Source organism: Hyperolius riggenbachi, chromosome 1 (assembly GCF_040937935.1).
Source record: "Hyperolius riggenbachi isolate aHypRig1 chromosome 1, aHypRig1.pri, whole genome shotgun sequence".
Taxonomy (NCBI): Eukaryota; Metazoa; Chordata; class Amphibia; order Anura; family Hyperoliidae; genus Hyperolius; species Hyperolius riggenbachi.
Window position 1 is genome coordinate 488,405,716 of NC_090646.1, and position 72,089 is coordinate 488,477,804.

General features: G+C 45.6%; 1 protein-coding gene across 1 annotated transcript; it reads right to left on the minus strand.

The window, feature by feature from the left end:
• Positions 1–7,400: 7,400 nt before the first annotated feature.
• PSME2 (proteasome activator subunit 2) lies at positions 7,401–47,834 on the minus strand. The gene is made up of 11 exons (XM_068242518.1): positions 47,581–47,834; positions 39,109–39,141; positions 33,923–33,985; positions 25,170–25,256; positions 21,290–21,326; positions 21,106–21,203; positions 20,946–21,014; positions 20,220–20,287; positions 16,058–16,112; positions 12,631–12,717; positions 7,401–7,603 (listed from the first exon to the last, which is right to left on the minus strand). The coding sequence occupies exons 1-11, from the start codon at positions 47,626–47,628 to the stop codon at positions 7,523–7,525; spliced, it is 726 nt and encodes a 241-aa protein (XP_068098619.1). The 5' UTR covers positions 47,629–47,834; the 3' UTR covers positions 7,401–7,522.
• Positions 47,835–72,089: the final 24,255 nt, after the last annotated feature.

Genomic DNA, 72,089 nt, shown 5'->3' on the forward strand with positions numbered 1-72,089 from the left:
ACTGGGACATATACCCCTGGCTACTTTTTCTGGGGACATATACCCCTGCCTACATATACTGGGACATATACCCCTGCCTACATATACTGGGACATATACCCCTGCCTACATATACTGGGACATATACACCTGCCTACATATACTGGGACATATACCCCTGCCTACATATACTGGGACATATACCCCTGCCTACATATACTGGGACATATACCCCTGCCTACATATACTGGGACATATACCCCTGCCTACATATACTGGGACATATACACCCTGCCTACATATACTGGGACATATACCCCTGCCTACATATACTGGGACATATCCCCCTGGCTACATATACTGGGACATATCCCCCTGGCTACATATACTGGGACATATACCCCCTGCCTACATATACTGGGACATATACCCCCTGCCTACATATACTGGGACATATACCCCCTGCCTACATATACTGGGACATATCCCCCTGGCTACATATACTGGGACATATACCCCCTGCCTACATATACTGGGACATATACCCCCTGCCTACATATACTGGGACATATACCCCCTGCCTACATATACTGGGACATATCCCCCTGGCTACATATACTGGGACATATCCCCCTGCCTACATATACTGGGACATATACCCCTGCCTACATATACTGGGACATATACCCCTGCCTACATATACTGGGACATATACCCCTGGCTACTTTTTCTGGGGACATATACCCCTGCCTACATATACTGGGACATATACCCCTGCCTACATATACTGGGACATATACCCCTGCCTACATATACTGGGACATATACCCCTGCCTACATATACTGGGACATATACCCCTGCCTACATATACTGGGACATATACCCCTGCCTACATATACTGGGACATATACCCCTGCCTACATATACTGGGACATATACCCCTGCCTACATATACTGGGACATATACCCCCTGCCTACATATACTGGGACATATACCCCTGCCTACATATACTGGGACATATCCCCCTGGCTACATATACTGGGACATATCCCCCTGGCTACATATACTGGGACATATACCCCCTGCCTACATATACTGGGACATATACCCCTGCCTACATATACTGGGACATATACCCCTGTTTACATATACTGGGACATATACCCCTGCCTACATATACTGGGACATATACCCCTGCCTACATATACTGGGACATATACCCCTGGCTACTTTTTCTGGGGACATATACCCCTGCCTACATATACTTGGACATATCCCCCTGGCTACATATACTGGGACATATACCCCCTGCCTACATATACTGGGACATATCCCCCTGGCTACATATACTGGGACATATACCCCCTGCCTACATATACTGGGACATATACCCCTGCCTACATATACTGGGCACATATACCCCTGGCTACCTGTTCTGGGGACATCTCTACCCCTGGCTACCAGTTCTGGGGACATCTATACCGCTGGCCACCTATTCTGGGGACACCTATAGACCTGGGGCTACCTATTTTTGGGGAACCACTGCTGTCAGATTGAGTGTATTTTGGGGAACTGCTGCCAGGTGAGAGGTGTCTACATATTAAGGGGGCATTCTGCCTATTTATGTGAAAAGCTGTCTATTTATGTGCCTCATGACTGCTGAATTTGTCTTGTTGCGGGCCTCATGGTTACTGACTTTGTCTTGTTGGGGGCCTCATGATTGCTGAATTTGTCTTGTTGGGGGCCTCATGATTGCTGAGTTGGTCATGTTGGGGGCCTCATGATTGCTGAATTTGTCTTGATGGGGGGGGGGCCTCATGATTGCTGAATTTGTCTTGTTGGGGGGGGTCACATGATTGCTAACTGCGAGACTATGGAAAAAGCTGAATCATCATCATATGAGACAATAGCATTAAACCTACTTTTTCCGCTTTTTAAAACAGAAAATTAAACTGGGAGGTTCTAAAAAAAAATGAATAATTTTTTTTAGGAGTACGATGGATGAAATTGTTTATCTTCACAGTTTATTTTCAACTTAATTTTCCATAATGTTCATGTATGAGTTAAAACGTTTGTATTTAGTTTAAATTGCTGTTGGCACTTTGTGATAGTAAAGTGACTTTGCAGTTTGGACACTCGACCTCCAAAAGGTTTGCCACCACTGTCCTAATCTAATGTCCCACCATTGCTTAGTTCATGTAAACTTGTCTCCACCCACGACCACACCCACATTCTGGTTCATGACCACACCCATTTTTCGGCGCGGCGCGCGTAGCTCCATTTTACAGCAGCCCAAATTTTTACTCCCCACTTTTTGCCCCCCCCTGGAAAATTTTCTGCGGACGCCCATGTCCCGGCCATAGCCAAAGTGTAATGTCCCGCCATATCATTATTATGTATTTATGTAGCACTTGCATCTTCTACAGCACTTTACAGAGTACACAGTCATGTCATGGACTGACATCTAAGATGCAAATCTCCCATTTCACCACATCATTGTGGGAACACTGCTTTCTGATGTGTTTGGGGAACATTGCCTATCTGTGTTTTGGGAGGAAACTCTAGCCCACTGCCTCAGAGTTACATTACAGTTCGCTCCACCCACACCATGTCATGGACACACCCATTTTTTGACGCAGCCCGCTTCCCGCGCCGCACTAGCACCCCCCTCCGTCCCAGGTTAAGCCAAGAAAAATCTGGTCACTGTATAAAGGTGGCCATAGATGTGATGATTTTGCAGCCTATCGACCATCCGATAATTATCAAATAAAAATTGGTGCCGAAATTAGTTGAATGTATCAGTTGGACATGCTGGTAAATCAGGTGTGTGACAGTAACGGTGTGCAATATTACGATGGAACCCCCAAACGATGTCCCTCCAAATGTTAGATGTGCATGAAAATATTTTACCTGTCTGCTGCCCCGACTGTCCGCTGAGTTTCCTCCATACTTTTGCATCCGCGTCCCACTTGACAGGTAGGTATTTTCATGCACACGCAACAGCGGGGGAGCACATCTAATATTTGGGGGTACATCGGGTGAGGAGGTGTCATTTCTGTGCTGAAATCAATCTGGAATCGGCCTGCGGTGTATGTGCAGCAAACAGATATCTCTCTGATCAAGTTAGATCTACCTCTTGGTTAATTCTGCCCATACATCACTAGATACATATATGGGCACCTTTACTCTCTCAATGCTGGTCATTCATTTAGTTGCTTAATTTAGTTTACTGACATTGGGCTCTATTCACAATCATTTTCCGCATGTGGAAATCCACTTGCGGTAAATTTGTGACCAAAATAAGACCATCTTGACAGTCACAACATTTTCCGCATGCGAAAAAAGTGTGGGAAAAGTTTGCAAATATTGCGGAAAAGTGTAGGCAAAAGTCGCTAATTTACACGAAAAAACACCAACAAATTTACAAAGAAAAAGGGGCGCATTATTTCTTCCTTAACTAGTGATTTATATTACCTACAAGTACCAGGTGATATATTTCACTTCCCATTGATTTAAATGGAGTCTGGAGCCTTGAGAGCTGTGTTTGCTGGACTTCAAAACTTTTTAGCTAACAATTTTTTATTGCGACTGTTTCCCGCCTGAATATGCATGTTTCTGCGCTTTTTTCCGCATTATTCCCCCTTGCGGAAAACACGCGGAAAAGTTTTAGGGAATTTGGATAAAATAGGGGAATTGCTGTGGTAATTTTGCAGTAAAAAATCCATTACCGCACATGATAGTGAATAGAGCCCATTTTGATGTGGATTATCTCACTGTCAGGTTTGATTGTTATCCTGTGCACTTGGCACTTGATTATGCATGTTATGTTACTGAATGTCTGACCAGCACCTCTGACTTCTCTCAGGGGGAATGTGGAAATGTACGCGCCGTCATAGACGCCCATGTTAATAGCCGCAATTTGTGGCTATTACAAGAAATGTTGTTCGCCAGCGGCACCCAAGGAAAATAGTGGGCGGCCCAAACCGTGGCTACACATGGCGGGCTAATTTTAGAAATGGCTAATCGTGGCTATTAGCATGGGAGCCCACGACCGCACCCACATTTCTTGATTCCTCCTTAGAGGGGTCAGAGATGTTGGTCAGACATTTAGTAATTTAGAGTAACTGTTAGGCATTACATTATTATTAGCAAAACAGACAAATGATAAGCGCTCAAGGATGCACCTGAATTGTGAGCCATCAGCGGCAATGCAGAGCCCCCTAGGGCTGAATACATGCCTCTAATGCAAAACAGATGCAAAATTATGTGCTAACTCTAATCTAAAAATTTTAGAGTGAATTTAAAACAGTGAAGGCAGCTAGCCACTAGTATACTTACATTTAATTTTGCACAGTGGGAGACATGGCAGCGCTTTCAAACAACCTCATACCTGAATGGTTTAACTGCAATGGTGAGCAGAGCTTGGTCTATAGTGATGCAGGGTGTGTAATATAGTCCAGTTTCTGGAGCTCTGCCCACTGATGCAGCTTAATCACTAATTCCCCCTCCCTCTCTTTGCCTGCAGTGTATGCTGGGTGTGTAATTTAGTCCAGTTTCTGGAGCTCTGCTCACCATTGCAGTTAAACCATTCAGGTATGAGGTTGTTTGAAAGCGCTGCCATGTCTCCCACTGTGCAAAATTAAATGTAAGTATACTAGTGGCTAGCTGCCTTCACTGTTTTAAATTCACTCTAAAATTTTTAGATTAGAGTTAGCACATAATTTTGCATCTGTTTTGCATTAGAGGCATGTATTCAGCCCTAGGGGGCTCTGCATTGCCGCTGATGGCTCACAATTCAGGTGCATCCTTGAGCGCTTATCATTTGTCTGTTTTGCTTGTCTTATGAAATGTGTATACCATTTATGAATAGCAGCACGAGGAATTATGTTTTTATTGGTAGGTTAGAGGTAGGTCTTCCCCAAGGGGGTACGTCACCGCCGTGGGGAAGTCTATTAGGTCATAATTTGTGCACTAATTATCACTGAAGCTAACACCCCCCCTTGGTCTATAGTGATGCAGGGTGTGTAATATAGTCCAGTTTCTGGAGCTCTGCCCACTGATGCAGCTTAATCACTAATTCCCCCTCCCTCTCTTTGCCTGCAGTGTATGCTGGGTGTGTAATTTAGTCCAGTTTCTGGAGCTCTGCTCACCGTTGCAGTTAAACCATTCAGGTATGAGGTTGTTTGAAAGCGCTGCCATGTCTCCCACTGTGCAAAATTACATTATTATTATTGATTTATAAAGCGCCAACATATTCCGTGGCGCTGTACAAAGTAAATAAAGTAAATACAAAATAAATCTTCTAGTGCAGGCTGTTACAATAGTCAAGAGGATGCTAACCAGGCAAATCCAAACTTTAAAATCATTCTTACTGTGCTCCTTCTCTCCCCAGGCTCTAAGATGGTATGCGGACTAACACAGACACAAAACAGAAGTGAGATGAGAGCTATGCTGTATCAGCCTGATTGGCTGAAGCATCTGTTAGAGTTGGGCGAACAGTTCGGCTGTGTTAGCCGAACTGCAGCCGAACTGTTCGGCTGCCCAAGCTGTCATTTATCTGTGGCTCTTACTACTTCCGGGTCGCAATGACCCGGAGTAGTACGTCTGCGCTGGCCCGGCGGAGCACGTCCTAGATCGCGCTCCCGTTGCCGGGCACTCTCTGCGCATGTGTGTGACGTCATGAGGCATAGGCACCCGTATGCGGACATATGGCCGCATAGGGGTGCTATTTTGGCTGGGAACGTCAGTGAAAGTTTTCTTTTATTTATGACAGTGAAGTTAATTAATCTAAAAGTGGTGCACCCTGGGCGACTTTTGGGGTCACAATTCCTGAAAAGGACTTTTGGGGTCCGTCTGGTAAACAGAGACCCTATAAATGCATCTACACAGCACTAAATCACACATAACAGCTATCTCTATCTGTCCCTGAACACAGCTCTCCCAGCCAGGTTAGTGTAAGTTTTATGCTTAAGGGGGGGGGGGGGGGGGGTTCATGACCCATGTGGTAAAAATGGGTGCCCTGTGCCTGCTCCGGTCCCCAACGATCCTCTGGTTCCCTGCCGTGGCTCAGTTTTGGTGACTGAGCCTGTCGCTGGCCACTGTGCCTACACGGCCCTAGCAGCGCCCGTTCTTGTTCGCACTCCCGTCGGCAGGAGTGTCCTGCGCAGGCGCAATAGAGATTTTTTTCGCGCTGCACAGGACACTCCCGGCGACGGGAGCACAAACAAGGTCGTGCACGGCCAGGGCTGCAAAGATGCAGTGGCCAGCTACAAGCTCAGTCGTCGAAAACGAAACTGAGCCCCGGCGGGGAACCAGAGGATCGTGGACTACTAGCACAGGCACATGGCAACTTCAGGGGTCCAGTGGAAGCCCCAGGTAAGTAAAACTGGATTTTTTAACCAACTTAATTATCCTTTTAAGGGTGAAGGGTAAAATATGTCTCCGTGGGAAGTATAGGGCAGAAACAATCATCACGTAACGTTGGGACCAGGATCATTCTCCGGGAACTGTCTTCCGGCGAACATGTCCGTCAATCACTTATCAAAAACAATTAGTTCTACAATGTGGCCATAACAGAGCTGTGATATTTGCTTGGGTCATATTTTATGAATGGTTGCTTCTTCACTGCCTGTGCTGTCGCATGAAACATCTCACCTCACACCTATGAGGAAGCAGCAAAGCTACTGTGAAGTGTGCCTCAGGCACATTTTTGTTGACATTAATCCATTTGTATCCCGACAAGATGTATTGTAAAGACGTGATATAAAATTATATCACAGTTTGGATACACTTGTATGTGTAAACTATGAAAGTGAAACCTATTTTTCATACTATACCATCAGGTGTGACATTAATAAAGAAGAGTCTCCAGTATCCGACACCGGCGGGGATCACCTGATGCCAGTTACATGTGCTTGCCGGTTGCTTAAGCAAACAGACAAAAAGCACAAACCTCACCCCTGAAATACTTACCGAGCCTCCAGCGAAGTCTAGCAGACCTCCTGTACCTTCTCACGGGCTCCGAGAGGCTTTCCCTGAGCACGCAAGCCGCTATGTCACCTGACCTGCATCGGGTCAGGTGACACACCGGCTTCCAGACACCGAAAGCCACTAGATACCTGTGAGGAGGTACAGGAAGGCTGCTAGAGGTCGCTGGAGGCTCGGTAAGTATTTTACAGTCTGCCAGCAACCCCAAAAAGGACCCCGTTATCCATCAGGCATGCCAGTTAGTTGAGTTCCGGATAACGGGTATGTTATGCTGTATGTTGAAATGCTTTTATACTGGGTCACCACAGGAAAACACCTTTCATTTTCTTGTTTCTCAGTGTTTTAATAGCTCTTTCTTTTTAGGCTACACATTTTGCAATCACTTTTTATATCATTAAAGTATTGCATAATTAATTTAAAGTCTATGTCACCTTCTTCTGAAACTCAGTTTATTACAGTGTGTGTTTGCAGTGTAGAAAGTAAAATTCTTGACAACAGCATTGAATGAGAACACAAGGGAGAATCGAGTGCACATAACACGTTGTGAGTGAAGGTCAATACATTGGGCTCTTCTCCTCTCCTTTTGGATTTGTGACTTTCTCAAAATTTTTGTAAATGATATCATATATCTCAACCTGAAACACAAAACATACTTGTATTAGCTTCACCAAATAATTTGGTGCAGAACAATAGGAGCATAATAACAGATCCATATCTAAATGAGACTTAAAGAGGAGCTGTTAGGTATAAGGTCTCAGAGAAAATAAACACATATCAGTAGCTAAAGATTGGCTGTACTTACATTACATATGCATTTCACTGTCCGCGTTTGTACTTCACAGAATTTGTATATAGTATATGCAGAGATTGATGCTCCTGACAGCTCATGGCAGGTTCCATGTTTGTCTGTCTCCTATGAAGCCAAATGTGTCTGCATGTCCTGCCTGCTTCCTGATCACAGAAAAGCTGGTACTGAATAACACTAGTGTGCAGTGAATATTAATTAGCCATGTGGCTAGGAACAATAGCGGACTCCTGCAGTGTACTCTGCCCGGAGATTTTTCAGTGCTGTGCCCTGGACTGAGTTACAAGCTGCTGAAACTTGATCCTGTAACTTCTCCTTAGCAGCCGAGGGGAGGGCCCCAGAATGCTTTGCAGTATGGTATGCGGCTTGCGTCCTCTTAAAGAGCTTGGGTCTAACAGCTTTGCTGATAAGCACACATCAAATGAAAGAGAGATTTTTATTTTCACTATTGCCTTTTTGGCTTCCGTCTAAACTGTTTAACACAGGAGAATAGAGGTTTAAATTAGCTTCTGCAGCCTGACAGTTACTCTTTAAAGCATCTTAAGCGAAAAGGGGGAAAAAATAAATCAAGACACTGCAAAGTGAGAAGTTAAAAAATAGGAGAGATCAAGAAATGATTGCTATTCGCCATGTAATTTGTTCATGTTGTTTGATCCATAGTCAGTCTGCATGTCATCATCTTTATTACTGGCAGACATTAAAACAATCAGCACCAACTGCCATTATCTATAAACACACTGCAATAGGCTAAAAGTTTTTTTTTTCTATAGATATACATATGCAGGGAGATACTGGTTGCTTGGCAGGTGGACACAGCCATTATTTCTCACAATGCAACAAGGCTCACACAATGTGATGTCAGGACCTAGGTCCTGACATCACACTGTGGGAGGAGTTTCACCACAATATACATTTCAGCCAAACATTTCTCATGGGAAAAGGGGCATCAGCTACTGATTGGGATGAAGTTCAATCCTTGGTCACAGTTCCTCTTTAAATAGATCAAGTAGAGTTTAATTTGATACATTAAACAAGGGGAGTGTCATATTTACACCACACTCGCCTCCCCATCCATCAGTATACACATACCCTTGTTTCTGGCCAGTGCATTACATTATGATGGCCTTATTAAGATATCTGTCATGTGTGTAACATATTTATATGTACTAAAGGCTAAAACATTTACCGTATATATATAAAAAAAAAAATAGATACTTTGGAATACCTCTGAATCCTGCAGAGACTTCCCATGTCCTCCTGGCCTCCACTGTTGCTGGTGATTGGTGATGGTCTCCAGGAGGACACAGGAAGCCTGTGGAAGTTCCACTTTACATGGATCCGCTGTCACCCTCCTGCTCTTACTTTGGGTTTACTCCAATGCATCCAGCAACCTCTAGTTACTGTTGCCCTTGCAATTCTCCAGCTAACGCACTAAAGGGATGGCTATGCTGTAGGCTATTTAGAATATTGGTGTCTGCCATTCTCTCCTCATATAGCCAATGGGTACCGGATTAAAAAAGAAAAAGTCAGATACTCACCTAAGGAGAGGGAAGGCTCGGTCCTAATGAGCCTTCCCTCTCCTCTCCCGGTGCCCTCGGTGCTGCGCTGGCTCCCCCGTTCGCGTCCGCCGCCGCAGGGACTTCGGAGGTCTTCGGGAGCACTCGGGCTTTCGAAGACAGGCCGCTCCATACTACGTACGCGCGAGTGCGTCATAGAGGGCGCTCGCGCATGCGTAGTATGGAGAGGCCGCGTCATCGGGAGCCCGAGTGCTCCCGAAGGCTTCCAAAAGCTCCCGAAGGCATGCGGAAGTGGCAGTATTTGACCGAACTGGTCGAATACTGCCACGGGGGATCCTGCGTCGGACCGGGCACCGGGAGAGGAGGGGGAAGGCTCATTAGGACCGAGCCTTCCCTCTCCTTAGGTGAGTATCTGACTTTTTCTTTTTTAATCCGGTAAACATTCACTAGAGTCTGCCTCTCTTGCTGCACCTGTTTCATAGTACAAGTAAACCTTGCTCTACCTGCACCTTCCCACAGCTACATGTATACTTTCCCTGAGCTACAGAAGTCTGCTGCTCTCTGCTTCCATTTATGCCCAGTTCCCTTCACACAGTAACCTCTCCTTTGAGAGAGTACCCTGCCCTTCCACCTTGTGGTCCTCATGCGTGTCTACTACGGAGTCTCATTCCCAAACCCCAATAATAAAAACAAATGTACCACAATGCAGCATACAATACTGTAGTGTACTGGGCCCACTAAATGTTTTCACTACTCAAAGTATACATGGCATGATAGATATTTTTTCTCATTTTAGAAGTCTAGCTTTCAGGGTGGGGGTGGCGGGGTTTCATATTTTACTTGAGGGAAACTTTAGCTAGGTGTACATAGTATTTGTTTTTTGTACACAACAGATGTGTTTTAAACCTCAGTTAAAAGGAAACCACAGAAAGCTACAGTTTCATCCAATTAAATACAATTGTATCCACACCGTCCTATAATTCCATGAACAGCATCTCTCAGAGTAGGGAGGTGAGGGAGCAGTTCAGGTGACAATGTTAGACTAGAGCAGGGGTAGGGAACCTTGGCTCTCCAGCTGTGATAAAACTACAAATCCCAGCATGCATTTGGCTTTATTAACCTCCCTGGCGTTTAATTTCCCCAGGATTTCTGTGCAAAAAGTGGTTCAATTAATTTTCATAACCTTTTTTCCTGTAACTTGCCAAAATGTGTCAAGCAAGGGTGTAGTACACATTTTGAGTATAATGAAAGTTTAAAACCGAAAATGAAATCACAACTAAGTTTTAAAATTACTCCCCAAAAGCTAGCAATGATGCGCAGATTCGACCAAGAGACAGATCTCTGTGTAATCAAATTAGAGAGAGATCTGTCGGCTGCCCATACACTGCAGGGCAATTTGTGATACATTTCAGGTTGACATCTCTTAGGAATCGGCTGCGTGCACTGCAGCCCCCCCCATGTATAAATGTACCCCCTCTGTGTGCATTTATACATTACCTGTCCTGTTTCGCCCACTTCACGGTGCCCATCCGTCTTCAGAATCCCCCGCAGGTTATTGTATTGAATTCAATAAGAAGAAGAAAAAAAGTTTGCCGCTAGGTGTTGATGACGCCGCGTGCCCCTGGCGACATCAACTCTGATCGCCGGGGAACAGGTTACTATTACAGGTACACAACAAGGGATCAGCATGCCAATGGTGAGTATAAGACGCCCCCCCTCCATGTCTCCCCCATGTACGTGATGCACATGATTAGCCCCACAGTATAGATCAGGCAGGTATGTGTCCCCAGTAAATATTAGACAGGTATGTGTCCCCAGAATAGTTTAGACAGGTAGCAGGGACGGATCTGGGGGAGGGGGGGGGGCCGGGTCTCTTGCCCTAGGTGCAGCTTGGTCTAGATCCGTACCTGGCAGGTAGGCATGTGTCACCCAGCATAGTTTAGGCAGGTAGGCAGGTATGTGTCCCCAGTTTAGTTTAGGCGCAGTGTGCATACCTCCTCCCTTCTCCCTTGTCTGTGCATTGAATCCCCCCTGCCTTTTCACCCTGTCTGTGTGGCATTCTCCTCCCTTCTTCCCCTTGTCTGCAGCCAGTTCTCTTTTGTGTAGCGATCCCTGGCACATTGAATCCCCACTGCCCTCTCACCCAGTCTGTGGCATTCTTCTTTCTTCTTTCCCATCTGCCTTCTGCAGCCAGCGTGTTCCCTTTTGTGCAGCGATCCCTGGCACTTTGTCCCCCGCCCTCCTCCCCTTCCCTCTGTGCAGCGATCCCTGGCCCTGCACTGTAAATACTTATTTACTCTGGAGCATGTCTGTCCCACGATCACACCTCATCTCTGCAGCTGCAGGGCCAGTCTTCTCTGTTCGGGACACAGTGATTCGGCTTGATGATGTCACCAAGCCGAGTCACTGTGTCCCGAACAGAGAAGACTGGCCCTGCAGCTGCAGAGATGAGGTGTGATCGTGGGACAGACATGCTCCAGAGTAAATAAGTATTTACAGTGCAGGACCAGGGATCGCTACACAGAGGAAAGAGGGGGAGGGCGGGGGACAAAGTGCCAGGGATCGCTGCACAAAAAAAAGCAACACACTGGCAGCAGACAGGGGGAAGAAGGGAGGAGAATGCCACAGACGGGGTGAGAGCGCAGGGGAGATTCGATACATAGACGGGGGAGAAGGGAGGGGGTATGCATCTGCAGCTTCTCTTTTCTGCTGGCTCCCAATCACACAAGGGATTCCCCAGGATGGCTGAATGTCTGTTTTCACACTTTGGGTAGCGTAGATCGCTGCCCACAGTGTGCTGGCAGGCATCCAGCAGTCTTAGGGAATCCCTTGTAAGTAAAAAAAAGTGGTGTGGTGGAGGAGATAAGTTAGAAATCTCCCTGGCTGCAAGGACGAGTGTAGCTCGTCCTTACCACTTTCAGCATTTTTTTACTGGGCGAGTTACACTCGTGCTTACCGCTAGGGAGGTTAATCATGAGTGTGGCTGTCAGACTCCTGCAATGCATTGTAGTACTTGTAGTTCCTTAACAGCTGGAGAGCCAACGTTCCCTACCCCTGGACTAGAGGTTTCCATACAAGATGATAGACCACAGTAATGACTCATCAACGTACTGCTGATCTGCAATATCCTTTCTTTATGTCCTGACCTACTGTATATGTGGAGTGACCTGAAGAAAACTTAGCTTGCTGGATGTGGTAAATGGTTGAGTTATATAGTCTTGAATTATATGACTGGCTGGACAGTCCTCTCCATTTCATTCCAAAGATTCACCAAGATTGTAAAACACAACCTCTGAAGATACTTTGATAAATTTGGTTGTAATGAAGAAGATAAACTCACATAGGTATTTCTCACTTCGATGAGCGCAAGCCTTAGATCCACAAAAGCACCTTCATCTTTGTCATGAACCAGGGCCCTGTAGTCCATCTGAATTGATAGAATAACAGCATCAAGATGGGAACATCATAATACCACCAATAAGAAGTTACAATAGAACATGTCAACACAGATCAGGTGAGCTACATCTCTATTTAGGGTCTGTGCAAATCAGGGGATCTGCAGGCAACCTTTTGAACAGCTGATGCTGAAGCAGTAGAGTGTTGTACCATGTTAGCCATCAGTAAAAGCAAGACATTTTGAATCAGGATGATACCATTTATTGGCTAACTTAAAGAGGAACTCCAGTGAAAATATTATAATAAAAAAGTGCTTCATTTTTACAATAATTATGTATTAATAATTTAGTCAGTGTTTGCGCAATGTAAAATCTTTCCTCTCCCTAATTTACATTGTGACATTTATCACATGGTGACATTTTTACCGCTACAGGTGATGTCACTGGAAGGAGATGCTGCTTATATTTTTGGCAGTTGGAAACAGCTGTTATTTCCCACAATGAAAAACAGCTCCCACAATGTGATGTCAGGACCTCAGTGCTGTGAGGCATTGACATCACACTGTGGGAGGGGTTTCACCACAAAATCAGCCATACAGAGTCTCCTGATGATCTGTTTGAGACAAGGAATAGAATTCTCATGAGAAATAGGGTATCAGCTACTGATTGGGATAAAGTTCAATTCTTGGTTACGGTTTCTCTTTAAAGGTAAACATAAAGTAAGCTTTTGGCTAATAAGCCTTCTACAGAGTTTGTTCCTGTAGCTTATATACACTGGACATTTGGGGGGAGTGTATATAAGTTGTGTGTTTTGATATCTTGTTAATATACAGGAACAAAGTCTGAAGAAGGCTTATTAGCCAAAAGCTTACTTTTTTGTTTACCATTAAAGTGAATCTTAAGTTAAAATAAAAAAATATATATATTTTAACTTGCCTGGGGCTTCTTGTAGCCCCCTGGAGTCTTTCTGTGCCCACGACACTGGTCCAAGTCCCTCCAGCCACCAGCGGCGACCCTCGCTAAGCTGGCCGGCCTCGCGACTCCTCACCACACTCCCGTCGGTCGGAAGCATTCCACACATGCGTAGTACGTGAACCTCACTATTGGGCATGCACAGAGTGCTCTCGGCCGCAGGCGCATGATCAGCGTGCGAGTGGCTCAGGGCCACACATGCGCAGTAGCCTCCAGTAGTGACAGGCTACCTTTGCGAGGCTTGTCGCTGCTCGGGACCAGCGTGGTGGGCACAGTAGGACACCAGGGGGCTGCAAGAAGCCGCAGGTAAGTTAAAATCATTTTTTTTTATTTTAACTTAAGATTCACTTTTAGGCTGGTTTCACAGTGGGACGTTACAGGCGCACGTTAGTGCAGCCTGTAACGCAGCCCACCGCACAGCAATGAAAAATCAATGGGCTGTTCACAGTGCCCACGTTGCGTTACACAGTAACGCTGCGCCATAAGTCAACATACTGCATGCAGTACTTTGTAAGCGGCAGAGCCGCGTTAGACTGTTTGCACATGCTCAGTAACATTGAGGAGGAGCGGAGAGCGGCCAGGCACATGGCTTATTAATATTCACTGCACTCAGTGACGTGCAGTGTTTACTTCTTGGAGCGTCCGCTCTGTGCAGGGATTGGCCGGGTGGGACCACGTGATGCCGCATGCGTCCAAGAGTGCGCATCACGGCATCACGGACGCCAGAGTGAGCTGCACAACGCGGCTCACTCTGACGTCCAAGGCAGGGAGCACCAGGCGTTGTGTTAGGGGCACGTTATGCGACCATAACGTCCCCTAAAACGCAACGTCCTGGTGTGAAACCAGCCTAAAAGGCAAACAAAAAAAGTCAATTAAAAGTCTCAGGTACACTTTAACCTCTTGAGCCCCAGAGGTTTATACCCCCCCTAGTGACCAGGTCATTTTTTACAATTCGGCACTTCCCAACTTTAACGGTTTATTGCTCGGTCATACAACTTAGCACCAAAATGAATTTTACCTCCCTTTCTTCTAACAAATAGAGCTTTCTTTTGGTGGTATTTGATTGCTGCTAAGATTTAGTTTTTTTATTAATCAAAATTTTATTTTATGCAAAGAAAGTTGGCCTTGCACTAAGATACATACACTACACTTTACATAAATAGACATATGCCTATGGTAGGGATTATATTGTAAGCCCCTCCAAGGTATAGTTACCGGTAAGTAACAAGACCATACTCTGTACAGTGCTGTGTAAGATGTAAGCGCTATATAAATACATAAATAAAAATTAAAAAAATAAACAGCCTGCCAGCACTGATCGATGGCTGGCAGGCTGATTGCTAGGGCCCGCTGTGTACAGTTATTGGATGCTCGCGCTCGTCCAAATTGCCGTCAAATCTCGCTCCTCGTGAGATGACACCAATAGGCGTCCAGAAGACATGAGAGAGCCGCTGTCCCGCTGCCATCCTGCATTAGGCGCACAGGAAGCAGTTAAGTACAGTCAAGCCTGTTTTGACAGGTGGGTCAAGCAGTTGGCTGCCTTGGGTCAAGTGGAAAGGATGGGACAATGGAGAAGCTGGCTCCCGACAAATGCAAAGCACTGAATTGCCACTTCTCCTTCAGGAATGTGTGAGTGTGTTTCAGAAATCTGTGTGTCTAGAGTGGGGATATTGTTCAAAAACTAGTTAAAGTGGTATGAAACTCAGAATTTCTTCTTTGCTCTCAAAGATTATTTGCAGCATAAAACTTACTACCAGAAAAAAATGGTGGCAGAAAATCATTCAAACTGTTAAACACAACACTTTCTTCTTAAGTAGGAAGCTTATTTCTGAAGCTAAGAAAGTGACTAGATGGTCATTTTAAAATAATTGTTGCAAATGTGTGTAAATCCTCTAGCTAGCACTAGGCTAGCTAGAAGAAGTCTCTGGCACCCCCAGATCGCCGCCGCTCCCCCGTTTATACATTACTCAGCCTGGATCCAGCGATTGGCGCAGCCTCCCCTGACAGCTCCGGTCTTCTCTATAGGGAGGATCGCACATGACGTCATGCGCAAACCTGATCCTCCCCATAGAGAGACCGGAGCTGTGCCGGGAGGCTGCGCGATCGCTGGATCCGGGGGGGTAATGTATAAACCGGGGGATCGGGGGGGATCTAGGGGTGCCGGAGGCTCTTACTAGCTAGCCTAGTGCTAGCTAGAGGATTTCCACACATTTGCAACAATTATTCATTTATGGGGGACTCCTGGGGCCACACAGTGTCGGGCATGCCGCTAAGTAGGTTAATCAATAAATAATAATGGCTTTTAAAGCAAAGTTGTAAATTAAGATATTAATTTGTGACTGCTGATAAAAGGAATTAATAAACTGGAAAGATGTAGGAAATTGTCTTTAGGCTTCTTACCACATGTGTCTCCTTTGATGCCTTAGCAACAGCATCTCCGCGTTCTGTGAAATACCTAAAGGACAAAAGGACATCTGAAACAAGCTAATAAATGAAATGTGACCATAGATTTCAATCCTTCATGTTAAATTGATGTGCAACAAAGCCTTGAATTAGCTACTCGTCTTCCCTCTAAGCAGATTACAAGCCCTAACAAATTAGAGGTGAAACTGAATAAAATGCAGACAATATAAAATTACAGAGGAATCTAGCCACCATCTTAAAGCACATGTGAAGTCCGTTTTTCGCATTTCCAAGCAGCTTGCCGTACAGCTTATGGTATGTTCACATGAGAGGTGAACAAGCAATCCTGAGCTGGGCATACGCAAGTTCTTAATTGTGCATGCTCAGTAAAAGAAAGCACTAATTCATGCTCTTTTGTGCATGAGCGCTTATTTTTACTGGGCATGTACGATCCATAACTTGCACATGCCCAGTTCAGAATCACTTTTTTATCCTCCAGACTGTTCGACTCAGAGGGTCAGTGAAATATTAAAAAGAATGGAAGGAGACCCCAAAGACAACAGTTAATCTAGCCCACCATAAGGTTGATTTAATTTTTTTCTTTCTTTCATTTCAGGGTGCTTTAAAGCAGTGTTTCTCAACATTTTATTGGCATGTACCCCTTTTAAAACCCTGTACTCACCAAGTACCCCCTAGCATAGTAAACATTATCACAAGTACCCCTTGACAAATATATATTTAGTTGTAGTACATGATAATTAGTTCTAAACAATTTTTAAGCATTTACTATTGCTTTTAATTAGCTAAAACACTAATTTGGAGTTGTTTAAATAAGATTTATAATTTTCTAAAACTCCAAATTTGTTATTCTTGGTTAATTATATCAAGCCCGAGTACCCCCTGGAACCATCAGAAGTACCCCCTGGGGTACTCGTACCACACCTTGAGAACCTAAGCTTTAAAGCACACCTGTAATTTCACCAAAGTAGAGGGAAGCCTCTGGATGCTCAAGAGGCTTCCTATGTCGCCTTTGACCCCATCATCATTGGCAGGGACACTCTTCTTCATGCATGAGCGGGACATGCTGCGCATTCGCCATTCATATACGAAGGGGAGTGTGGCCATGAGAACATATCTCAAATGCTCTTGTTCTGTGGGTTCATGCGCAAATCAGTGGGTTCAAGGAGAAGGCAGGAAGCTATTGGTCTATCCACAGAGGGTTCCTTCTACTTAGTTAAGTATCTAACTTTTTGGGTGTGTGTGTGTGTGTGTGGGGGGGGGGGGGGGGGGGCGGGAGGGTACAGGTTTGCTTGAAAGAAATCCCGAGATAGTTTAAACTGAACTGCGCATGCCCAGCCACGTGCCGCGCCGTCCCGGCTAATGGAGTGCAATGGGGGGCACATGAAGTCAAGCTGCAAATACGGGGGAAGGCTAGAAGAACAAAGCAGCACAGAAGGAAGGCAAGGAAGTCCACAGAGTACATAGTAATGTAGTGGCTGGATAGTGTACTGGTTAAGGGCTCTGCCTTTGACATGGGAAACTAGTGTTTGAATCCTGGCTAGGAAAAGTGCCTATTCAGGAAGACGTCTTTAGGCAATACTTCCTAACACTCCAAGGAACTTCAACCTTGAGCACACTCCTTAGTGGCTGCAGCTCTCGATTTGAGTCCAACAGGAGAAAAGTGCTATACAAATGCTAGGATTATTATTACATGGGCATGGAAGAACTCCCAGTTAAGTATAAATGATGCTACAGTATGTCACAACTAGTAGGGATGGTCGGAAATGCCAATTTCCGATTCCGCGGTAATTCCGCCATTGCCAAATACCGATTCCGCTTTCCGCTACCAATTTCCGCATTCCGATGCGGAATTTCCGCCGGAAATCGCGGAAATTCTGCCCGACTTTAACATCGATTTTCTCAAAAACTATAAAGTCTTTTTGAAAACTTTTTTTTGCATCTTGTTCAGAAGATTCTGTTTAATAAACCCTGTTTAATAAACCCTGGTGTTTCTAGGACGTAAGGGGGCTTTGCTATTAACCGCTAAAGTCGGCGGATTTTTCCTGTAATGTAAATGCAGAAAATAGGCAGAAGCAGAATTTCTGCATTTTACATTAGCGCAGCCTCCCCGTACAGCTCCGGCACAGTAAAAATCTGCAGACTTTAGCGGTTAATAGCAAAGCCCCCTTAAGGCCTAGAAACACCCAATTTTCAGGGCTTATTAAACTGAATCTTGTGAACAAGATGCAAAAAAAAGTTTTCAAAAAGACCTTATAGTTTTTGAGAAAATCAATGTTAAAGTCGGGCGGAATTTCCGCGATTTCCGGCGGAAATTTCCGCGATTTCCGGCGGAAATCCGCCTAACGCACTTGCATTACCGATTTCCGCATTCCGATGCAAAAATGCAATTTCCGATCGGAATTTCGGAAATTACATTTCCGCGGAATCCGAATGAGCATCCCTAGTCACAAGTACTCTTTAGGCTATTATGGAGATTTAGTCTATGGAAAAATATAATACTTTTGTCCTTTGTTGAGGGAGAAGTGTCACTTTCAAGCTCTAGTGCTAAGTAGTGTACTGTGAGTAGAGATGGGTCATGTGCTTCTAGACTGACTTGCCAGCAGCTGTTAGGGCCCGTTTCCACTCTCGCGGAAACGGCCGCGAATCCGCAGAGTTTCCCCGCAGGCAAATCGCGCGGGGAAACTCTGCCATAGGGGACAACGGCGCCGCCGGCCGAATCGCTTGCAGTAGCGATTCGGCCGGAAACCCCCACAGAATTCGCGGCGGAGGCTGCGATTCCCATAGCCGTGCATGGCACGGCTGATGGGAATCGCCTGCGATCCCGCCCACCCGCTCAGTGCCGGCGTGCGTCTACGAGACGCACGCCGCACTAGTGGAAACGAGCCCTTACAAGAAAGGACATAAAGCAAAGCTGTAATGCAGTGGCAAGCATATGCCATACTGACAAACGTATCGGGATGCACCACCAAATCATTGAATTCTGGAGCTTCAATTGCATCAAGCACTGAGGTATGCAGACTACTACAAGCTTTTGTGAAAGAATGGGTAGCTCACAGTGGTGTAAAGCACTGAACTCTAGCGAAAAGGAGACATGTCATGTAGCTGATCCAGTCAGACTTCAGTGAGAAACACCTGATCTGCTGCATGCTTGTTCAGTGTCAATGGCTAAAAGTATTAGAGGCAGAGGATCAGCAGGAGAGCCACAAAATTTGCATTGTTTAATCGAAAATAAATATCAGTCTCCATGATCCTCTCACTTCAGGTTTCCTTTAACCTCTTGAGGACTGCAGGGCTAAACCCCCCTAGTGACCAGGCCATTTTAGTAAAATTGGCCACTGCAGCTTTAAGGCCAAGCTGCAGGGCCGCACAACACAGCACACAAGTGATTCCCCCCCCCCCCCCCCACCTTTTCCCCCCACCAACAGAGCTCTCTGTTGTTGGGGTCTGATGGCTCCCCCCATGTTTATTTATTTTTAAATAAATATTATTGTTCGTGTTTTTTTTTTTTTTGAAACGCTGTTTCTTTAAATCCCTCCCCTCCCTCCCCACAGCCAGCCAATTACTGCGATCGGCTGTCATAGTTTTCTGCCTATGAGAGCCGATCGCTCTCTTGTCCCCCAGGGGAACAGCTGTGTCACACGGCTGTCCCCAGTGCAGCGCTGCACAGAGTAAATAGACAGCGATCACGCCGTCTAACAGTCTCCCGAGCGGCAATAGCCTGATTGGCTGAAGCCTCTTTTCCAACTGTTTTCCCCTCCCACACCTCGGTTGCTCTCTGATTGGACAATATTTCTTAGTGCACTTTTTACTGCATAGCTAGGTGGGAGTGTCTGAAGACTGGGAGAGGGGCAGGCAATGATACACAGACAGAGTAAGGGAGGAAATGATGTCAGAATTGGCTTCAAGATAGACACAGACAAAATGGAAAATTCTAAGAAGGTTTTTCTCTCTTTTTTTTTTTTTTTTTTTTTACTATAGAAAAACCACTATCAATAATTTGTGGACAATGCAATACATATGTTATGTAAGTAAAGCAAGTACCAGTAGTTATCTACTGATATGTGTGGTTTTTTTTTCTGAGATAAAAAAAAAAGAAAAAAAAAAAAAGTTCAAATCTGAAGTGAACATTGCTACTTACTTGTTGATATTGGTGTGAGTTTTCTCTATGTTTGTTTTTATTGCTGTGACTCGTTCCAAGACTTTTTCCTGATCCACAGAGTGGGGTAGAAAGGTAGAAAGATGAATAAAATTGTATAAATTATCTACTTTATTGGTGCTCTTATACATTTTTTGCTGTAGTTTACAAAGTGAAAAATGTCGACATTATTATTTAAAAGTTAAAGTGAACCAGAGGTGAAAATTAACTGATGAGATAAACAATTGTATTTATCCTCCTACTCCTAAAAATGATTTTTTAAGATACCCCACATTTTTATTTTACATTTAAACATTTACAAAGTAGATTAAATGTTTTGTTGCCCCTGCTCAGCGGTAGTCTATTCAGTGTCCTAGAGTTAAAATACATAAACTATTGACCATATTTTATCCTCCCTGCTCTCAGAAGTTGTATTCTGTTAAGAAAACTTTTATGGCTGTAATTTGCTTATCAGTAAGATAAAGTAATTTCGATAACTTTAAGTAGTTGCAGGGTGTTCCACTCATTAGATTCAATACAAATTATTTGACACCGAGCAGCTCCTAACCGTATCATTAAAGGGAAGGCCGCTTGCTTCAACATTTGATCCTGGTTATTTATATGTTTTGCACTGTACATACACGTTTGTCTTATGTCACAAGTCGCCTTGGGTACACTTTTAATTTATCACCCTTATACACATACAGAACATATACGGTAATTATTCACCTGCACTGAAACTCCAAAGTCATTTCCATCCTCGATTTTTGGAATTAGGTGATACATCCAAGTGATGACCTACACGAAATGATTGCAAAACATCCACTGTCAAGTGCATTCGGTTCCTGAAAAGCTATACAATGGTCATAGGTTTCTGCTGCAGTCTTACCAGTGCACACCCCTCTCTCAGAGTCCTTATCTCAGGCAGGACAATGCTGAGTATTTTCTGGATCTTCTCATTCTCCTTCAGGAAGCCACACTTGGGAGCTGTATAAACCACAAGCCCACAATCCTCATCACAACATGAATGATAATACAGCAATGCAAATGTTTTGCATTTCAGAATTACTCACGTTTCTTTTCTTCTTTGTCTGTTTCCATCTTTGAATCCTGAGAAGAATATATTGTTAAGTCAGTGAAGGCCATAGCACTTGAATGACTTATGGTGCCCATACATGGTACAATTTTTGTCATCCAATCTTACCATTTGTATGTAATATAAGGGAACTGCCTAAATTATCCTTTCAGTATATTCACTTAATTTACCCTTATACTACATAGAAATGGTAAGATTGGATGAAAAAAATGGTACCATGTATGGGCACCATTAGTCTGCCACATAACTGCTAGTGACATATCACCTGCATGCATTTACCGTGTTCTCACTGCTACCAACAAGAGTGATGTTTGCTGTATGTTAACCAGGTAGCAGGTGTGTTTAGAGTGGCAGTGAGGCATACTTTTATTGAACTATATGCCCAACCCTATAGTCGCACCGCAGTGGTAAAACGATATGTGACTGTCTACGTTGCGTCTACTGACTCAATGTGAAAGGACCAGCAAATCCCTCCAAAAAATAGATTCATGGTAGTGAACACTTTGCTGGCAGCTAAAATAGCTTTAACCCTTTGAGGACCGGCGTGGAAACCCCCCTTCAGGACCAAAGCAATTTACCTTTTTTAGGTGTCACCAGTATAGATAGCCAAGCATAGGTATTCCCAGTATAGATAGTCAGGCATGGGTGTCCCCAGTATAGGCAGCCTTCATTACTCTTCCTGGGTCCAGCGATGAGCAGCCTTCCTCGCCTCCCCTCTCCCCGACATCCAGCCTTGCACTTCCCCTAAATTCTGGGTCATCAAGCCAAGACCCAGAACTTAGCTGCAAAGCGAGGCTGGATGCCGGGCAGAGAAAACGGGGAGCTACAATAGCTGGAGGAACGTCAGGTGAGTTGAGTGGGTCCTCTTCTTCCTCTTCAGCCGCTGCAATGCTTCAGATATCACTATAATCGGCGGTGATTGTAGTGATCACATGATCAGGTGCCAATTGCCATGGCTCCTGATCAGTCACTGGAGATATCATCTCTCATATGACAGCCAGGGCCGGCGCTGCCATAGAGGCAAAGGTGGTAATTTCCCCAGGGCCCCCGATCTCTGCAGGGGCCCTGCGCTACCGATCCTGCTAAAGTCTGCCTTCTCCCCCAGCTCGCACTGCTCCCCAGGGTCCTTTTGTGACAAGGACCCTGGGGATAATACGGTAATTATTCACCTGTTGCGGTGGCACAGTCCGGGCACTCTTTCCACGCAGTCTTCTTCCTTCTCTATGACCCGGCGCATAACACGTGCCGGGGCATAGAGAAGGAAGAAGACTGCATAGAAAGGATGTCTGGACAGTGCCGCCTGCCGGGACAGGTGAGTAATTACTGCTGCGGCTCATCACACAAGGCTCCCGGGGAGCAGAGAGGAGAGGTAATTGCCGGGGGGGGGGGGCCTTAAACTGGCCCTGATGACAGCTGAATCTCCCCTCTTGGGTGTGTGTGATCACACCGGGACTTTTAGGACATTACAGTTACATGCTATTAGCCACAGACACAGAGGACGTAACTGTAACGTCCTTGGTCCCAAAGGAGTTAATTTCAAGGCATTAGAAAAACAAACAAACAAAAAGTTACTAATATTATAGCACTTAATTATAAATACGAACTACATTTTCTGTAGTGTCAAATGAAGGAGTAAAACGTCACCATAGATGGGATTCGTGGTCCTCATACAGGCTAAAAGGCCCATACACACGTCGGATTTTAGCGAACGACCCATCGTTTGAACGTTCCGTCGTTCGGACGTTTCCGCGTGAAATCCGATGTGTGTACAGACTATCGTTCGGGTGATAAGACTGGTTACCAACGATCCGCCGGGCGGATCGCTGGTAACCAGTCTTATCACCCAAACGATAGTCTGTACACACGTCGGATTTGACGCGGAAACGTCAGAACGACGGAACGTTCAAACGACGGGTCGTTCGCTAAAATCCGACGTGTGTATGGGCCTTAAGGCTCATACACACATCAGACTATAGTCTTTGGAAAATGAAAGATCACAGACCAATCTTACCACCCTTCATGTAGTATGAGAGCCATACCTTCACAGTCTTTTCTATGGAGCTGAACTCCCCATCAGAAAAAAATCTTTGCAAGATGCTGCACACACAGATGCTGTACAGACACAAAAGATCAGTATCTGCAAAAGATCTGTTCCTGCCAAAGATCCGTTCCTGCAAATTGCATTTATAGTCTATGAGATCTGCAGATCCTCATACACACCTTGTTTAACAGACATTCATCTGCAGATCAGATCCACCAGGATGGATTTTCAGATCTGCAGATTATTGTCTGATCTGCAGATGAATGTCAGTTAAACAAGGTGTGTATGATGATCTGCAGATCTCATAGACTATGAATGCAATTTGCAGGAACGGATCTTTGGCAGGAGCAGATCTTTTGCAGATACTGATCTGTTACATGTGTACAGCATCTGTGTGTGCAGCATCTTGCAAAGATTTCTATCTGATGGGGAGTTCAGCTCCATAGAATAGACTGTGTAGTTATGGCTCTCATACTACATGGAAGGGGGTAAAATTGGTCTGTGATCTTTCATTTTCAAAAGACTATAGTCTGATGTGTGTATGTGGCCTAAGACTAAATCAATTGAAAGCCTGAATATGATAACTCTATAAAAAAAGCACTCATAAGCAGAAGTCATATGTCTTTGCTGTATAAATTAAAGTAACTGGTGAACCCACTCAAGTGTATGCAGTGCTCTGATAGAAGCAGATATATAATGTTAATAGCACTGTTTAGTTAATAATGTTAAGTTGATGTTTAACTGTCCACATGTAATATGGAAGATGTATTTGTACTGATAATGTCTATAACATGGGCTGCAAAGTGAGGTGTGGGGGAGCTGCAAGATCTGTTTTAGGAATAACAGATCTTGTGGCAAATATTGTTTATAAGGAAATACATGTCAGCCTTCACATCTCTCACTTCCCTGTACTGGGAGGCATATGGTAGCTGCCATATTTCTTTCTTTGTAAACAGTGGCAGTTGCCTGGATGTCATGCTGGTGTTCTGCCCCTAATGCTGGGAATACATGGTTCATTTTTGCCGCTCGATTCTGCAGACGATTCTCTTATCTTCCACTCGTTTTTCTTATCTTTTTCCATTCACTTCTATCAAATCGTGCGGCAAAAGGATTGAAAGTGAGATTGGACATGTCGGAAATTCTCTATCGAACCATCTAATCAGCTACAAAACGAACCGTGTATTCCCAGCATAATACTTTCAGCCACTAACCTATCATGAGTATGCAGATCAGGTGCTCGGACTGAGGCTCCCTGCACACTGCATGCAATTACATTCAATTCCGATTTTTAATCGTTACTGCATGCTGTGTTTTTTCCTCCGTTTTTCTGTTGATTGAAAATCGGAATTGGAAACAGAATCGGAATCACAAAACAGTTTTGCAGTGTGCAGGGACCCTAAAGTCTAAGCACTTTAGTCACAAGCTTGTTTCAGGTGTGTGATTCAGATACTGTTGTGGCCAGAAAGATCAGGTCAAGCAGGCAACTGGCATTATTTAAAAGGAAACAAATATGGCAGCCTCCGTGGCCCTTTACCTACAGGGTTAATTTCAATATTCCAATACCATATCTTGTGGATTCACAGTGACCATTGTGATCTAATCCATGTTCACATCTCAGGTGCACTTCAATAATGCACCACAATGTATTTCAAGTGACCTACGTGTTCTTTGTTCTTAAATCAAAATACAAGCTTGGTTTTTATGCAGCTGCAAATGTATAGACTCCACATGGAACCCTCAGCAGCCTAAAGACTTTATTAAGCCAAAATAATGTCTTCCAAATGTTTGTTTTTCATTCCGCTCCCTTGTATCTCACCTCAGATTCTGGAGACGGAGGGTCGGGGATGGGGATGTTCAGCTCAGCATGAAGTGTTGTAAGGTCATTCACACTAAAGAGGTCACTCTGCAGAGGGAGAAGATAATCAAGACTAATTTGTCTGGAAAACAATTGAGCCGCCTGTATTTTTTCGTGACTCATCATTACTATACAATATAAGGTATGCAACCTTCTTTCTTAGGCTTCATAAAGACTTATAAAAGCCTGAAATGTATTATGAATTGTGGTATTATATTGCAGCAAAACAGTTCTGAACACATATTTCAAATAGCATAAAGAGAATCTGTAATAAAAAAAGTGCCCCTTGGGTGGAACTTACCTCGGGAGAGGGAACTCTCTGGATCCTAATGAGGCTTCCCCTGATCCAGCGCTGGCTGTTATAATTTAGGTAGGCCTCAGTTATTTGGGACTGAGTTAGTCAAAAAGGCTTGAGGAGCAGACCTGCCCTTTAAGGGGATTTTCTCTTAGAGAGAAAATCTGCAGTTCTGTCAGCAGAACTAGAACATACCAAGAAGCTGTTCTATGGACAAGGCCACAGGTCTCCCTGACCTGGGGATGTACGCCACTAGAACAGTAAACATCAGCCATATTTACTAAACAACCAAATTTCTTGTAAGTGGGGCAGAAGCCTCATTGAATATTAATTGAGTAGGTGTGTATGATGACACCACGAGTGGGTCCACCAATAGTCTGATCTAGGGGATGGCGAAGATGATGTCATATTTAACTCTTTCCTAGTCAGTATTAAAACCTGAGTGAGCTATGGGAGCTCACTCTGCTTCTGACTTTCACACTAGCTCGCAAGGCTGACTGGGACCTCTAAGTATGTTCATTCCTTTCTGTAATCTGATATAATGTATGCTGTACATAGGTAGTCTAGTGTAACTTAGGTTAGAAAAAAGGTACCTGATTGACTTCAGCAGGAAGTCTAATCAAGAAGCTTGTAACGCAACATGAAGATTGGCGTGGCTAGGATATGATGAACTGTATCTATCTGTATTTCTGTTTTCTGAATAAACTCCGTAAACATTGAAGAAGCCTGAGAAAAGTCTATCTCCTGCTTGCTGTGTTGAGAGTCAAGTTATCTCACAGTCTGTGAGACGCAACTATAAGAAGTTGATGGTGTCGAAGCAAGGTGATTTAGAACAGGATCTAACAATGGTGCCGATAACCCTTCGTCTAGCAAAACAGGCAGACGGGGCCAGGGGCCGAAGAAGTTTTCAAGATATTCCACAGCAAAACAAGCGGAATAGACGCGGACTGGTAAAGCTTATCAAGCGGATAAGCTGGTGTGGGGAGTGTGCGTGAGCCGAGCACACGGGCTGCAATTCGAGGAATCAGCGGCGAAACTCTTGGACGTTACACTTTAACTGCATGTGCACGGCAGTTAAGCCCAAATTGGATCGCAACGGGACACTCCGGGGCTAGCTTGCAACTTGCTGCGGGAGATATCGATCCACTGAGCCAGTCCAGTGTGGGGACAGAGATAACAGAGATAACACGCTCAGAAAGTTCCGGGGTCCACTCAGTTTCGCGGAGAAGTTGCGGAAAGCTGATGAATTGCGAAGAGTCCGCAGATCAGGCATGTATGATTTACGTTGTTATATGGCGTTATCTGTGTGGTATTTGGTGTTATAACAAGGGGTTGTTAATGTGTGCATTCTGTGTCAATTGCAGCTTGCAGGCTACGTGCTTTATTTTTTTTCCTTTCGTTCTTTCTTCCTTCTCTGTTTTTTGTTTTTGTTTTTTCTTTCTCCCTGTCCAGAGACTGGGAAGGATGCCAGATGTGGCGGTCGGTCCCCCGCGGCAGAGAGAAGCCAGCAGTGGTTCAGTCTGTTAGTAGTGGATGAGGGGGAGAGGGAAGGGTGAGAGAAGAGGAAGAGGGAGTGTGAGACAGTTGTGAGCCGTGAGGTTTAGAAGGATGTTTTTTTCTTCGGGAAGCTGGGGAGACAGGAATGCACAGCCATGCCTATGGGTCGCTGTAAAAGTAAGTTATAGCTACAGCTGAGATAATGGGTGAAGTGCGACTGTACTCTGGCGCGTTCTTTCTGTTTGTGAGATGTTCTGCAAGTTTCTCTCGTTCCGGTCAGAGCTGCTAAAATGTTTCTAAATGTCTGCATAGGTGTAATGATGCATCAAATGTTTGTTCTGTTTGAGTTTGTTTTTTCTCCTAAGGTTTATAGGATCGAGAGGTTGCTATGGGAGCAGCCATCTTAGCTGGCAGTCCAGGACTCAAAATGGCGGCAGTGGAGAGGGCCCGCCCCCAAGAGTCATGGCCCCCACACGTCATGGCAGGGGGGAGGAGGGGCTGGGGGATCCACGTCACGTCAGGCTGTGCTCGCGGCTCCGGGTAGAGCAGCTGAAAGAGAGGGGGGTAGAAATACAGAGATATTCTACTGAATATCTCGGATCCCAAAGTATTTCCCCAGCGCTTTTCCCTGGGTCCATGGAAAGGAATGCCAGAATACGTGCACCAAGCTATTACTGTAAGACTAGCATGGTCACGGATAGGAAATGTTTCCCAGCTAGGTGCAGGGAGACAATGAACAGCCCAGATCAGGAAAGGGTCTGTACTGAGTTGCTTATGGGATTATTCCTGTAAGTGGGGCACCTTAATGGGTGTTGCAGCATGAGTTCCCAATAGAGAAAAGGGGGGACAGTGCAGCAAAGGGGGTGCCGGAGTTGGAAAAAAAAGGGAGTTGACCAATCCAGGTATCCGTCGCCGCTGCTGCAGAGCGGTAACGTTTTTTTCCAGTTTTTGTCGTGGACAGGTCCAGAGTTTGACTTAGGCCCAGTGCACACCAAAACCGCTAGCAGATCGTCAAAACGCTAGCGGTTTTGGGAGCAGAGAGCAGATATTTGGCCGGGTGCACAAGAAAGCGGATTTTGTATGGGATCCACCAGCCGCATCAGCCAGTGAAAACGCTTGGCTATTGTATTTCAATGTGTGGTGCACACCGGCGGTTTGAGGTTTTTTAGCAAACCACAAACGCGCAGCAGGAGGCGCGTTTGCGGCTTGGCAAAAACCTCAAACCGCCGGTGTGCACCATCCCATTGCAATACATTAGCCAAGCATTTTTCAAGGCGGATGCGGCCGGCGGATCGCTCCAAAAAACGCTCGGTGTGCACTGGGCCTAAGAGGTCTATGCTGGGCTGGGGCTGTTTTTTTGTGCATTTTTTTTCCGTCCACTGATTGGTCAAATATTTTTTTTTCCAGCTCCTACCAAGTGTAGCACAAAGAACAAGAACTGACAGCAGTTCATGGGGCAATTATAAAGATGAAAGAATTGCCATTTACAGAGTGACAGTGTATCAGGACAGGTTTGCCATACGACTACCTACCAAGTGGGCATTCAGGGATCTGCATACAGGCATTGGATGCTGGAATGCTTAGCCCTACACCCTGTGTAGTTTCAGTGCAAAGTGCTCCTTCCTACAGGGAGGCAGCCATTTTTTTTGTGTAGTATGGGGGTAGTAGCACGGCAAACATTGGTCAGAGGGTACAACACACAGAACTTCTAGCAGAGCTGGTATCGCAATGAGGTTCTAGATAAGTAAATGCGATAATGAGTAAGAGCATTGCAGGCTCACCTGCAAAGCAACAACAGGTGTGGCATCCGTAATCTGTGCATGCGACGGCCGCGCATGGACAGATAGGGGGGGATGTGGAGGGAGCTTGCAATGAGGTGAGAGCTTCCAAAGGTGAAGTCCGCGGGAGCATATTTTACACAGGTAAGTACTTTGGATAGTACTTAGGTAGGGGAGAGAGGTTTAACTCCAATCTACCAAAAAGAGTAAACAGAGTTCATGAGAACCATAAAGCAACGAGATCAATTACGGTATATATTGATCAATTTAAAGTGTACAGAGTACAAGCCGCAGGGCGAATCCCAAATCATTAATAAGAATTGATTTGTTTGTATTTCGATTTCAGGAGTTTGGCAATATGGACTCGAGACAGCTGCAGTGCTGGCAGCAAAGATGGAGATGTCAGTCGGATAAGCGAAAGGTTCCAGATGCCAATCTGAGGTTGGAGAACAGCGAGATTCCTGAAATTGGACAGAGACTAAAACACGAGATTCCTGAAATTGGAAAGAGACTAAAACACGAGATTCCTGAAATTGGAAAGAGACTAAAACACGAGATTCCTGAGATCGGAAAACGACTAAAAAAAACTGACTGAGCAAAGCATAGTGCAAATTGCTAATGTTTTTCTTTCCCAAGGTGGTGCTTTTATAATGAAGAGTACCGTGCTGATGGTGATCCTAGGTTGCCATTTCGTCCTAGGAGAACGAAGAGAGGACATTGTCATGTATAATAAGGGGTTAAGGAAAATGCAAGGCCCAAGCATGTTAATGTTCGGTGACAAAGGTACTAATCCTTTCACACCTCCCTCCGCTTGGCACAGATGGACCATGCAGGGACGGAGGAAAAGAGCACTTGTGCCAGGTGAAAACAAATTTCAGGGCACAAGGTGGGTGACAGGTCTGAAGGGTCAGGTGTGCGGGCAGTATGAATTGAATGGCAGGGTCAATCTGCTATTGAATGCCACACTCCCAGAATCGATGCACCGATCCAAAGTTTTGTTAAAAGGTACATTGCAGTACAATGGGTACATGCAAAAGGTGGAGTGTGTGATTCAGGGGTACCTTGTCTTGGTTATCCAGAGTGAGATGGTTCCAGATTGGAGAGGAACGAGCAGGAGGCGTCAATTCTCCTACCAGAGAGACGCAGGAACTACCAACAGAGAGTGCCTTTGAAACAACGATACACACGTAAAGGCTGGAAAGCCGAGGGGTGCTGGTTCTCGAAACAAGAAGTAAGAATCGAGATCGAGCCACATTTCCAGGTGACAAAGAGGGGGGGGGGGGGAGAGCGATCCCGGGGGAGGGAAAGCCAACACAGGGAACCCCATTCACATTACACGGGTCACAACAGGGGACGATATTACACAGTCCATATGCAGCTGCTTATCCTCATGCTAGTTGGGTAAGTGAAGAGGTACTCTTAATTGAAAGATTGCAGAGAGTACAGTCTTCCCAACCTCTGGTACATGGCGTGCCTCAGGACATAAGGGGGGAAGAGGTCCAATCAGGACAGTTGGGGACATATTTTGTCAGGGAGATGCTTAAAGATCCTGTCCAACTGAGATTGGACAAGGGGAGGTATATCGATTTTTCTGGAGAAGGATCTTTTGCATGGAAGCTTCAAGATGTTTGGGTGAACAAATGGAAACGGTGCAACATTCCTTTAGGCACCGCCACTTCCTTAGTTCCCACCTCCACACATGTCTTACACCATGACCTGAGAGGTCAAACTTTTTTGGTGCTAGACGGGGAGGTGAAATGCGTAGAGTTGTCCTCATGCGGGCAATTCTCCCAGAGGTACCTGTGTTTGCCGGGGCAAGTCAAATTTAGTGAAGAAGCCTGCAGGCTCAATAACGCAGAATGCGAGGCTACCATTCAAAAGATCCACCCTGAAGCCAAACCGATAGTCCCGGTGGCTGAAGGAAAGGTTTGTTTTTTTAGCATCATGTCTAAGGACACATTCATGGTACATTTTCATAACTGTTCCGATAAGGGGAATATATTGGGTGAGCGGAGATCCCATATGGATCCAGTCATCCAGGTTTGATGACGTTATTTCTCAAATTGTTAAGAGAACTCTAAAGTTCAAAGTTTCACGGGAAGTTCCCCTCCTGCAGGAGAACACGACATGGGACAAAGGGGAACAGGGGTTGATCCAAGACGACCACACTTTGATACAACGGTTAAACAAACAGTACACTAAGTTAGAGGTAAGATTCCACCATGATCCAAGTGATCTTAACAAGGTAGAACACAAAAATAAGCAGGTGAGTTCCAGTCTGACCTGGTGGAAAAGGTTTCCGGTGATGTTCCAGGGACACTCGGACTGGGCCTCTGCAGTTCAAAAGTTCTTCCTACACCCACTGGTCGTCTGGATGGGGATGACAACTTTAGGCATCATTATCCAGGTGAGGTTGCGTGTTAAAATTACGTAAAACAAATTAACCTGGTCAAGAGATTGGTGCCTCATAAACAATCTCATGAACCAATATTTTCAAATTAAGGGATATACAGGGTTACGGGTATAGGTTTAGTAGTACCGGTGATGGAGTTGATTGTATAAAGGCGCTCTTTTAGAAGGCACCTGGCACTGCTCCATTGAGTAACAAACAAACGAGTTTCACTTTTCTGTGGTCATGCAAGTTTGTGAGTGATACGCAAGTGATGTAAATGCTGAGCATGTGGTATAGAGGGATTTAGAAGTAGGGCCTCCCCAGAGAGCCTGGTTACAGGAAGACCAAGAGGTCTTGCTCTCTCTCTTCCAGGGATAACCGCCGAGAGCAGAGAAGTTGTGTGAGCAGGAACATCGAAAAGTGAAACATAAAGGAAAGAAACCAGGTACAGGTAGGTTCTGAAGTTGGGATCTGCGGATCAAGCCTTTTTAGGGGGGATTGTTATAATTTCAGTAGGCCCCAGTTATTTGGGACTGAGTTAGTCAAAAAGGCTTGAGGAGCAGACCTGCCCTTTAAGGGGATTTTCTCTTAGAGAGAAAATCTGCAGTTCTGTCAGCAGAACTAGAACATACCAAGAAGCTGTTCTATGGACAAGGCCACAGGTCTCCCTGACCTGGGGATGTACGCCACTAGAACAGTAAACATCAGCCATATTTACTAAACAACCAAATTTCTTGTAAGTGGGGCAGAAGCCTCATTAAATATTAATCGAGTAGGTGTGTATGATGACACCACGAGTGGGTCCACCAATAGTCTGATCTAGGGGATGGCGAAGATGATGTCATATTTAACTCTTTCCTAGTCAGTATTAAAACCTGAGTGAGCTATGGGAGCTCACTCTGCTTCTGACTTTCACACTAGCTCGCAAGGCTGACTGGGACCTCTAAGTATGTTCATTCCTTTCTGTAATCTGATATAATGTATGCTGTACATAGGTAGTCTAGTGTAACTTAGGTTAGAAAGAAGGTACCTGATTGACTTCAGCAGGAAGTCTAATCAAGAAGCTTGTAACGCAACATGAAGATTGGCGTGGCTAGGATATGATGAACTGTATCTATCTGTATTTCTGTTTTCTGAATAAACTCCGTAAACATTGAAGAAGCCTGAGAAAAGTCTATCTCCTGCTTGCTGTGTTGAGAGTCAAGTTATCTCACAGTCTGTGAGACGCAACTATAAGAAGTTGATGGTGTCGAAGCAAGGTGATTTAGAACAGTTTCTAACACTGGCTACCCCCGAAAATCCACCGACAAGCTTGTCCGTGAGGCACACAGGTGCTCCTGCAGCACGCAGCGATATTTACCTTTGCGATCCATGCAGGCGCAGTACCATCCTCCCTCTCTTGCTGCGTCGGAAATAACCAAGCCCGATAAGGTCCGGGTATTTCCACCGGAATCCGAGGTGGAAGATTGTACTGCGCCTGCGCTGGATCACAAAGGTAAATATTGCCATCTGCTGCTGTCTGTGGTCCCAGCACTGGATCTTTACTGCGCAGGAGGAAGAGAGAAGCCTCATTAGGATCCAGAGGTCTACCCCTCCCAAGGTAAGTTAAGTACTGCGCGTTTGTGCAGTAAAGCGGATCCAATCACGCTCAGCTATTTACGCCTGAGCCTGAAGGAAAGCCGCTACTGTGCCTGCGCAAGGCTCACACAGGATTGTTATGATGCTGGAGCCCAGCGACATTTTCGGCAGCTGACAGCGCTGAGACAGCCAACAAGATGGTAATGATTCCGACTTATATGGCAAAGTAAGGCCTGGAACCCACTACAAGTCGTAAATGACAATAGCATGGCGTTTTTATTTTGCCTTTTGTAAGCAATTTTATTTCATAGCAATTTTTAAAAAGTGTAAGCTTTTTGCCAGCGATTGTTTAGAGATTTCAATTCTGATTGGTCCTTTCAAATTAGTATAATTTTTTTTTCACAGTTTTCAGTAATTTAAAATCACACACAAATCGGTATGTGCAGCGATTCATTAGCGATTTGCCAGCATTTATATATTTTACATTGGAGGAAAACCGCTCACAAAATGCTGCATGTCTTGCTATTGTGATTTGGCTAATCGCAATCGCTACTGTGGAACTTGTCCCATCCATTTAAATTGGCAGAGATTTTAGGGGAATCGCTAGTGATTTAGGCCTCCTTTCCACGAACTGTTGAGCTGTGTGCTCAGCAAGCAGTTACCAGGCAGCAGTGAGCAGTTATCATGCAGCAACAAGCAGTTACCAGGCAGCAGTGAGCAGTTGTGAGAGTTTGAGAGGCATTTCACTGCCAATCAACAGTTCTTAGAAAGGAGGCCTTAAAGCAATCCCTAAATGCTCAAAAAAGCGCTCTAGTGGGTTCCAGCCCTAATACAAATTGTATACTGCTTGGAACTGGGCCTATCAAAAACATTTCCTCTTGATTTTGTTCGTCCCAATTGCAAGCTGTCTACAATTTGCATATCATTTTCATGCATGTTGGAATTATTTGCATCTCATTGACCATGTTTATGCCTAATTAAGTGGCAGAGTGGTAAATCTTGCTGCCAGTCCAATTGATTAATAAAAGTGTTGAAAATAAGTAGCAAGGGATCAACATACAAAGTGGCATAGTGAGTATTTTAGACTAGTCTATCACTGCACACACATAAAACTGAGAAGAATCCAATTTAGGACCAAAAGTGATTTACAACTGACACACATAAGGGTAAAGACCTTGAGATATTTTTCCAGGGTGTGAATCTTCTCTGGCACAAATACGGACAGGAAGTTCTGGACCTGTAGAGAGACATTATGGTGACATAAGTATAAGCAAACAATAGTAATTGTTAATATCGCATTGTTGTCGCATACAACATGGGCTCAGTACTGGACTATCCTAGAACGGCCACTTAGACACATGGGCTAAGCTACTAAACAGCACAGCTACCAACTGTCTCTCTTTTGGAGGGACCATCTTTCTTTGGGAACCCAATCCCTCTTTTTTCCCCATTTGTCCCTCTTTCAGGACTGATGTACAGATCTGTATAAATGTACAATACAATAACATTTGTAAAGCGCTTTTCTCCCATAGGACTCAAAGCGCATAGTGGTGTCTCAGATTAATACAGGGTTGCAGGCTGGGTTGTGTTACAGAGGAGATAGTCAGATGTTCATGAATGCCAGACTGAAGAGGTAGGTTTTCAGTTTAGACTTAAATGCTTCCAGGGATGGAGCTGTCCTGATTAGGTGTGGCAGGGAGTTCCAAAGTGTAGGGGCAGCAGGACAAAAGGCTCTGTCTCCAAAGGTTTTGAGGTGGACTCTGGGGGTGACCAAGGTGTTACGTCCTTTTGATCTAAGATTGTGGGGCGTGTGATGCAGTTGCAACAAGTCCTTCAGGTATCCAGGGCCCAGATTGTGCAAGGATTTGAATGTCAGTAAGACAATCCTAAACAGAATTCTCCATTTTATCAGTAGCCAGTGGAGTGAGCACAGGGTTGGTGTTATGTGGTAGTGGCGGAGTTGGCTCGTTAACAGCCTTGCGGCGGCATTCTGTACTAATTGCAGGTGGCGTAAGTCTTTCTTATGCAGGCCTGTGTAGAGGACGTTGCAGTAATCTAACCTTGATGTGACGAAGGCATGGACTAGGGTTGGAAGATCCTCTGAAGGAATTAGGTGTTTAATCCTTGCAATATTCCTTAGATGAAAGAAGGAATGTTTCACAACAGCTGAGATTTGATTCCTGAAGCTTAAAGAGAACCCGAGGTGGCATTGTATTACGTAAGTGGGGCACAGAGGCTGGTTGGTCACACTAACACCAGCCTCTGTTGCCCCATCGTGTGTCTCAAAGACCCCCCTGCTCGCCGCTATACCCCCGCAGTGCTGGCGACACGCAGCGTGTCGCCAGCACAATGTTTACTCTAGCGCTATCTGTCAGCGCCGCTCCGCCGCCTCCTCCGCATCGCCGCTACCCGCCCTCGTCCCTTCCCTCCCGCTGATTGGAGGGAAGGGACGAGGGCGGGTAGCGGCGATGCGGAGGAGGCGTGGGAGCGGCGCTGACAGACAGCGCTAGAGTAAACATTGTGCTGGCGACGCGCTGCGTGTCGCCAGCACTGCGGGGAGTATAGCGGCGAGCAGGGGGGTCTTTGAGACACACGATGGGGCAACAGAGGCTGGTGTTAGTGTGCCCAACCAGCCTCTGTGCCCCACTAACGTAATACAAGGCCACCTCTGGTTCTCTTTAATTTCCTATCAATCAGTACTCCCAGGCTGCGCACACAGTCTGAGTTGTTCAGGTCTGAGCTCCCTATCCTTAGCGGTGTTGGTTGAGACTGGGGCTGCTTTGCTGTTGAGCCCTGGCCCTCGATAACAAGAACCTCAGTTTTGTCAGCATTAAGTTTTAGCCAGTTATTATTCATCCACTCCTGAAGCTCAGCTAAGCATGTGTTGTGGAGTAGGGTCTGTGACGCCAGGTTTGAATGACAAATATAGCTGGGTGTCATCAGCATAGCAATGATATGTCAGGCCATGTTTTTGTATGATTTCTCCAAGTGGCAGCATGTATATTGCGAAAAGTAAAGGGGATAATATTGCGCCCTGAGGTACCCCGTATTTTAGTGGTACAAGGTTGGAGAGGAAGGGCCCTAAGACTACCCTTTGTGTTCTGCAAGCCAAGAAGGAGTTGAACCACTGGAGAACAATGCCATCTATGCCACAATACTCTTGTAGCCTGTTGAGCAAGATTACATGCTCGACTGTGTCAAAAGCCGCTGAGAGGTGGAGCAAAATCAGGATGGAACATTGACCCTTGTCTCTTGCAATGAGCAGATCATTGAAAATCTGGGTGAGGGCTGTTTCACAGCTGTGATATTTCCTGAAGCCAAATTGAAGAGGGTCAAGGATGTTGTTTCTGGAGAGCCTGGCTTCAAGTTGGAGGTAGACAGCCTTTTCAATAACTTTTCCCAGAAAGGGGAGGTTTGAGACAGGTCTGTAGCTGTTTAAAGCATCTGGGTCTAAGGATGGCTTCCATTATTGACTTCTGTTTGGTGTTTGTATGTTGTAATCCCCCAATGTTTGTTTATGGGGACTGTTGAATTTATATGTTTGTTTTCTTTTTCAAAAACAAATAAAAAGAAACTTAAAAAAAATAACTAGGTAAGTACCCATTTAGGGCACAGGTACAATTTAAAACATTGTTTTAAAAATCTAAATCAGGTTAGCAAGGTCACCCATGACACCTTATAGGGGAACTGAAGTGAGAGTGATATGGTGGCTGCCATATTTATCTCTTTTTAAACAATACCAGTTGCCTGGCTGTCCTGCTGATCTATTTGGCTATAATGGTGTTTGAATCACACCAGAAACAAGCATGCAGCTAATCTTGTCAGATCTGACCATAATGTAAAAAACACCTGATCTGCTGCATGCTTGTTCAGGGGCTATGGCTAAAAGTATTAGAGGCAGAGGATTAGCAGGATAGCCAAGCAACCCGTATTACTTAAAAGTAAATAAATACCGGTATGGCAGCCTCCACATCTCTGTCACTTCAGTTTCCCTTTAAAGAGAGTCTGAAGCCATAATTAAAATTGCTTTTTTCCTTATATATAGCAGGGGCATGTGTGCCCCTGCTAAAACACCGCTATCCCGCAGCTGAACGCGGGTCCTTTCCCCTCCAAATCCCCCCTGTGCTGCCCGGGGAGCGCTTCCGTGTGAGGCGGGGCTATGAGCTGCAGCCCTGCCTCACACACGTCTATCAGCGGTGGATCTCCGCCTCTCCCCGCCCCTCTCAGTCTGCCTTCGCTGAAAGGTGCGGGGGAGAGGTCGGAGATCCGCCGCTGATAGACGCGTGTGAGGCAGGGCTGCAGCTCATAGCCCAGCCTCACACGGAAGCGCACAGGGGTAGCAAAATCTACGACCAAGTTGGTCGTTGATTTTGCAGGGGGGGTTTGGAGGGGAAAGGACCCGCGTTCAGCTGCGGGATAGCGGGGTTTTAGCAGGGGCACACATGCCCCTGCTATATATAAGGAAAAAAGCCATTTTTATTAAGGCTTCAGAGTCTCTTTAAAGACCTCTAGAGGTGCCTTGATAAAGCTACATGCAGAAGCTCAACAACTGTTCCCTGGATCAATAATAAGTCATTTTTTCAGGTGACTGGTTAGAAACAATCGCTGTACAGACATGCTGCTTGGCTAAAAAGATTTGAGGGGATTTAAGGGATGAAGGATAAGTGGAAACCATACAATTTTAATCGATGTTTGTGCAGTACAATTTGTTTAATGAGCTGGACGTCTGAGAAAAAAGAATGCACAGGGTATGGCCTGCTTAATGGATGGACTAGAAATGCACAACTTTCCAGCTCCAGTCACATTCTAACCATTGCTCCTATCCTATCCTAACCATTGCTCCCATCCCCCTAATGTTTACTGTTTTTGTTGCAATACTTGTGCTGCTTGAGACTCTGCTGTACATTTTTTGGTTGTACCTATGTTCCCCTTGTCGTCTTATTGTGCATTGTAAAGCACTGTGGAATATGCTGGCACTATATACATAAAAAATAATAATAATTGCTTCTCATTGCTGACCAATGGCCTAATTCTCATTAAAGTGGACCCAAATTAAAAATACAAGATTTCAGAAATAAAATCTATTTTCTAAATTATAATAATAAATAGCTGCCTTTTTTCAGCTGCATGATGACAAATATAAAATATTTTACATTTATTTTATTGGAGAAACCCCTCCCTTCCTTTCAAATTGCCGGGATTTTTCCGGCAAAGTGGTGTAGTAGATGGTGTCCGGCAATGGAGGAATTGCTAATGGCTGCCCCCAGTACAACCCTAGCTATGAAAAGAGAAGGGTGAAAAACATGCACTGAAATGATCATAGGTTTGAAAGAGTGTTTATCTCTGTATGTGTCAGAGTGGTGCAACTAAATATTTTTAATTAAAAAAAATGTTTGGTTTGGGTCCGCTTTAACTACTTCTGTACCAGCAGTCTCTGCCCCCTTAAAGGACTTACGAGGCCAAAATGGCTAAAAAAGCCAAGTACCTGCAAGATGTTTAAATGCACGGAGGACGCCGTCCGTGCCCTCTGTGCAGTTCCGCCGGGTCCCCTTCCTAAAATCGCCCCCCCCCCCCCCCGTACCGATCGCGACCCCACAGGCCGGGTCGGGCTCTCATGCCGCTCCTAATATGGCCACCGGACCTGGCCGCGGCTGCACAGTCCGCATTGCCGCGAGTGCGGCTGCGCAGCTCTAGGGCCAACCCCCCGAACCACGCACTGTAGCGTGGATCGGAGGGGTTGGCTCTAGAGCTGCGCAGCCGCACTCGCGGCAATGCGGACTGCGCAGCCGCGGCCAGCTCCGGCGGCCATATTGGGAGCGGCACGAGAGCCCGACCCGGCCTGTGGGGTCGCGATCGGCACGTGGGGCGATTTCAGGAAGGGGACCCGGCGGAACTGCACAGAGGGCGCGGACGGCGTCCTCCGTGCATTTAAACATCTTGCAGGTACTTGGCTTTTTTAGCCATTTTGGCCTCGTAAGTCCTGTAAGGACCAGAGACTGCTGGCACGGTAAAACAGCACTCACCAACGAATTGCCGCAATCATCCCCCCCCCCCCTGCCGGTCACGCCATTCTGTGGCGATTGGCTTACAGTGATGACAGGCTCAGGAGCCAATAAAATCGGCTCCTGACCGGCTCACACAGCTCTACCATCATATAGACGGCAGTGTGAGGGTGTTGTGGCGAGGATAAAGCAGCACGATGAGTGGGAGCGGCGGGACCGCGATGTTGAAATCTACGTCCTGTCAGATCCGCGCAGCCACATGCAGGACATAGATTTCAACTGCGTTGGACTGGAACTGGTTAACTTTATCATAATGAACATAACATACAAATGGATCACAATAATTATAATAACTTACCTGCTCATAAAGATTTCCACAGAATACATCAACCTGTAAGACAAAAAAAATAATGAAATATACTGCATATTGTTCATTACAATATAACAATATATTGTACCAGAATCATAAGAGAAGCAACTAGACATCCAGTACTCGGATAACTGAAACAACCGCCTCCGTTCTGCACTAGAAATCCTCATCCTGGTAAGCCAGCGAGAAAGTCCATATTGAATAGTTTCTAATCCAGGGCTGGCCCGAGGCAGAGGCAAGAGAGGCTCCAGCCTCAGGGCGCAAGGAGGGGGCGCACAGCTCACTCAGCTATCATACCCCTATTGTGTTTGAAGCAGAGAGGAATAAGGAAAGGGGATACATGGCAGAGACTCCAAGCCATATAACTAGAAATGAAGGTGTTGGGGGCCCTGGGGCACCTCTTTGTTTAATAGCAATCAGTGTGTGACGGCTGGGGTGGGAGGGATGGAGGGGTGCACTTTGATGTTTCAGCCTTGGGTGGTGGAGGACCTTGTCCCGGCTCCTTTCTAATCACAGCAACGTCTAAAACTTGAAGCATTCTAATTGGCCAAATATTGTGGGTGTGTTATGACAACCTATATAAAACTTAGACTTCGCAGAGGATGCTGTCCACCCAATCACGTTTATGAAATTTCCCTATGGACTTTCTCGCTGGGTCACCTAAACCATACTAGCCCTATATGTTCCAACTCAGTTGCCTCATAGGCCTAGTGATGCCCTTCACTGCACCCTCATAAAATAATGCTTTGTATAGCACTTTTCTCCTGTACGACTTAAAGCACTCGAGAGCTGCAGCCACTAAGGCAACCTGCAGTGTAAGGGAGTCTTGCCCATGTACTCCTTACTGAATAGGTACAACCAATATTCAAACCCTGGGCCTATATACGATATACCCTTTTCCCTTATGATTTCTCCTAGGGGATATATTCCTTTTCCCACATTGTCAGTAAAATACCTTTTTAGGTAAGGATGCTATAAATTGGTCTAACTGCTTGCAGGGGGTCTAGTGAAAATGTATTGCTAAGTCATTCAGGTAACTGTACCAGTCCATTTTCAAAGAGTACCTCCAGTGTATTTTTAAATGCAATTAATGTTATCTAGGCAGTGCCCTACTTACAAATGTTGAGTTTTTCATACATACAAACACAATTGCCGGCATGTGCAAAATATACTGTTTTTTTAATCACTATTTTTTGTTGTTACATGTCACAGTATTGTATAAACAGCCATTAATGGCCATTTATGTGAAACCCCACCCCTGTGGGTAAAGCTTCTGTGGCCGTTTTGCCCAAAGAAGTCTAAAACTCTGTGGCCACCCCTACCTGTGTTGCCATGGCCCATCCCAGCTCGGCAGCCACAGCCTAACAGGGAGTTTAACAATAATGGCCATTTCCCAGTGAATGCATGAGCTACATACCTGTTCAATCACTAAAGCTACACACAGGTACTATAAGCATAACATTAATTGTATTTAAAGGATACCCTAAGTGACATGTGACATGATGAGATAGACATGTGTATGTACAGTGCCTAGCACACAAATAACTATGCTGTGTTCCTTTTTTTCTTTCTCTTTCTGAAAGAGTTAAATTATCAGGTATGTAAGTGGCTGACTCAGTCCTGACTCAGACAGGAAGTGACTACAGTGTGACCCTCACTGATAAGAAATTCTGACTATAAAACACTTTCCAAGCAGAAAATGGCTTCTGACAGCAAGAAAGAGGTAAAAGGGGGAATTTCTTATCAGTGAGGGTCACATTGTAGTCACTTCCTGTCTGAGTCAGGACTGAGTCAGCCACTTACATACCTGATATTTAAGGGCTCGTTTCCACTGTAGCGGTGCAGAATCGCCTGGATTCCACCGCAGAAGAAATTGCATGCGGATGCGTTTCCGCATGCGGATTTACCGGCGATTTTGCATGCGATTTCGCATGGCAAGGAGCCAGGCGAATTTAACCATGTCACTGCCTGTGTAAAGCTCCATTGCTTTACATGCGAAATCGCGGGGAAATCCGCATGACAAAGCCGCATGCGATTTCCATATTGAATGCATTAGCGGCGATTCGCCCGCATTCCTGCCGCACGCGAAATCCTGTCGTGCAGATTTTTCCCGCACGCCGAAACGCACCCGCACGACGGACAAGTGGAAACAATGCCATCCACTTGTATTGCCTATGCGAATCCGCATGCAGTGCCTGCATGCGGATTCGCTATAGTGGAAACGAGCCCCAACTCTTTCAGAAAGAGAAAGAATAAAAGGAACACAGCATAGTTATTTGTGTGCTAGGCACTGTACATACACATGTCTATCTCATTATGTCACATGTCACTTCGGGTATCCTTTAAAAATACAGGACATACTTTTCATTACGAGGCAAAACTGCCCATTATTCACACTATGCACCTTATGTTGCTGTATATGAATGTACAACCCATACAATTGTATGGGCTTGGTCACAACCCAGCGATATAACAGACCATGTTATCCTAACGCATGTTCCACGGTCCATTTTTGGATAATGTATGTGAAATTGTGCATGTTACAAAGAAATTCTTTGTGCAATAAAAATAACATGCATACTTTAACCACTACCTGCAAAATGCACCTTCAGTGCAAATAGTAAATTTTTAAAAGTCCTGCTATTCCACTAATGTAGAGCACATGTGCACTTCCACTGTGGGAGCGCATGTGCACTTGTGCGCATTCGAACCCTTCAGCCAATGGCATGATGGGGTTAACATGCAGAGTGTGCATACGCAATGCACATATTGTGCACATAGCTTAAAGTGAACCTGAGACGAGAGAATTGTCTCTCGTCTCAGGTACACTTTAAAGAGACTCCGTAACAAAAATTGCGTCCTGTTTTTTATCATCCTACAAGTTCCAAAAGCTATTCTAATGTGTTCTGGCTTACTGCAGCACGTTCTACTATCACCATCTCTGTAATAAATCAACTTATCTCTCTCTTGTCAGACTTGTCAGCCTGTGTCTGGAAGGCTGCCAAGTTCTGCAGTGTTGTAGTTCTGTGATGCATCTCCCCCCTCCAGGCCTCTCTCTGCACACTGCCTGTGTATTATTTAGATTAGGGCAGCTTCTCTCTTCTCTCTTATCTTTTACAAGCTGGATAAATCCTCCTCTGAGCTGGCTGGGCTTTCACATACTGAGGAATTACATACAGGCACAGCTGTCTGCACTCTGCAGAAAGAAACAGCCTGACACTTCAGTGGAAGATAGCTGCAGGAGGAAAGAAACACACAAATGATCTCTTGAGATTCAAAAGGAAGGGTGTATACAGCCTGCTTGTGTATGGATGTATTTTCTATGTGTGGACATACTGTACATCAACCTACTTCCTGTTTTGGTGGCCATTTTGTTTGTTTATAAACAAACTTTTTAAAACTGTTTTTAACCACTTTTAATGCGGCGAGGAGCGGCGAAATTGTGACGGAGGGTAATAGGAGATGTCCCCTAACGCACTGGTATGTTTACTTTTGTGCGATTTTAACAATACAGATTCTCTTTAACCACTTGCCGACCGCACACTCATAACGTGCGTCGGCAAAGTGGCAGCTGCAGGACCAGCGACGCAGTACTGCGTCGCCAGCTGCAGCCTAATTAATCAGGAAGCAGCCGCTCGTACGAGCGGCTGCTTCCTGTCAAATCACGGCGGGGGGCTCCGTGAATAGCCTGCGGGCCGCCGATGGCGGCTCGCAGGCTAGATGTAAACACAAGCGGAAATAATCCGCTTTGTTTACATTTGTACGGCGCTGCTGCGCAGCAGCGCCGTAAGGCAGATCGGCGATCCCCGGCCAATCAGCGGCCGGGGATCGCCGCCATGTGACAGGGGACGTCCTGTCACTGGCTGCACAGGACGGATAGCCGTCCTGTGCAGCCCCGATCACCGGGGGAGGCAGCAGGTAGGAGAGGGAGGGGGGAATTTCGCCGCGGAGGGGGGCTTTGAGGTGCCCCCCCCGCCACCCACAGCAGGCAGGAGAGATCAGACCCCCCCAGCACATCATCCCCATAGGGGGGAAAAAAGGGGGGCAATCTGATCTCCCTGCCTGCACCCTGATCTGTGCTGGGGGCTGCAGAGCCCACCCAGCACAGATCAATCAAACCAGCGCTGGTCCTTAAGGGGGGGTAAAGGGTGGGTCCTCAAGTGGTTAAGCTATGTTCACAATATGTGCATTGCGTATGCACACTCTGCATGTTAACCCCATCATGCCATGGGCTGAAGGGTTCGAATGCGCACAAGTGCACATGCACCCTCTAAGCTGATCGCTCCCTCCTCCTGCACCGTCTGGATATTCCGCAATTTGCCCCGGTAAGCCCTCCAGTCAGGGCCAGTCGGTGCCGGTGCAGTCAGGCAGGTGCTCCCCCGTCACGCTCCAGTGGCCAGGAGCACCTGTGCAGTAATACGGCGTACATTAGTTTTGGGCGCAGAGCTATTTGACGCAGGCTGACGGCTCACCCTGCTGCTGTACAAATTCGGGTGGTGTTAAATACTATTCCTACTCCGAGTCATAGCAACTTGGAGAGAGAAGTCATTCAGGGTCCTGCAATTGCCGGGTTTCGGAATTAACCTGCGCGGGATGTGGACTATAGCATTATTGCTTTAGGCACCCCAGACTTTGGTGCTACGCAGATTCGCGCAGAATGCTCCCGGCGACGGGAGCACGCGGGAAAGGCAGACGCACGAACGTGCATGCACAGTACGCCCCAGACTGGAGGACTTTGCTGCCAAATTGTGGAGGATCCAGCTGGAGCAGGTGGACGGTCAGGCCTAGAGGAAGCCGCAGGTATGTACAATTTTTTTTAAAATACCTCCATCTCTTAAATGCCTACTAAATGTACTAAAGGCATGTGCTTAAAGTGGACCCAAATTAAAAATACAAGATTTCAGAAATAAAATCTATTTTCTAAATTATAATAATAAATAGCAGCCTTTTTTCAGTTGCATGATGACAAATATAAAATATTTTACATTTATTGTAGGAACCCCTCCCTTCCTTTCAAATTGCCGGACAAAATCTGGCAAACTGGTGGATTAGGTGGTGTCCTGCAATGGAGGAATTGCTAATTACTGCCCCCAGTATAACCCTAGTTATTAAAAGAGATGGCTGAAAAGCATGCACTGAAATGCTCATAGGTTTGAAGGAGTGTTTATTTATCTTTGTATGTGTTAGAGTGGTGCAACTAAATCTTTTTAATTAAAAAAATGTTTGGTTTGGGTCCACTTTAAAGTGAACATGAAATGGTTCCTAGCCCCTATTTATACTTACCTGGGACTTCCTCCAGCTCCATGAGCACCGATGCCTCCTTCGCCATCCTCTTCAGCCGATCTGTTCTGCCGTTATTCCCCTCCGTTCTGCCGGGCAGTCACGGGATTCTACGCACGTGCAGCTCGGCCACGAGCGCCCCGCTCATCGCGCTCCCACGGCCTGGAGTGTTCTGCGCCTGTGCAGTAGTACTCCGCAGGTGCAGGATGCTCCTGGGGACGGGAGGATGGTGGGGACATGCCGCATGCGCAGAAGCCCACTACTGGTGGTGACTGACCGGGAGTCGTAGCGCCAGAACAGAGGGGCTGAAGAGGATAACGAGGGAAGCCATGGTGTTCGTGGACCTGGAGGAAGTCCCAGGTAAGAATATAAGGGCCAGTGTACCATTTCAGGTACACTTTAATCAGTAATGTAAAAAACAGAGCAACTTATAGAAACCAATTAGAACTCAGTTTACTGTATTGACATAAGTGAAAAGACCAATAGTCTGACTGGCTGCTGTGGCTAACTGCACTTTGCACTCTTTGCCCAGCCCTACTGAAAGATGTGAGCTAGTGGTGGAAAATTAATAATTTATAATGAACTACAATACATAGCTTGTGTTTTTATAAGCTGCAGTAAGGTTAGTTTGTATGTCATTGCTATCACTTCCGGGTCCTTGGTAAAAATCCCCTAGTTAAGTCTATTATCTTCTGAATCATTCCAAAAGTATAGTGAGCTCAGATGATAGAATGCTGTTACTCTACAAATATACTTATGAGCTGAACCCACAACTAATTACAAGCATAGAAGTTTGCCAGGTCACATGGGTACTGCTGAAACGTTCCACGCAGCAATGACTGTGCAAAACATGCAGAGGAGATCCACCTTGTACAGGCCTTCATTCACTATATACTGCTTTGTTCAGGGCTGTCTATACTTCTCTCATGAAATATTCTGTACAAACAAACCAATTTTAAGCGTGTAGTCCCCCCCCCCCCCCCCCCCTTTCTGCTTGTTGCGTAATGACAGCATGTTTTTCTTTGAGGGGGCATACTGGAAAGCTGCTGCTTTTAAAGAGAACCAGAGGTGGATCTTCGGTGGGCAGATGAGACACGGAGCCATGTTCTCTGCCTAATGACAAGGCTCTGTGTCCCCCAACTGCAGCTCTCTGAACCCCCCCCCCCCCCTCTGAATCCCCCCCCCCCAGCTCTCTCCCTCTGGCCGCGCCTCCTGCCACTCCCCCGCCTCCCTGCATGCTATGAGACAACAGTCTCATTGTGGCCCACAGGAGCGGCGGGGAGCAGCATTTTTTGCGGTTACCTGATCCACTCAGCCCTGCGGATCAGGTAGCCTACTTTTTTGGTTTTGAGCACACCTCCAGCTCTCTTTAAATCATACCCATGTACTGGCTGCACTATCACCTATATGTAATTTCCGCTGCCCCTTGTGGGAGCCAGCATCAGAGGAGTGGTAGATGGTCTGGCCAAGCTGCTGCTCACAACCTAAATCGGTATGTTAGGGTTTAGGGTCAAGCTGCCACTCCAGAAGCTCCATTTCTCATACTGCTGTAATTTACCACATGAACATGTGGTAAATATAACTATGTATTTATTTGTATTGAATGTCATGACTGTACAGTGTCTTGAATCTCTCATGTATATTTGTTCCCTGATACTTGTTTTATACTATGTACAGCGCTACGGAAGATGTTGGTGCTATATAAATAAAAATAATTTGCCGACAATTCATGTGATTTGCCGACAAGTCATGCGATAACACATAACTTGAATGTACTAAGATAATTAAAAAAGTATATATAATATATACAGTACGTGTATGAATTACTATTGGGAAGAAGAGGAAGGCAACAGGTTCAGGTGCATAACTACAAATCATGGGGGTCCCCAACAAATCTTGAATGGAGCCCCCTTAATGTTGACAACCCTTCCCTTAACTCCCTTGGTGACCATCACAACACAGAGGTTTATCATACAAGGGTTATAAAACAAGTGACGGTTAGTAATCGTTAGGGCCCATCCACACATCTGGACCCCCCTGCAGTCACATGGGCTACTTTATGCACCTGAATGGGTTTAAACAATTAGTGCCATCTTTGTTTGTGTGCTACACCTGAACTGTATTTTTTAATAAAGTTTTGTTGGTGCGAGTAAAGAACATCCTCAGCCTTTCCTGTATATTCTGATTAGTGTTGTCCGGATCATGAACGATTCAGATCTTTGATCCGAATCTCTTTTGTGAGTCGAATCATCCGAATCATCAAAATGAGTGATTCGGAGCACAAAGGGGGCGGGGCCAGGAGCGGCACGTCCCCCTCTCACCGGACAGCGGGGTCCTGGAAGCAGAGCAGAGATGGATCGCTCTGTTGGAGGGGAGCCAGGCTTGCAGGGACAGGTAGATGAGAGAGAGGGGACATCGATGCCACTGCCAGATATGTGTAGAGCACACATACTGGCTATAATGTGCTGCTCATTTTAGGCTGTCTGTTCCGTAGTTGTGCACAGTAAACAAATTGGAAACTTTTGGCACAGCTCAGTAACTTTGCAGGCAGCGTGCTGGGCTAGAAGGGCAGGCACTGTGATTGCTGTGCAATATGATCCTCCTGCACTGCTCTAAACAGCTGCACTTCACTTCTGGGAATGCTTTCTTTCACTGTGAGACATGTGCATTCAAAGTATACAGATGAACATATAGATGAAATATATGTAAAGCATATGATTGCAGCATGTGGGTATTGTGTGCAAACAAACATTTCTGCTCTCTGCTCCTCCCTTCTCTGTCCACTCCCTGCCCTCTGTCCATCTTCTCCCCTTCTCTGTGTGTCCACCCTCCTCCCCTTCCCTGTCCTGCTAGTCATTTCACCCCCGAATGGTTCCCTAGTAAAATGATCCGAGATTCGGATCAAAGATCCGGATCTTTTCAATGATCCGATTCGAATCATCCGAATCATTGAAAAGATCCGAACGTCCCATCTTCTGATTATACAGACTAGTGCTACTTCCTGTTCTCAGTAACTAACTAGGCCCAGAATGTAATATAACAGTATCCAGCACAGTGGAATTATGTAAGAAGAGCAAGTGAACTTGCCTGGTATTGTTTAAGACCAACATCTTCAATTTGTTTTAATTAGAGTTTTCCGTGTTTCCCACAAGCTCTGCTGAAGTTGAAAGCTGCAGTTACCTTTTCCTTGTTTGCTGGGGTAATCTTCAGAGTGCACGCTTTAGCCATGGCTGCAAGTTTCCTGAGGTCTCCTCCCTAATCCGGGCTGCGGGTCCTGCTATGGCCTCTATTCTCTCTTTTGTCTGCTCGCCTTGTCTTCAGCCCCTCTCGCACTCCTTCTGGCCTCAGCGTTCTCTGACTCTGGTACTTTCAGTTTCTCTTAGAAATATTTGCGTGGTTTACAGGAAGGCGGATCATGAGAGTGCTGCACAAAGGGACTTTCCTGCACTGAACAAGCCCTGAGAGATTACATAGTCACACAGTCTGTTTTTTTTCTACACAGGGAAAGAAAGACAGCACCAAATCTGCATATTTTTTTCGTTTATGTTTATTAATTATCCATTATTATTTTTCTATTTATACCTGCACCAACATCTTCCATATCGCTGTACATAACATAGTACAAACTAAATAGTAAGGAGCAAGTATACATATACAATCTAAATATATGAATGAGCAGCTGAAAAACACTTGTTCATCTTGTTTGTAAATATAACATCTTATGGTAAAGATAGTAATAAATACCATCATAAAATGTATTAAAGGGGACCTGAAGTGAGTGGGATATGGAGGTTGCCATTTTTATTTCTTTTTAAACAATACCAGTTGATTGGCAGTCTGTAGAGTCTGAATCACACACCTGAAACAAGCATGAAGCTAACCCATTCAGACTTGAGTCAGAAACATCTAATGTGCATGCTTGTTCATGGACAGGGTCTATAGTTAAACGTGTAAGAGGCAGAGGATCAGCTGGACAGCCAGGCACCAGCATTGTTTAGAGCAAGTATGAAAAATAAAACAGATAAGTATAAAAAAAAACCCAGATACTTATCTATAGAGAGGAGAGGCTCTGGGTTCTGTAAAGCAGGGGTCCCCAACCTTTTTAGCTGGAGGATCGCTATCCAGACCAAACTTTTCTTTGAGGGGGAGGGGGGGGGACGTGCTGCTGTGAAGGAAGCTGAAGGAGAATGGAGGAGAGAGGCCGACCAGGAATTTTAAAAGAGGAAGCAGCCGGGGGGGGGGGGGTTATCTAATACAGCCCACGATGCTTCAGAAGACTTCAAGAACCAGAGTGCTCCCAAAGACTGGGGACTCCGCACTGCGCAGGCACTCCTGCGTGCTCATGCGTACTTGCGCATGCACAGTACAGAGCTGCCATCTTCAGGAGCCTCCCGTGATGGCACAGAGCAGTATTCCACCCACTGGTCAAATACTGCTACCGGAGGTGACGGCACTGGAATGAGGGGACTGTGAGAAGAACTAGAAGGCTCTGTAGGAACCAGAGCCTCCACTCTCCATAGGGCGTAGGAGGAGACTTGGTATGGCGTATCTTGTTGTTGCACAAGTTCCTGGCGACGTTAAATACTATTCCCCCTCTAGGTCCAAGTGGATAGTGGGGAGTGAAAAAATTCGGCTTCCAGCTATAGCTGAAGGACGAATTATAGAGTTTTATAAGTAATTTCAGCTCCGTCCTCTGACGGCGCTGAATTTACTCACTGCTGCGCCCACATCTCCTGCGCTGGATTGCCAGTGTGTGTCCATAGGTGAGTATCTGGGTTTTTTTTTTTTTTTTTACCTCAGGCTTGCTTTAAAAAGAAATAAATTTGTCAGCCTGCATATCCCTCTCGCTTCAGGTGTGCTTGCCTTTAAACTGCCAACAAGTAGAGATGTCGCGAACCTCCGAATTTCGGTTCGCGGAAATTTTGGTTCGCGCAAACTTTAGCGAACCGCAATAGACTTCAATGGAGAGGCGAACTTTGAAAAATAGAAACACTTATGCTGGCCAGAAAAGTGATGGAAAACATGTTTCAAGGGGTCTAACACCTGGAGGGGGGCATGGCGGAGTGGGATAGACGCCAAAAGTCCCGGGGAAAAATCTGGATTTGACGCAAAGCAGCGTTTTAAGGGCAGAAATCACATTGAATGCTAAATTGCAGGCCTAAAGTGCTTTCAAACATCTTGCATGTGTATACATCAATCAGGGAGTGTAATTAGAGTACTGCTTCACACTGACACACCAAACTCAATGTGTAACGCACCGCAAACAGCTGTTTACGTAGTGACGGCCGTGCTGGACTGGTGCGCAACATGGCCAGAATGCAGGCCGTGGCGGTTTTCCAGGCCATATGGCCGCTGGGCTGTGGTAGCTCAATGATAGAACAACAGTAAATGTCCAGCTGATCAAATTTGGTCTGACCACAATGAAGCAACGACCTTATTATCTTTGGTGTGCCACTCCTCGAGACACTCATATAGCCGGTGGTCATTGCTTCATTGTGATACGCAAGCCCCTTCACTGCGGCAAGGTAATGATCACGAAGGGGGATGGGCACATCTACATGCCTTTTGCTTTTTGTTGCAGCCGCCCGCAGTGCAGCCAGAAAAATTAGGCAGGCATGTACACGCATCAGAAAAATTAGTATAGCAGCCGCTGCCTGCAGCGGCCTTAAAAATTCAGGAATCCGCCTAGAGTCCGCCTAGAGTTGGTGGTGGTGGAGAAGGCAAGCGGCCTGCAGGCAGAGATGCTGTGTGTGGGGACTGACTTGGTCGGGCAGTAGCCCTCTGGGATCCATGCCTCATTCATTTTGATAAAGGTGAGGTACTGAACACTTTTGTGACTTAGGCGACTTCTCTTCTCAGTGACAATGCCTCCAACTGCACTGAAGGACCTTTCTGACAGGTCGCTTGCGGCAGGGCAAGAGAGAAGTTGGATGGCAAATTGGGACAGCTCTGGCCACAGGTCAAGCCTGCGCACCCAGTAGTCCAAGGGTTCATCGTCACTGCTCGCAGTCTCTACAGGCGTTGATGGAGGGTGGATCCGGAAGGGCTACGGCGAGGCGTTGGACTAAAGAATGTCCGCATGTCCGACATCACCATGAGATCACTGGAGCATACTGTCCTTGCCTGCGTAGACTTGGGAAGAGGAGGATTACTGCCAGTGGTACCTGTATTGCGTTATGCTGTCACATCACCCTTAAACGCAGTGTAAAGCATCATTGCCAGCTTGTTTTGCAAGTGCTGCATCCTTTCCGCCTTCTGTTGAGTTGGTAACAGGTCTGCCACTTTGTGCCTGTACCGAGGGTCTAGTAGCGTGGCCACCCAGTACAGGTCATTCCCCTTGAGTTTTTTTATACGGGGGTCCCTCAACAGGCTGGACAACATGAAAGAGGCCATCTGCACAAAGTCGGATCCAGACATACTCTCCATCTCCTCTTACTCTTCCTGAGTGATGCCACGCAAGTCCTCTTCCTCCCCCCAGCTGCGAACAATACCACGGGAACGTGGAGCAGCACAAGCCCCCTGTGACTGCTGCTGCGGTTGTTCTTCTGCCGCCGCCTCTTCCTCCTCCACAGAAACACCTTCCTCATCATCATCCAAGTCTGACTCCTCTTCTTCCCCACACGACTCCTCTTCTTCCTCCTCCTCCCCCCTCTGTGTTGCACTAGGTGTTGAGGAAACATCTGGTTCGGATGAAAATTGCTCCCACGACTCCTCCTGCCGTAATTGTTCTTCTTCACGCTCCTCCACAGATTTATCCACCACTCTACGCACGGCACGCTCCAGGAAGTAAGCGTAGGGGATCAAGTCGCTGATGGTGCCTTCAGCGTGACTCACCAGGTTGGTCACCTCCTCAAACGGCCGCATGAGCCTGCATGCATTTCGCATCAGTGTTGTTATGATCGCTTCTGCAGCAGGTGGTGCTGGCAGTAGTAGTGCTGCAGCTCAGGCAGTTCTGATCTCTATCCATGCAAGCTGCATAGCTTTGTCTGCCTTTTCCTGCTGTCAGCTTGTGACTGATTATCATTCACCTGTGTGGGAATCTGCATGTCTGCTCCCATTGGATGACCTCAGTATAAAGATCTGCTTCCTGCAGGGCTCCTTGGGCTATCATAGTTTCAGTTTAAGCCTGTCTTGCTGTTGCTTCAGCCCCAGATCGTGTTTCTTGTTCTAAAGATACTTTGCTGGTCTTGCATCATATATTGGTATATTGGTTCATTGCCAATATATATGCATACCAGCACGTTTATTATTTTCCTTGTATTCGTGTTACGTTGATACATCAGTGTCGCTGATGTATACGTGCACGAACTGTTTATATCCTGTGTTCAGTTAGTCAGCTTTCCAGCACGTTTTGGTAGTTTGCGCGTATCGTGATCACCCGTGCTGAGTTAGTTATCCTGCTCCTGGTTCTGTTTGTGGATTGCGTTCATCTCTGCGAAGAGATAACGAATCCTTCTGAATCCTGTTCTTTTACCGTTTGTGGATTGCGTTCATCTCTGCGAAGAGATAGCGAATCCTTCTGAGTCCTGTTCCCTGTATTGCTCCAGTCCTAGTCAGTGTTCCTGCTTATGTCATATATCGGTTCATTGCCGATATATACATATGTTAGTCAGACGTTACAAATAGTTTCATTGATAGCTGTAATTGTAATACGCTAGGAAAACATACTTATTGTATTTTGGTCTGTGTTACGTTCATGTTAAGCTTGGGGGTGTAATCTCCACAGTCAGCATACAACACATAAGCTGACGTGAAGGAGGTACACACACCAGCACAAGGGATCAGGATATCCCCAGTTTAGTGGAGGAGAGGACTGACTCCAATAGGAGATTGTGGTGCACAGAGCCGGTGCAGATCTGAACAGCCACAAACACTTTCGTAATAACGTCTCAGCGCAAAGTAGCGCTGAGCGCATAAACCAGGACTGAGGAGATCAGGACAGGTAGACAGAATGAACGCTTGCTAGCTAGCGATTACTTAGCGACAGCAAGCGTCCAAAACCAGACAGACTGGAATGAGGCAGCCAATGCGTTGCGGCGATGGCGTGCCTCACAAAGACAGGACAGGAGAGACAGGAAATAGCAGGATCGAGATAGATGAACGTAACACAGATAAATATACAATAAGTATGTTTTCCTAGCGTATTACAATTACAGCTATCAATGAAACTATTTGTAAGGTCTGACTAACATATGTATATATCGGCAATGAACCGATATATGACATAAGCAGGAACGCTGACTAGGACTGGAATAATACAGGGAACAGGACTCAGAAGGATTCGCTATCTCTTCGCAGAGATGAACGCAATCCACAAACAGTAACAGAACAGGATTCAGAAGGATTCGTTATCTCTTCGCAGAGATGAACGCAATCCACAAACAGGACCAGGAACAGGATAACTAGCTCAGCACGGGTGTTCACGATACGCGCAAACTACCAAAACGTGCTGGAAAACTGACTAACTGAACACAGGAAATAAACAGTTTGTGTACGTATATATCAGCAACACTGATATATCAACGTAACACGGATACAAGGAAAATAACAAAATGCGCAAGTATGCGTATATATTGGCGATGAACCAATATATGACACAAGACAAGCAAGTAACAACTTCTAGAACAAGAGCAGAACTAGGAGGACTCGCTGACCCCTTCGCAGGAGTCAGCGCAGTCCACACGGACCAGGAACGAGGTGGGGCACGAGCAGAGTAACAGCTAGTCTGAGACTATGGTAGCCCATGAGACATTGCAGGAAGCAGTTCTTTATACTGAGGTCATCCAATGGGAGCAGACCTGCAGATTCCCACACAAGTGAATGGTAATTAATCACAGGCTGATAGCAGGAAAAGGCAGACAATGATATGCAGCCTGCAGGAAAGGGACTGCCCCTCCACTGCAGCAGACAATGTTTGTTTACACAAGAGCATGTCAAACTGTCATTAATTTCAGAGTGACTGCAGATGGAATCAGCAACTAGTTCAAGTGCAAACCAAACTATGCAAGAAAATGCATGTAATGACATCAGAACTGCTTGGGTTACAATACCACTGCAGCCAGCAATAAACGCTGCAGACATGATCATAACATTACCCCCCCCCTTAAAAGCGGATACCAGACGCTTTTTGAAACTGAAATTCCCAACAAAACAATCTGACTGATAATTCATGATGACCGGGACAGCCCGGCAAGACCAAATTCCAGAATCAGTCCCCACAAGACTGGACCCATCAGAACCAGAACCTACAGAACCATGCCCGTCAGCACCACAAGCCCCAGCGTGATACCCATCAGAACCACGACTTCCAGAGAAAAGCCCCCAGAAACTCTCTGAGCGATACCCACCGCCTTCTCGGGACCGTCCAAAAACGCCAAAGCCTTTGCAATGCCCACCGGAACTGTCCCCACCAACACAAAACCCACCGTTGAACCAGTCCAAGGCACCAGGACAAGTTTCCTCAGAGATCTTCCAGAACACTTGGAAGCTCCAAAGAGATCCCCACAGGTCAGAACGCCCCTTAGGCTCACATGGAGAACCATCAAGAACCCCCATGGAACCCAGGGCAACTCTAGAGTCAGGGTCACAAGGACAAACATCAAGATCAGGGTTTTTAGGGACCAGAACCATCTCCGGGCATGCAGGCCAACCGGCAACATCAGAACATGTCTCCACTAGGGAAGCGTGTGAGCACGCCAACACAGACACACTTGGGCACTCTGGCATACGAAGCACATCTGGGCACACTGGCACAAGAGAGACTTCTGGGCATGTCAAGGAACTGCAAACCTCAAAGTCAGTCAAGGTAGGACCGAAACCAGGACTGGGCAAAAAAAAATCATCATGACTAGACTTCACAGTTACTGGATTGTCACTAAAAAATGCAGGATTAGACTTAGATGTCTCTGATTCCAGCAAAGTTATTAACAAATCATGTTCAGGGGCATTTACAAAACAGGACAAATCTTCTGATGTATGCACCGAACTAGACAGGGTTCCCATAACTTCTTCTGGACTAGACAGAGACTCATCAAATACACTGGATTGGAGCTCATGAAGGGCTGCAAAACAAGTCAGTAGTGCAGCAATCCCCACTGAACTAGGCAAAACTGAGTAACTCACTGGACAGGAAGGGGACTCAGGAACTTCTGCCACACCGGCCAGAGAACCAGAATTTTCCAGGATACAGGGCTGGGTTTCAGAAACACTCATTAACCCGGACTGAAATTCTGAGATTTCTATTATTTTTTCCAGCGAGTCAGAATTATCCATGTTACAGGGCAAGACTTTTGAAACATTCAGAGGACAGGGCTGGAGTTCCTCGGCTGTTACAACACTGGAGAGGGACTCAACAACATTGGTTAAATCAGACTGTGTACAGGGCAAGGTATCTAACACACTTGCTGACGAGGACAATATTTCAATGGCTTCTGCTTCGCTGGGCAGAAATTCATCAAGTTTTATTAGAGCAGACTGTAATTCCAAAACAGCTGCTAGACAAGTGAATATTACTGCAACACCAACTGAGGTAAGCAGTGCCTCAGACTGTTCTGCTAGAGGGTTTGAAGTATCCAAAGTACTAGGTGAAGCATAAGACTCTGTGACCACAGCTTCACTGGACAGGATCACCGAACAGTCCACACTGCAGGGCAAAACCATGGAAGCACCTGCTGGACAGCATAATGATTCTGTGACCGGAGTTTCATTGGAGAGATCTACTGCACAATTCATGGTACAGGGCAAGTTCACTGGAACATTTTCTGAACACGGTAATAATTCTGCGATTTCGGACTCACATAGCAGACGCTCTGAGTTATTCATGAAACTAGAGTGAGGTGTAGAAACAGGAAGATCAAAACACAATGTTTGCGCATCTAAATCACCATTCAATTGTGAAATTGGAAAATTCAGATGCTGGGGTTCTGAGATTTCTGGACAGGATTGCTGGGACTCAGAAACTGATGTAGTGCATCTATTGGCATCTGCTGGATCAGACAGGAGTTGAACTTTATTAACACAGGTAATTTCTGCAGAAGTGTTTGCAGAGACAGGCAAGATTTTTCTGGTGTCTGTTTCACTGAACAAAGACTCATGAGTACTGGCTAGGCTGGACTCAGAAGTCAGCAGGACCTCTGGGTCCTCTGCTGAGAAATTTGTGCAGGGCAAGATTAAGGAAGTATTAGTAATTTCTGTCTTACTGGGAAGTAACACTGAGTTATCCATGGTACAGGGTGGAATTACAGGAACTTCAATTTCACACAAAAGGAGCTCTGAATCACTCGCTGAATCAGCCAAAGGTGCTGAAGCAGGCGAGTCCTCAGGAACTGAGGAAGTGGAACAATCTCCACTTGACAGTGTGTCTTCCCTGGTATCAACTGATTGAATCGCATAAAATTCGTCCAGAATCATTCTCCACACATCGATCAATGGAGCCACAAAGTCATACCCACACACACCAGTTTTTATTAGGTTATAGGCAGACTTAATGCATGCATTCAATACTAATTCACTTTTTGCACTGTAAAACTGACAAAATGAACTTGCATCTTTCTTCCATTCATAGACCAGGGCTTCCATCTCTCCCTTCTCAAATGGAGGATCCCATGCATATTTAACAGCTGAGCATTCCGGCTGATCATAGTTTGCAAATGTGTTAGTGGCAGAAACATACATTGGGTTATTTAGCAGGTGATTGGCCGATTTCTTATTCCTAAGGATCTCCAATACCTGTAGCAAGTGTTGAACTGTAGTGTATGCAAATTTCCCTTGCTGCACGAATAAATTGATCTGTTCAATACTCTGTAATATATCTTCATAATCATATTCAGATAATTCATTTAAACAAGAACTTTTATTTTCCCTGGCTAGCAATGAAAGTTCATTAGTAGTTTCATAGGTCCATTTGACTCCCCTGAATGGTGACTGAATTTCATTATCTGCTACTGGCGGAGTCTCATTACAGATCTGATGCGCAGTCGCCAAGGGCAACGACTCCGCTGATTGTAACGCTTTTCTTTTGGAGCGTTTACGTTTGGCTTTAGACCCTGCTGCCTTAGCAGAAGAAAAGTTATCAGAACAATTATCTGCTTGCTGATTATTTTTGTAGGCAGTAGAAGGAGCAGCTGATTGACAAGCTGCCAGGAGCTTATCAAAAGGGCTAGGCAAATCGGTTTTGCGCAGCCAGTTATGGATCACAAACGCTAGAAATTCCAGTGGTCTTTCTTTTAAATTGGTATGATCCAAGACATCGTAGGCCCACTGAAACAATCTTCCCTTAAATAAAACATAAACTAGCTGGGGGGCCCACGTTGAAACAGGAGTAGCCTGGAGCTCAGTATTGGCCAGGAACCTGGCACATTCAGAAAAAAACTCATTTTCTGTTTCAGAATTGAGCTTCTCAAATTTCTTAAAGGAACAGGAACCATAACAAACAGTGTCATTTTTGCTGGGAACCCCCCCCACAATGGGGATTGGTAATGGGGCTACCATAATGTTAAGCTTGGGGGTGTAATCTCCACAGTCAGCATACAACACATAAGCTGACGTGAAGGAGGTACACACACCAGCACAAGGGATCAGGATATCCCCAGTTTAGTGGAGGAGAGGACTGACTCCAATAGGAGATTGTGGTGCACAGAGCCGGTGCAGATCTGAACAGCCACAAACACTTTCGTAATAACGTCTCAGCGCAAAGTAGCGCTGAGCGCATAAACCAGGACTGAGGAGATCAGGACAGGTAGACAGAATGAACGCTTGCTAGCTAGCGATTACTTAGCGACAGCAAGCGTCCAAAACCAGACAGACTGGAATGAGGCAGCCAATGCGTTGCGGCGATGGCGTGCCTCACAAAGACAGGACAGGAGAGACAGGAAATAGCAGGATCGAGATAGATGAACGTAACACAGATAAATATACAATAAGTATGTTTTCCTAGCGTATTACAATTACAGCTATCAATGAAACTATTTGTAAGGTCTGACTAACATATGTATATATCGGCAATGAACCGATATATGACATAAGCAGGAACGCTGACTAGGACTGGAATAATACAGGGAACAGGACTCAGAAGGATTCGCTATCTCTTCGCAGAGATGAACGCAATCCACAAACAGTAACAGAACAGGATTCAGAAGGATTCGTTATCTCTTCGCAGAGATGAACGCAATCCACAAACAGGACCAGGAACAGGATAACTAGCTCAGCACGGGTGTTCACGATACGCGCAAACTACCAAAACGTGCTGGAAAACTGACTAACTGAACACAGGAAATAAACAGTTCGTGTACGTATATATCAGCAACACTGATATATCAACGTAACACGGATACAAGGAAAATAACAAAATGCGCAAGTATGCGTATATATTGGCGATGAACCAATATATGACACAAGACAAGCAAGTAACAACTTCTAGAACAAGAGCAGAACTAGGAGGACTCGCTGACCCCTTCGCAGGAGTCAGCGCAGTCCACACGGACCAGGAACGAGGTGGGGCACGAGCAGAGTAACAGCTAGTCTGAGACTATGGTAGCCCATGAGACATTGCAGGAAGCAGTTCTTTATACTGAGGTCATCCAATGGGAGCAGACCTGCAGATTCCCACACAAGTGAATGGTAATTAATCACAGGCTGATAGCAGGAAAAGGCAGACAATGATATGCAGCCTGCAGGAAAGGGACTGCCCCTCCACTGCAGCAGACAATGTTTGTTTACACAAGAGCATGTCAAACTGTCATTAATTTCAGAGTGACTGCAGATGGAATCAGCAACTAGTTCAAGTGCAAACCAAACTATGCAAGAAAATGCATGTAATGACATCAGAACTGCTTGGGTTACAATACCACTGCAGCCAGCAATAAACGCTGCAGACATGATCATAACAGTTCATCTATCTTGATCCTGCTATTTCCTGACTATCCTGTCCTGTCTTTGTGAGGCACGCCATCGCTGCAAACGCATTGGCTGCCTCATTCCAGTCTGTCTTGTTGTGGACACTTGCTGTCACTAAGTAAAAGCTAGTTAAAGAGGAGCTGTTAGGTATAAGGTCTCAGAGAAAATAAACACATATATCAGTAGCTAAAGATTGGCTGTACTTACATTACATATGCATTTCACTGTCCATGTTTGTACTTCACATAATTTTTATATAGTATTTGCAGAGAATGATGCTCCTGACAGCTCATGGCAGGTTCCATGTTTGTCTGTCTCCTATGAAGCCAAATGTGTTGTCATGTCCTGCCTGCTTCCTGATGATTCCACTCTCACAAACGCTGGTAATGAATAACACTACTGTGCAGTGAATATTAATTAGCCATGTGGCTAGGAACAATAGCGGACTCCTGCAGTGTACTCTGCCCAAGATTTACTAGTGCTGTGAGCTAGACTGTTACATGCTGTTGAAACTTGAGCCTTACTAGCAGCCAGGGGAGGGCCCCAGAATGCTTTGCAGTATCTGTTATTCGGCTTGCGTCCTCCTTAGGAGCCTGGGAATACGGAGCCTTGCTGTCAGCAAACATCTAAAGTAAGAGAGATTTTTAACTGCAGTATTGCCTTTTTGGCTTCCTTCTAAACTGTTTAACACAGGAGAATAGATGTTTAAATTAGCTTTTGCAGCCTGACAGTTACTCTTTAAGCAAGCGTTCATTCTGTCTACCTGTCCTGATCTCCTCAGTTCTGGTTTATGCGCTCAGCGCTACTTTGCACTGAAACGTTATCACGAAAGTATTGTTTGTGGCCGTTCGGATCTGCACCGGCTCTGTGCGCCACAATCTCCTATTGGAGTCAGTCCTCTCCTCCACTAAACTGGGGATATCCTGATTCCTTGTGCTGGTGTGTGTACCTCCTTCACGTCAGCTTATGTGTTGCATGCTGACTGTGGAGAATACACCACCAAGCGTGACAAGTGTCCAGTTGTTGGGCCACAACATCACCATCTTCCCAGATTGTGTCCTTCTACTGTAATTGTACAGGTACTGGGTGACGGCTTTCTCCTGGTCTAGCAGGCGAGAGAACATGAGCAGGGTCGAATTCCAGCGAGCCGGGCCATCACATATCAAGCATCTCACCGGCAAGTTGTTTCTCCGCTGAATGTCCGCAAAGCGTACCATGGTCGTGTAAGACCGCCTAAAATGCCCACACAACTTCCTGGCCTGCTTCAGGACGTCCTCTAAGCCTGGGTACTTTGACACAAATCTTTGCACGACCAGATTCAGCACATGTGCCATGCAGGGTACATGTGTCAGCTTTCAAAGTGGAAAGGAGATTGCTGCCGTTGTCACGCACCACGTTGCCGATCTCCAGCTGGTGCGGGGTCAGCCATTGCTCCACCTCTTTGTTAAGAGCAGCCAGGAGAGCTGGTCCAGTGTGACTCTCCGCTTTGAGGCAAGACATGTCTAAAATGGCGTGGCACCGTCTTACCTGGCATGCAGCATAGGCTCTGGGGAGATGGGGCTGTGTAGCTGGAGAGGAGGAGATGGCAGCACCACTAGAGTTGAACTGCCACTCAGCCAAGGAGGAGGTGGATGACAGCGAAGAGGAGGTCGCAGGAGGAGAAGGAGAGGAGGTGGCACGAGGCCTGCCTGCAAGCCATGGAGGTGTCACAAGTTGGTCCGCTGCGCAGCCAAGTACTCCCTGCTTGCCATCGGTCACCAGGTTGACCCAATGGGCTGTGTATGTAATGTAGTGGCCCTGCCCGTGCTTGGCAGACCAGGCATCCGTGGTCAGGTGGACCCTTGACCCAACGCTCTTCGCAAGAGATGACACCGCTTGCCCCTCAACTGCACAGTACAGTTTGGGTATGGCCTTTTTTGAAAAATAATTGCGGCCTGGTATCTTCCACTGCGGTGTCCCAATGGCCACAAATTTATAGAAAGCCTCTGACTCCACCAGCTTGTATGGTAATAGCTGGCGAGCTAATAGTTCCGCCACGCCAGCTGTCAGACCCCGGGCAAGAGGGTGACTGGCAGAAATTGGCTTCTTCCGCTCAAAGACTTCCTTCACGGACACCTGGCTGCTGTGGGCAGAGAAGCAGGAACCGCTCAAGGGCAGAGGCGGCATGGAGGAGGGTGGCTGTAAAGGTGCAAGGGAGAAAGCGGCTGAAGATGATGCACGTGAAGGAGGAAGAGGAGGAGGGTGGCTTGTCTTTTGAGTGCTGTTTTTCCTCAGGTATTCTTGCCATAGCTGTTTGTGCCTTTTCTCCAGGTGCCTTCGTAAGGCACTTGTCCCTACGTGAGTGTTGGCCTTTCCACGGCTTAATTTTTGGAAGCAGAGACAACAGATGGTTTTGCTCCGATCTGAGGCACACACGTTAAAAAATTTCCAAACCACTGAGCCCCCTGGGGTGATGGCTCTATGGTGGCATCAGCAGCTGACGTTGAAGGGCATGTTGGCTAGCTGTCCATAGCTGGCGATACATGGCGCCGGACACTGCCCCCAGCTGTTTCTGAGGACGAGCTCCCTCTGCTTCTTTTATGGACTCGTCTCCTCCTACTCCTCTCTGACTCCCCCTCTGAACTGTCCCCCAAGTCATCTCCTCTATTGGGAACATACGTGGCATCCGTATAATCGGCATCATAATCCCCCTGCCCAGCTTTGCTTTCCTCAGACACCTCCAAAACTGCACTAACACCAAGTACTTCATCATCCCCCTCCTCACACGTTACGTCCATACTATCGCCACCTAACTCAGACGTATGAGGTGGTGTAACTTGCTTAGCACCTTCATCTTGTTGTAGCAGTATTGGCTGTGAATCAGTGATTTCCACACCAAATAACTCCTGCGAAGTGTCAAATGCAGCGGATGTGGTGCTTGTAGTAGCGCTGGTGGCTGCGGGAGATGAGGTGTTCTGTGTTAAATAGTCAATCACGTCCTGATCTTGGGAAGTGATGGCACGTGCCTTCTTCTGAGCACTGTACTGTGGGCCAGGGCCGCACAAAATCACATCAACATGACCTCGCACAGACCTGCCGGTGCCAGGTGGCCTTCCTCTGGGTCTGCCTCTACCTCTTCCTCTACCTGGTTTGTCCATTTTGTCCATCGGGGGGGGGGGGGGGGGGAGGGCTGATGCTAGATATTTTTCGGAATATAAGACGCACTTTTTCTTCCCCAAAACTAGGGGGAAAAAGTGGGTGCGTCTTATATTCCAAAGGTACGCTATTTTCGCCCCATAACATACTTACCGGATCCTGCCGCCGCGATCCTCGCCTCCTTCGTCTGTCCGCCGTCATCCAATGTCACAGCAGCCATCATCAGAGGGTCTAGCAATCCCATCCAGTATCCCAGCTCTTTAAGTGTCCAAGTCGCCGGCTCCTCTTCACTGCAGTCATGCTTGTATGCAGGCTGGCGGTGATTACACGCTGCCGGGGCCGCCTTCCTCCATAGTTACAACGTCCTCTTCTTTGATACAGTGCCCCCTTCTGTGTGACCAGCGGCGCATGTGCGCCGGGGTCACAAATGACGTGAGGCGCACGTGCCCCGCTCGTCACGCAGAAGGGGGCACTGTAACTAAGAAGAGGACGCTGTAACTATGGAGAAAGTCGGCCCCGGCAGCACGTAATCGCCGCGTGATCACCACGAGGCTGCATACAAGCATGACTGCAGCGATGAGGAGCCGGCAACCTGGACACTTAAAGAGCGGGGATACTGGATGGGATTGCTGGACCCTCTGATGACACCTAATGGGACCCTCAGATGATGGCTGCTGCGACTCTCGGGTGATGACAGACAGATGGAGGAGGGGAGGATCGTGGCGACAGGATCAGGTGAGATGCAGCAGGGGTGTAGTGTAGTGTAGTTTGGGTTGGCTGGAGGGGTTACTTAGTGAAGTGTAGTGTAGTTTGGGTTGGCTGGAGGGGTTAGTTAGTGAAGTGTAGTGTAGTTTGGGTTGGCTGGAGGGGTTACTTAGTGAAGTGTAGTGTAGTTTGGGTTGGCTGGAGGGGTTACTTAGTGAAGTGTAGTGTAGTTTGGGTTGGCTGGAGGGGTTAGTTAGTGAAGTGTAGTGTAGTTTGGGTTGGCTGCAGGTGTTAGTGAGGGAAGTGTAGTATACTGTAGTGTAGTGTAGTGAAGTTGGTGGTGGTAGTAGGGGTTAGTGAAGTAATGTGTAGTTGGTGGGGGCAGCAGGGGTAAGTGGCGTGTAGTGTAGCAGGTGTTAGTATAGATGGGCAGTGTAGCTTAGATAAAGACAGTTTTGGGGGAGTTAGAGGTCCATAAGAAGCCCCTGCACCATAGACGCACCTAGGTTTAGTTTATTTTTTTTTCCTGATTTTTGCCCTCTAAATCTAGGTGCGTCTTATATGCCGGAGCGTCTTATATTCCGAAAAATACGGTATATGCAGTGAGGTGTGTTCACTCAACACAAAAGGTAGTTAGATGCAGTGAGGTGGCTTCACTCAACACAACAGATAGGTATGTGCAGTGAGGTGGGTTCACTGAACACAAAAGGTAGTTATATGCAGTGACGTGGGTTCACTCAACACAAAAGGTAGTTAGATGCAGTGAGGTGGGTTCACTGAACACAAAAGGTAGTTAGATGCAGTGAGGTGGGTTCACTCAACACAGCAGCTAGGTATATGTAGTGAGGTGGGTTCACTGAACACAAAAGGTAGTTATATGCAGTGACGTGGGTTCACTCAACACAAAAGGTAGTTATATGCAGTGAGGTGGGTTCACTCAACACAAAAGGTAGTTAGGTGCAGTGAGGTGGGTTCACTGAACACAAAAGGTAGTTAGATGCAGTGATGAGGTGGGTTAACTAAACACAACAGGTACTAGGTATATGCAGTACTGGGTATTACAATGTGCAGCTCCCTGTCACACACACAGGTAGTCACTGAATGTGCTGGGCCTGGCAGTGGCAAACACAGTATGAATTATCAAGGCTGTCTATATGCAACAAAAGTGTCAGTTTGAAACACAGAAGAAAAAAAATAGATCACAAGAAGAGGATAAGCTCTTATATAAGGTGGGGAGTGGCCCCAGGGCTGAGTGTAGCCTGATTGGCTACAATGTGCCTGCTCACTGTGATGTAGAGGGTCAAAGTTGACCCTCATAGAGCATTATGGGGTGATTCGAACTCCCGGGAAAGTTCGCCTTCGCCGGCGAAGGCGAACCACCCGAAGTTCGCCGGGAACCGTTCGCCGGCGAACCGATCGGGCCATCTCTACCAACAAGCAAACTAGTAGAGTTATGAACATAATGTATCAGAAATTCCAAACAGTGGTATGTAAATCACTATGTGCCCGATTCAATTCACTTTTTTTCCTAAGATTTCCCCTAGGAGATCATTTTTCATTTTCTTTTTTAAATAACCTTTGCACTCTGCAATTGAAGAAGTACTAAAAAGTAATTGAAAAGTATTCTTGCTTGCTGGTGGCTTAAAGTTGACCTGAGCTCTTGTACAGTGCAGAAGGAAAACATGTAAACATGCACCCTGTATGTATTTAGAGAGGTTAGCCTGTCTTATTCCCCTTCATCTGTGACTAAGCACAAGTTGTAAAGTGATCTCTCCCCTGTGTCATCTTTCACGACAAAGTGATAATTGGTAAACACAGGATGTTAACAAAATGTCTGCTTCCATGAAAGCAGGAAGTAAACAGAATTTAGATTTATTGCAGGATCTGTATCAGCTGTAACAAAGAATGTTTTTCTTTAAAGGGTATTATGCTGTTGCATATCTTTTAGAGTAGAGAGGAAGTTCTGAGTTCAGGTCCACTTTAAAAGGACCCTGAGAATAGGTAACAATAGCAAATCTGGACTTCCACAGGGCTTCCTCCAGCACCCCAGAGCCCGCAAGGTCCCTCAGTGTCCTCTGGGTCGCCTCCATGGTCCCACTGGTGGCTCCGTAAACCTGGCGACTTCGGCTGATTGTCCAGTTTGCATCATCGCGCTCGTAGCTGTAAGAGTCCTGCACATGCAGAGTTGAGACTTTCAAGTATTGCGTATGCACAGGACCCTTATGGCGACAGTCACAATGACATGCAGGGTCCCTGGACAGGCCAAAGTCGCAAACCTACCAGAGCCGCCAGCGGGACCGTGGAGGGGACCAATAGGACTCCAAAGAACCTTGTGGGCTCCAGGGGCTGGAGGAAGCCCCAGGTAAGTCCAGATTTGCATTTTTTAAATTCAGTTTAGTGTGCCTTTAAAGCATTTTATTTATATTGTGAAAATATCACCTAGAAGGAAAAGTGATTTGGATCAGGACCTGTGTTTGTTCTGTCATTATAATAGAGATAGAGGCCCATATGCAATTCACTATTTCCCACAATGCAATGAGGCTCACAGACAGAAAACTGTCAGGACTACGGTCATGACATCACACTGTGGGAGGGGTTTCACCACAATATCATCCACACAGACCCCCCTCCCCATGATCTTTTCAAGAAAAGGTAAATGATTCTCATGGGAAAGGAAGTATCAGCTACTGATTTGGATGAAGTTCAATCCTTGGTCACAGTTCCTCTTTAAGCCGTGAGAGAGCAAGAAAATACTGTAGTACTTTTTTTTACCTACATTTCGGTACTTTTTCATTTGAAAAGCGCTGGAAAGCAATTTTAAATAGAAGACTGAAAATGATTTCCTATGAGAAAACTTGGGAGAAAACATTAATTGCATATGGGCCATGTCAGTATAATGCCTCTTAAACCACCAGCAAGCAAGAAAATACTAAAATAGTTTTGATAGTACTTTTTCAGATACTTTTTGTTATGTCTTCAATTGCAAAGTGCTGAAAAGTTATTCTAAATAGATGAAAAATAAAGATGTAAAATTATGTCCTAAGAGAAAACTTAGAACAAGTGTCTGTGAGTATGCTGCCACCTACTGTCGTATTTTTTAATTGCACCCCATGCCCTTTCTAGCTATTTAGAATGGACTAGCCGACCCGCGGCGTACCATATGCCGCATAAGGGGGTAGTGGGCAGGAAGGGGGTATTGGGCACAGCGGCGGGGAGGGGGGTCGGACCCCCCCTCCCTTACCTGGGTCCCCCATGTGCGCTCCCCCTGCAGCTTAAGTTCAGCAGGACCCCCCCTCCCTCACCTGACCTGGGTCCCCCATCTGCACTCCCCCTGCAGTTTTAGCTCAGCAGGACCCCCCCCTCCCTCACCTGGGTCCCCCATCTGCGCTCCCCCTCTAGCTTAAGTTGAGCAGCACCCGCCGCTATTAGTAAGAGGCAGTGGCCTGGGATGACTCACCTCTTCCGCGGTCCAGCGTGCGTTCCACTGTCATCACTTCCTGCAATGCCGCCCACTGTATTGTAAGTGGACGGCATTGCAGGAAGTGAAGACAGTGGAACGCACGCTGGAATGCGGAAGAGGTGAGTCATCCCCGCCCACTGCCTCTTACTAATAGCGGTGGCTGCTGCTCAACTTAAGCTAGAAGGGGAGCGCAGATTGGGGACCCAGGTGAGGGAGGGGGGGTCCGACCCCCTCCCCGCCGCTTTGCCCAATACCCCCTTTGGGCCCGCTACCCCCTCCAGCTCGGCGGCAAGTCTAGGACTGCCCCTGGAAGTAGGGCGCTACTTCATCTTGCTTGGACCGGCCCTGGGGGCAGGACGCTACTTCTTCTTCTTTCTTGAAGGATGAGGCACTTACTCTATTATATATATATATATAGATATAGATGTGGAGTCTGCCGCCCAGAACACAGACCAGCCCCACTGTCATAGGTAACTGTGCTCCCTATTAGGCAGGAGACTCTTTTGTGTTTTTTTTTTTTTAATTAAAAAAAAAGAGGCCACAGGTTTGTTTCACATGCAAAGACACGGTTATTTGCTCTTGTCTTCCATACTCCACACAGCTCACCACATGGCTCTGGTAAGATCACACAGGAAAACGTAAAGAGTATAAGAAATTTACACATACAGTGATGTGAAAAACTATTTCCCCCCTTCCTGATTTCTTATTCTTTTGCATGTTTGTCACACTTAAATGTTTCTGCTCATCAAAAACCGTTAACTATTAGTCAAAGATAACAATTGAACACAAAATGCAGTTTTAAATGATGGTTTTTATTATTTAGTGAGAAAAAAAACTCAAAACCTACATGGCCCTGTGTGAAAAAGAAATTGCCACCTGAACCTAATAACTGGTTGGGCCACCTTTAGCAGCAATAACTGCAATCAAGCGTTTGCGATAACTTGAAACGAGTCTTTTACAGCTCTCTGGAGAAATGTTGGCCCACTCATCTTTGCAGAATTGTTGTAATTCAGCTTTATTTGAGGGCTTTCTAGCATGAACCACCTTTTTAAGGTCATGCCACAACATCTCAATAGGATTCAGGTCAGGACTTTGACTAGGCCACTCCAAAGTCTTCATTTTGTTTTTCTTCAGCTATTCAGAGGTGGATTTGCTGGTGTGTTTTGGGTCATTGTCCTGCTGCAGCACCCAAGATCGCTTCAGCTTGAGTTGGCGAACAGATGGCCGGACATTCTCCTTCAGGATTTTTTGGTAGACAGTAGAATTCATGGTTCCATCTATCACAGCAAGCCTTCCAGGTCCTGAAGCAGCAAAACAACCCCAGACCATCACACTACCACCACCATATTTTACTGTTGGTATGATGTTCTTTTGCTGAAATGCTGTGTTACTTCTACGGCAGATGTCACGGGACACGCACCTTCTAAAAAGTTCAACTTTTGTCTCGTCGGTCCACAAGGTATTTTCCCAAAAGTCTTGGCAATCATTGAGATGTTTTTTAGCAAAATTGAGACGAGCCTTAATGTTCTTTTTGCTTAAAAGTGGTTTGCGCCTTGGATATCTGCCATGCAGGCCGGTTCTGCCCAGTCTCTTTCGTATGGAGTCGTGAGCACTGACCTTAATTGAGGCAAGTGAGGCCTGCAGTTCTTTAAATGTTGTCCTGGGGTCTTTTGTGGCCTCTCGGATGAGTTTTCTCTGCGCTCTTGGGGTAATTTTGGTCGGCTGGCCACTCCTGGGAAGGTCCATCACTGTTCCATGTTTTTTCATTTGTGGATAATGGCTCTCACTGTGGTTCGCTGGAGTCCCAAAGCTTTAGAAATGGCTTTATAACCTTTACCAGACTGATAGATCTCAATTACTTTTGTTCTCATTTGTTCCTGAATTTCTTTGGATCTTGGCATGATGTCTAGCTTTTGAGGTGCTTTTGGTCTACTTCTCTGTGTCAGATAGCTCCTATTAAAGTGATTTCTTGATTGAAACAGGTGTGGCAGTAATCAGGCCTGGGGGTGACTACAGAAATTGAACTCAGGTGTGATAAACCACAGTTAAGTTATTTTTTAACAATGGGGGCAATCACTTTTTCACACAGGGCCATGTAGATTTGGAGTTTTTTTTCTCACTAAATAATGAAAACCATCATTTAAAACTGCATTTTGTGTTCAATTATGTTATCTTTGACTAATAGTTAACGGTTTTTGATGAGCAGAAACATTTAAGTGTGACAAACATGCAAAAGAATAAGAAATCAGGAAGGTGCCAAATAGTTTTTCACATCACTGTAAGTCAACATATGGTCAGAAGAAAGTCACGACATAGAGAGGAGGCTGCAAGTTGGGCTTGTGGAGATCCACCGATGCCATGGGAATGTAGACAACACAATTAGTTAACTAATACTATACACAAATAAAAAAACATGTATTTTGGTGCATAAAAAGGCCGTGGCCATCTTTATTGGTTTCAAATTAAGTTTAAAGAGGTCCAAATAACTTTATTAAAACTTCAATAAATAATTAATAAATAACCAAACACTCCAGGATAGGTCCACCATTACAGTTCAGACCCACTTAGTACATATTATTAAACCGTAGGACCCCTTCACTTAGACCAATAAAGCTTGACCACGACGAATCTCTTCTTCATGGGAGGGCGGGTGGGGAGCTTGTCCCATCCACGCTGGAACACAAGGCAAAAAACAACTGCACAGCACCTTCTTATATACCCTTAAAACCCTCCTGATTGGCTATTGCAACAAAGTTTAAGGCCTAGCAACACCTGGCAGGTTCAACCTTATACCTACAGCGACCGATCACACCTAAGCCTACATTTTTCTCCCTCACTATCTGAGAGAGAATAGACAGCCAATCAGGGGGTTAGTTACCTCAGCCATAGAGGCTATAAAAAATACCTCACAGCAATGTCAAATGTAAATTGCCATATCCCATATTTGAAACTATCAGTCCTTATGGTTGTCACAATCCCATGATGGGCCTGCTCTATCAATTCGGCCCTGTACATGGGAATGTAGACAACACAATTAGTTAACTAATACTATACACAAATAAAAAAACATGTATTTTGGTGCATAAAAAGGCCGTGGCCATCTTTATTGGTTTCAAATAAAGCTTAAAGAGGTCCAAATAATTTTATTAAAACTTCAATAAATAATTAATAAATAAGTAAACACTTCAGGATAGGTCCACCATTACAGTTCAGATCCACTTAGTACATATTATTAAACCGCAGGACCCCACCCGACAGGCTAACAGCCTGTCCCACCACCCACAGCCCTTTCTATGAACCACTGTAGACCGAAATTGAAATTATCATTACCAACGTCACTCAAATGTACTAGATCCTGTCTGTAGATACCCTGGGTATCACCCTCCAAATCCAGGTGACGGAAAGAAAATCCGCCAATGGAAGGCAAAAATTTCACAAGCTTGTGGTTCAATCGTCTCCTTACCTTGTCAAAAGGGAGAAGATCAGTAGACAACGACCAAGCCAAACGAGTGACCATTTCCGAAAACACAATAACTGTGTTAGGGGAGAGAAGATGAAAGGCCCTGAGATCATCTCTCATTTGAAAATAAAGGTCCAAAGATTTCATTTTTCCCAGATCATTACCCTCTAAATAAACCACTAAAACCTTAGGGGTAGGGAACTTCTTCAACATTTCAACTAAAACCTCATTAAACTGATGCCAACGCATCCCCCTTACTCCATTCCAATGCACAGTATAAACGTTAGGATCCATATTCAGGTTCTCTGTATAACATCGCCTGAAGGCCCTTTTGTGCGCCCAGAATATATAAGAATGTCCTATAATCCAAATGTCAGTCTTTTGACCTGAAAAATAAAGCAGAATTAAGGACGAATGTATAATTTGAATGTATTCGATTTCCATCTCCCCAAGCGTTTGATCACTGACTCGTTTAAACCTAGTCTCGCTGCTTCAGTGGCTGCCCCAATTCTAAAAGAATGTGAGGTGTATTTAAAACTCCCGAGACCTGCGTGCTTCACGCACTTCTGCAAAACTGAAGAAAACTGAAAATTAGTCAGTGCTGAGCCATCTGCATGACACAGCAATGCTCCTGCTTTAGAGCCTCTCACCTGCAAGAAAAAAGATAAATTACGCAAAGGACATAACTGATTGCCAGGCCATGCATTGAGCTCCAACCACTCACCTCTACCTAACTGGTCCGTTTTAGATTTTGAATGAAGATCGCTAATTTTGTTTGCGCTAAGATCACATGCTTGTATTGCAAGCCACCTGAATCTGTCCTGATCTTTGCAATGAGTTCGGATACCCGCAAAGCAGCAAAGAACAGAAGGCAAAAGGCACATTTAAATAAACTGGATTCAAAAGTTGAAGAACAAATGAAAGTGGTAACTTCCCATAATGCCGACAAAACATTAATGGTTATTGGTTGCCTGTTGTCAGGTGTGTGTGTAACCCGCCTATGCCCTTTTAACAACTGCCTTACTGAGATGAACGAGTTGCAGGCCGGCAGCCCACCTAGTTTCAGAAAAAAGGAAATTCCTGCCAGAGACTTAGAAATATGTGAATATGACACACCCTTCTGAATGGCACTTGCTGCAAACTGAATAGTCATGTCCTCAGAGCATACCCACTCCGAGCAACCCAAGCAATTAGTAAAATTAACCCAATCCCGCCAGGCAACCGAATATGCCTGCCATGTTGTCTTGGAAACAGATTGCTGGATCCTGGCGCAGACTAATTCCATAGCAGATCCCACAGGAAAGGCGGAACAAATTCTCCCACTAGTTCTGCCGATGGTGCCAAGGATCGGAATCTTGTCATCTGGAATCGTGACAGAGAGTCAGCGATGTCATTTTTAACACCTGGAACATAACTAGCCTTTATCCAAACATTGAATTTTAAAGCGTAAAGGACTAACAGCCGCAAAAGTTTTACCACTAAGGGAGATTTTGAGGACATGCAGTTTACAGCAAATACCACCCCTTTATTGTCAGTCTGCACTACTATCCTTTTTCCTTTAAAATGGGCTCCCCAGATAAATAAGGCTGCCAAAACTGGAAAAAGTTCCAGAAGAACTATATTACCTGTCACCTCCTTTTGACACCAGGATGACGGCCACCGAGCATTGAACTATTTACCTTGAAGGAAGGCCCCGCAGCCAATGCTGCCAGAAGCATCCGTAAAAAACTCTAGATCAGTATTAGTCACAAATTCATCCTGCCAGATGGAACGACCATTATAACTGTTTGAAAATTCTGCCCAAACTAGTAAATCCTCCTTTAATTCGGCAGACATTCTAATATGTGATCGAGGTGATTTCAGGCCTCTTGAGGCCCTTGATAATCTTTTAGAGAAAACCCTGCCCATGGGCATAATTCTAGTTGTAAAAGCCAAACATCCCAATAAAGACTGCTTTTCCTGGAGCAATACTTTCTTTCTCCTCAGGAAGGTATAAATTAGTGTCTGTAATGTATTAATTTTTTCTTCCGGCAGACGGAACTCCATAAGGGTGGTATCAGTCGTTATACCTAAAAATCAATGATGGTACATGGGTGAACTGTTTTCTCTTTTGCCAGGGGGGTCTGAAAATGTTCGCAAAGCACTGAAAAAGTTACTAATAAATTGTGACAGATGGGAGAATCCCTAGGACCCATGAATAAAAAATCATCTAAATAATGAATCAAACTGACTTGACCTGAATTCACTTGTACTACCCACTCAAGAAATGTCGAGAAGCTCTCGAAATAGGTGCAAGATAGAGAACATCCCATGGGTAAACATTTGTCAAAGTAAAATTTATCCTCAAACTGGAAACCCAGCGAGTTAAATGATTCCGGATGAATAGGCAATAATCTGAAAGCAGACTTGATGTCTGCTTTAGCTAACAAAGCTTGTTTACCACATGGGCGAAGCAATTTCAAGGCATCATCGAATAAGGTGTAAGAAACTGAGGTCAATTCTTTGTTAATCTCATCATTCAATGAGCTTCCAGAAGGAAATGACAGATGGTGGATCATTCTATATTCACCTGGTTCCTTCTTAGGTTCCTTCAGTGGCGACTAACAGAAATTAACAAAAGGAGGTGACAAGAATGGACCAGCTACCCTTCCAGCTGCTACTTCTTTAGCAATTTTTTCTTTTACTATGTCTCTATGAAGTGAAATTGATTTTACATTTTTTACCTTGACACAACCTGGGCCTGAAAATATTGGCAGCTTAAAACCATCCCTAAAACCTTCAATTAGTGTTTGAGCTTTCGCTCTGTCTGGATACATGTGAAGCCACGGGAGCATGTTTGGTAGGCTCACTGGCGTAACTATTTTTAAGAAAAAGTTCCTTGGCATTGGATTGAGATGTATTAGCTTTCTTAAAACACTTAGAAACAGGATGAGACCCGCCGCAGAATCCACATTCGTGCCTGTACTTGCATGTGCCAGGCCACTTGCATTGAGTCTCATTAAAGGCAAAGCAAACACCACGTTTAAGACTATTAGC

Excerpts from the sequence above, each read along its gene's own strand:
- PSME2 (XM_068242518.1), bottom strand. The coding sequence starts at position 47,628 with ATGGCTAAAGCGTGCACTCTGAAGATTACCCCAGCAAACAAGGAAAAG. Across the intron at positions 25,257-33,922 it reads CCCTGGAAAAATATCTCAAG|AGTGACCTCTTTAGTGTGAA; the intron begins GTCTTTACCCTT and ends CTCCCTCTGCAG. Across the intron at positions 20,288-20,945 it reads ACTTTGGAGTTTCAGTGCAG|GAAAAAGTCTTGGAACGAGT; the intron begins GTGAATAATTAC and ends TCTGTGGATCAG.